This window comes from Frieseomelitta varia, unplaced genomic scaffold (genome assembly GCF_011392965.1).
Source record: "Frieseomelitta varia isolate USP_RPSP 00005682 unplaced genomic scaffold, Fvar_1.2 scaffold_131, whole genome shotgun sequence".
In the NCBI taxonomy this organism is placed as follows: Eukaryota; Metazoa; Arthropoda; class Insecta; order Hymenoptera; family Apidae; genus Frieseomelitta; species Frieseomelitta varia.
Window position 1 is genome coordinate 118351 of NW_025108984.1, and position 70266 is coordinate 188616.

Sequence of the window (70266 nt, forward strand, 5' to 3'; positions counted from 1 at the left end):
AAAATTTCTTCAAATGTTCGTAGAACGTTGTAATCGTTGCTCTTAGATCCTCAGGTTCCCTTCGAGACACTGAGTACTTTCACTGTAACGACACTTGAACCAACTCACTGTCGAACGTGGATTAGCAGAAACATTGCTTTCGAATTCTGAATTAATTTTAAACAAATGTGGCGAGTGTTGTCGATTAACATCTATGAAACATCCAATCCTCGAAAATGAAGTTTGAAGTTCGCCAAAGTTCTCTGATCGACGGTGTAATTTTACGATGCGAACATTTTCGGATAACTTGAAAATTGTTCGTTAAACGAGAGACACTTGTTGGGATTCTGGGAAACGTGAAATTTCCAGGCAAAGTTCTCTCCCTCTCTTTCTCTCGGTGGTGCAGTGTGTGCTTTCTCGACAGCGCGCGTCAGAAAGCAACATCTTATTTCGATAAAAGTCGCGGAAGTCTATTAATCACTGGAGCGCATTGTGACATTCAACCGAACGGCATTCAGGGTTTCAATATTATCGATACTCAACAGCGGGGCCAGCATCCGCGTCTATTGAAAGAGAGTTTATCAATAGAGTGCAGGACACTCTTGCTGTATCCGCCTCCAAAGCGTTCTAAGCTCGGCGAGGTTCCTGCGATCTTTCCTGCAAGAACGATGACCGTCGTCGAGAAAATAATTCTTCGTGCTAGTAGTTCGCACAAACGTCTGATTGTACCGTTTCGATTTCATCATTTGCAATTAGTGCTCGTTCCGGGGAGAGACAGGAAAAGCCTTTCTCTTCTCACTCTTTTAGGGTAGTTTGACGACCAGGGCACGTATGCTACCCAAAGTGAAGGCTCTCGAAGCCAGAAGGATGAAAATAATCTCGGTCAGTACGGTTAAGGGGATTTTCCAGAGAGCCACAAGTGGTTGGGACAAATACTATTCTTCCTTACGTCAAACTTCGATTAGGATTATACGTCGGAAATAATTCGTGTTAATGCTGGCAAGCGGCTGCTATCTTTCAGGGAGTGTGGACGTTCATGGCCAGACACACCTATTGCCTCTCCTATCGAAGATGGATAAGAAATAGGTTTTGATTGAACCCGTCTATAGCCCGGGATATCAAAATCAGAAAATGAAGGCTAAATTCCTTTTAATGTTTTAATAAATACCAGAAGGGTTGTATTTCTATTGAAATATTTATCACGTTAGAAAATTCAGCTTCGTTCTACATAAAGTGTCTAAAATATGGTAATAAAACGTGTTACGTTCCTCCAATTTCGTTATAAAGCCTTGACAATGATCAAAATGAACGAAGTTTGTAAGATATGAACAATCTGCTTTATAGTATTATAGTAGCGTAAAACCATAGCAGAAGTGCATGTCACTGTGATTGATATCGAATATCAACACTAAAGATCTCCATTGATTAATTCAATATGCTGATTTTAAACAGAAACTGACAGACCGTGCGAAAGGAGACTGTTAAACCGTGATTTCACCCAAGAGGTTAAGGAGTATCGGAACGTCCTGATCAGACATTGTCTCTAGTTTCGACAGATACACTCTCTCACACATAGTCGAGAATTTTCTGTTCCAAAATTGTAATATTTTCTCAGTTTTACGTATAGTATTTGAGTAAAACAAAGCAGGCAAAACAAATGATAAATTCATTACTTCTCAATAATTTCTAACCAGTGATATCATGCCGACGAGTTCGAAAAGAGAGTGACGAATTATTGTATACGGTTTGGCCGCTCGTTATGGTCCGCAATCAGTCGCCAGCGCGAGTGGTTAAGGGAAATGTCACGTCGTGATCGCGTATGTACTTTTACTTTCTCATCTCGATCTAGTTGCCAGTATTTTCAAGCTGGCCAAAGATATCGTACGTGCGAAACTCTTTCTCTCTCCGCATTCGACGTTCGAAGCGAATCCACCAGATAATCCGGCCGGCGAGCGCAAAAAGACTCGCAGAAAGAGCCCGGCGAATTCGCGGATTGCACGGTTTCCTGACCAACAGACGATCCTTTCCACGGTCCAGTTAGACGATACAGAATTAAGCTGGAAAAGTACTCGGGACGGTGGAACACCCGGGGGCCTATAGAGCTATAAACAGCGACAAAAGGATACCGAGTGGGCGACGAGCATTGAATGTACGAGAAAGGATTGTATGCCAGGCGAACGATGCTGACGATGGTAGGCGACGTTGGTTGTTGCTTTTGGCATACGTGTGTCACGTACGGCATGTGTGTCTGTCTGCGGCCTGCTTTTCGGTTGTATCCGTGCTGCCGGCGCAGAAAAGAGGAGAGTATTTTCGCCTCGCGTCCATATGAACGTAGGGACGAAACAATGTAGCTTTTGTGCGAGAAAGGAACGGAAAAGCCAAGCCAAAGAGAGAGCCTAAGAGCGATTGAAATGCTCGGCCGTCTGTCCCTTGTTCTCCACGGCCTCCCCTTCTTCATGCCACCCTCTTTCATTCGTCCTTCTCGTCTTCGCTCGCGCCTCGTCTTTGCCGCGTCTTTTCCACCGCGTTCCGTTGCCTCTTCCTTCGCTTCGTCTCTACCTCGCTTTGATCGCCACGCCAGCCAAGTTGCAACGATCGCGAGAACGCGATCGCCATCTTATCGAACAGAGAAGACCATCTGTTCCCGGGTTCTTTACATCCTTCGTCCATAACCTTGACTTTTTCGACGCTAGCTGCGAGACGAGCGATCACTTGCGCGTGTCTTTTCCACTGTAAATTTTCTTACATGTTCGACGTGGTAAAATGAAATATTGCGTTGTAAGTTTCCAATATATACTTCGTTACTAATAATTAAATCTTCAGCCATTTAGTCGATGACCTCATCTTCTCTTATTTTTCACGAGTTTGCTTATTTATCCCCGCTCTTAATTTATTCACGTGATTAAAAACAGTTGACAATCGCGCGCAATCTTCGAAACATTTACACTCCGCCAAATCTGCACTTGGCTTCAAGCCTAGGGTAAAGTAAAAATATATGTACGAAACCAACTTGAATAAAATCGTCGTCCAGTCCAACCGAACGCAGAATCACGAAGAATTGAGAAAATGTTATATAACACGTGGAATTAAACGCACCTCGTTACTACGCCCCCAAAGTCGAAGATGACAAAGGAATACGGTTTTTTCGGCTGAGCCTCGCGACGAGAACCAAGGATGACAGTATGAGAAAGTATGGACGCTCGCGGGGGGAGGAAGGGAGGGGGGGGGGGAGCTAGCGAAGACGCGGTTGGCAATAGAAGGGTGGTATGTGCAAGAGGGGCAAGTATTGGTAGACACAGATGCGAGGGGTGGTTGCAGGTTGATAGTCAAGACTGCCTTCAGATTCCAGAGTGAAGCATTGTGTCCCGAACGCGCATTGTCCTCCCGTCACCGGGAACTCGACAATGCCGAGTCCGTAAGTTAGTAACCCTACCGTAAAAACTTATCTCCACCCCAAACCATCGACCTCCAGCAGCCTCCATGATTCCGTTCGATTTCCAACCATCCTCCCGCCAACTCTTCCGCTTTTCTGCCCAGCCTCGTGACTTCTGCTGCTTCACCTCTCTCTCTCTCTCTCTCTCTCTTTCTCTCTCCCTCGTCTTCGATTGCGAGAATCCAACGATCCGTGTCCGCCGATGTTCCTGCATTCTCCCAGAAACAAGACAGAAGTCTTTGAATGTTCCTTCTTGGATAAACGGAATCGTAAAATATCGTCGTTAGTACGAAATTATCGTTCGTTTTTTTTTTCTTCTTTTTTTAGATGGAATTTAAGTACCTTGTTTTTTGAAATATAGCAGCGAAAGAGCTTCTTTCTTCTTCTGTCTCCTTTACTGCATTACTTTTTTAAACGCAGAATATTCAGTCCCTTCTAAAATTTCGTATCGATAAAATAATAAAATCTCCCAACGGTTGCACACTGGTTCAAACCGCTTGGTCGATTAGTAGCAAAGAGCCGAAGAAATCGATGGTCAGCAAGCGGGGAGAGACTCCGGGATCACTCGGAAGTGAACGTCCTGGGGACCGGATACAAACATTAGGGGTTGGCGGGCGGTCTTCTCGTTGGGACTCAAGTTGCCGAGCAGCCGGACAACGCGTGGTCGCCGGACAAAGCTCTTCTAATTGTCCCCATCAACGACGAAGAATGGACCGCGGGCCTGCCGCTGACAATTTCATTTGTAATTTGCATAAGGCTTATTAAAATCACAATGGACGTGGACCCACGGGGATGCTCGATCGAGGTGGCCGCAGCCTTCTTTTTTTTTTTTTCTTTTTTTTCGACTGCTCGATCAAGAATAATCACGGTCACCGCTGCGCTCGTAATTGAACTTTAATAAAGGACTCGTTTCGAACATTTCGCGCGATCAGCCACTCGTAACGATAAAAATATCATCGACGACGTGTTTCAATCAGTTGCGAAACTTACGTGTGAAAACGGCTGATCCGCTGGATTCTCTTATCCGTGTGGCACTGTATCCAGAAGCACTCGATTTACACTATATTTCTATCGTCTAACGAATCGCGATAACAAAAAGAAAAAAAAAAAAAACAGGAAAAAGTATTCGGAAAGGGCAAACGTGTAAAAGATTTTAAACCAAACGGGAAATGAACAAATGGGCTAGCAAGTGTTATCACTGAGTGGGCGACGATGAGAAAACAAAATTAATTTAACGGTACGTGTTTCGCACGATTTATTACACCGACGATTCCACGTTTGTCGAAATGTGTCGCGCACGTGAGACGGCGCGGAACTGAACCATCTCAAAATGCTATCATATCGCGCGCCGCCACATTCCCCCACCAGCTTCCACCAAAATGCGTCTACGCATCTCTTATTCACGCCGCTGCGAAAAATCGTTTCGGGATCAGAATACAAGCTATTTTCCTCGAAAGTACAATTGTTTCGTACGTGCGTTACTTGTCACGCGCAAATAAAAGGAGCAATGAACAAGAGGAAAGAGAATTGTTGAAAGAAATATAAAGTACAATTAGTTTTTCATATATTTTTTTTTTTTTTCTAATATCTTCTAATATATGTGAATATATTAATCGACATATCTCTACTGAATCAAATGACACAAACCATCGGCTTCGTCCGGAGACTAATGCCTGACTCTCGGACACATGTTCTCCAAAATGCAAATTCCTTGGCTCTTGTCGCGTACGTATCCTTGCTCGCAGATGCAACCGCTCAAGCAATTTTTCGTCCGGATGCAAGGCACCGACTCCCAGACATCGATATTATCGCAACTCTTTTCGCAACTCGGATTCGCGTAACAATAACTGAAAATTTCATTTTCCCCGCAGATGTCGTCGGCGAAGAGCTCGGGTCCTTAAAAAAAAATCAAAGAAAATGACTCTGTCCGTTAAAAAAAAAAAAAAATTCTCAAACTCTTCAACGTTGTCTTTGTCCATTAAAACAATTCTGAATTAATCGAAAAACCGCGAATTAAAGGATTCAAAGGAGTTACTTACTAAAGAGTATCGTTCCTGTTACCATGGCCGAGTAGTCGAGCAGAAACAGATTCGAAACAAGCAAAACGAAACGCACCGGTAAATGCTTCATTTTCCTCGCAGTGGCAACGAAGAAATGCAAGTAACTTTCGCGGCTGCAAGTTTAAATACCCGTCGGCGAGTGCGACACAGCGATAGCCAAATCGGTCTACTATCAATAAGAGAACCAGTTTTAATCGTGCAAAATAAAGCAACGTACCACCGAACGAGGTAAGTGGCGCATCGGCGTAGATAAAAAAAATGAAACCAAGTTGTTGGCTGATGTAGCTTGATGCGGGCGTAAATTTTCAAATAGGTGTCGAACGAGTCGCCGACTTACAGTTTCGTGTTACTAACTCAAACGTGGGGAACGTCATGTGCGTTGACGTAAATTGCAAACGAAAAAAAAAAAAAAAAGCAAAAGCAGGCGTCGAAGAATAATCACTGACATCCAGATTTTCGTGTTATGTATTTGCGGATCTTCTTTTAATTGTACAGCAATGTTTACATACAACATATATAAGTGTCTTACTAGGTAAATTACTTGTATGATACCTTAAAATATTTTTTTTTTTTTTGCTGTAATAAAGAGAGGGCCTGTGATAACGTGTGTTCCGAAATAAAGCAATCATGAATAATATTAATTCAAGGATGCTTCGACGTGAGGGGAAAAAACTATGTTCCTTACTAAGAGAGAGTCTCTTCTTCGCGTTGGCGATTCGCAATTCAACGGTTTTTCATCAGAAAATCGACGATATCCGTGAAATGATTACAGCTTTTTCTTTTCATCGAACGCAGAAAGTTTAAAACGTGAGGTACAATTATCTCGAAAGTTGCGATAAATCAATACGGAGAAACATTTCGGACCGGAGGTGAATCATCGTTTCTCGTTTCCTTTTTTTTTTTATTTTTTTTTTATTTTTTCTGAAGATTCTTCAATCATGACAATGAATGATAATGAGAAGCCACTCGCATACATTCAGATACAGCGACCAAATACTTCCCTTCGAAAATACAACAGAAGCTTCATTTTTTTTTTTTTTTTTTAAATTTCTTCCTTAATACTTATGAACAACAGTTTTGTTGCAATGGGAAAAAATATTACGAGACAAAAATAAGTACTAATGTCAAAAGATGTTTAAAAATTTTTTTGTTAGCGATTAAAAAAAAGAAAAGATGGAGGGGAGAGCGCCATAAACTTGTGAATATTTCTTAAATTCGCGATATAAATGTGTTACTGAATTAGCGAGAAACGCACGTTTATGTGTATATTATTTACTCTCTAAATATTCATGATCGATTGTGCTAATCGATCACAACTCTTTATGATAATATAATTACTACTTTGTATTTTACGCGTTCACTGCTAATTCTCTGATAGAAATAAGAGTATCATAAGGAAAAAAAAGTACATTTCTCGCAATCGTCATGACCAGCTGTGTTATGTGCTTTCCCTTACGATACATCCCCTCTACACTTTCTGCTTTAAATATACCGAGAGCGTTGGGTATAAGAATACCATAGTAAGAAGTCTATGTCTCACGTGATCCGGTCGATGTTTAACGTTGAGGAGACGTAACTATATCACAGATGAAGGAGAAGAATCGAAGAAGCAGCAACGGCAACAGGGGTTTCTACCAAACCTTAGCAGCAAGGGTTCTCTGCATTAAAACATTCTTGCTTCGCTGCTTCATGCGCTCAATGAAGTACTCCTTGCCTTCCAGGTTATCGTCGACAGGTCCGACCTCATTCTAACAACAAATGAGAGTTAGTTGGCTCCTAGGTCGCGTGTTTCTTGCACGTGTGGCTCATCACCATCATCACCATCATCATCATCATCATTATCATCATCATCATCATCATCATCATTATCCTCATTATTTATTCCATATTATCATCATCCGGATTATCAAGATCGTCATCACGAAGATAGGCTATTCTTTCGCGAAAGCCTACACAGAAGAGACCTAACCAACCTTATTAGCTGTGTCGCCCCCCTCGCCCTCTCCCCACCTCTCGTAGTCATCGTCGTCCCTTTCTTCACCTTCGCTCAAAGGCCCATCTTGTCTTTTACTCGGAGGAACGTTCGATCCTCCGCCACCCTGCTGATGCTCCATCACGTCGTCCCCGCCCTCGAGCATCTTGTTGATCTTTTCCTTTGCTTCGTCGACCTTTCTCATCGGGTCGGGTGAGTAACTACGATCGCTGTATCTATCGCGGGAAGCGGCACGACGATCTCTGAAGTCTCGCCTATCTCGGAAGTCGCGGAAGCCCTGCTTACCGTGGAAAAATCGACCGCCACGATTACCACCACGTCCGCGTCCACCACCACGATTATTGAAGCCACCGCCACGTCTATTGCCAAAGCGATTGTTATGCTGATTATTATAGAACCGGTTACGATTTTGGAAATTGTTACCACCGCCACGATGGTTCGGATTATTGAAGCCCTGGAAACGGGGCTTGTAGTAGGTGCCGCGGTTGTTATACGGCCGAAATTGTCTCTTGCGATAGTAACTCCTATCACCGGACCTGCTGCGGCTACGACTCCTGGTATAAGATCGAGAACGCGATCTGGAACGTGATCTACTGTAAGTGCCTGATGGTGACCGGCTGTATTTTCTCTCGTAACTTCCGGATCTGCGGTTTGAGTAGGATCTTGAACGACTTCTTCTTGGTGAACGAGACCTCGAAGAACCTGAGCTGGAGGCACTGCGCGATCTACTGCGCGAACGTTTCGCCGGCCGGTCTCTGCTCATTCGTTTCGTTACAGCTCCTCCTCTGCCCGATGACTCGCGTTTCTTAGGCGTCTGTCTATGTTGTCTTTCTGTCTCGCTGTCAGAATCTGTTCTGGGTCCTTTGGCCTGATTTTGGTTTTTCGCTGGTGGAGGAGGACGCGGTGGTTCTGGTGGATGACCAGCACCACTGTTACCGCTCTGTCCAATCGGCTGAAACTTGCCACCAAGGTTGTTATTTGAACTGAACTTTGTCGGTGTTGTTTGCGGTGCAGATATAGAAGGATCCTTGTATGACTGGAATTTGTTCTGCGGTTGTGGTGTGGGATATTTTACCGGTGCCTGTTTTGGCATCGGAGGTTCTTTGGGCAATGGCGGTGGAGTCGGCGCGGACATAGGCTGAGCGGCCGCTGCTCTCTTCTCTGCGAGTTCACGCTGCATTTGCTTGCGTATGTTCATGGATTTTTCCAACGCCGCACGTTGCAATTTCTCTTCGAGCTCGTTATCATCGTCCTCGTCGCTATCTACATTGGATTGCATCTTTTTGTTCTCTGGCGGTACATCTTGCCATTTTTGTGGGAGAACATCCTTTTGTCTGTCAAATAAAAAAAACAACCACGTTCAAATGTGATACACTGATACCTGATAAAATGTAACTTAAAATGCAACTTCACAGTTGATAGAAACTCCTTACCTAGCAGCTTGTGCAGCTTTCCATTTCGCATTTAATGCAGCTGTGTCGAGAGTAGGTAACTTCGGTTCAGGATGAATCAGTTGCGATTCTTGTTCAAATATGTCTGTCAGTGGTTTCCTTTGAATCTCTGTAAAAAGAAATTGTAAAATAAAACGAGTATGTATTAGATATAGAAATTACAGATTGCGCCCTTTTTACCTGCCGCGATTCGATTTCTTACCTTTACGTTGCTGTGCGGTCATTGGTACTCTAGCTTCCCGTTCGTGATACGCCTTTGAAGCTTCATCTCTCTCCCTCTCCCTCTCTCTGCGCAGCTCTTCCTCCCTTCGTGAACTTTCAGCGAGCTTCTCCGCGTTGCTAAGAGGGGAAGCTATGTCATTATACTGAGCTACATACCTAGTAAATATAAAAACATAAATAAAATACGATAGGTTAAAACCCGCGTTTCCATGTATCTTTAAAAACTTAGATTCACCACGGAAAATTAGCTAAGGGAACAGAAGCTAACTGCAGCAACGAAAACAGTATCTACATCATCTTTATGAATAGAGACAAAAGTTTCGTAAAATTAAACAACCAAAACGGAAAAGATGGTCACGAACTGGCCATAAAGGTTCCAACCTTTTCAAGACAGCAGTCTCTTTTTCAACTTTTGCATAATACGCATTCAGTTTTGATTCCAATTGTTCTAAATCCGGCAACGAAGACTTTTTTAAGGCTTCTAAATCACGTTCAAGCTTGTCCTTATTTTTGCGTTTCTTTCGCTCTTCTTTCTTCTTCTTCTTCCTACTTTTCTTATCCTCTTTCTCTTTGTCTTTTCCTTTCTTTTCTTTTTTCTTCTTCTTCTTCATTTTCTCACTCTCTGAATGTTTTTTTTCCTTTTCCCTTTCCCTCTTCCACCTAGCCGTTTCTTCCAAGAATTTTCTAACCTATAATGTAAAAAGAAAAATAACACTCAAATTACAAAAAAAAGAAATAAAATAGATTACAAAAAAAAAAAAGAAAAATTGTAATTCTTACTTTATCTTCATAATCGGAGTCGTCTTTAGTCTGTTCTAGAAATTTCCGTACTTTAATCTCGTAATCATCCATCTTGTCGCGAGTGTTGGAGCTGTAAGACACTGGAGCGATTACGTCGTGTGCAGCTGTGGTAGCAGCTGGTGGATTGTTGTATTGGGCCATTCGCTTGCTGAGAGGTGAAAGCGAACCGCGATGATCTTTTTTATGTTTCCGCTTGCGACTAGGCGATCGGGATGCTGATCGTGAACTTGCGGATGAAGAAGAGCTGCTGGATTCAGAAGAACTGGAAGTCGAAGATCCACTCGATGATGAACTGGAACTCGAACTCCATCTTTGTCTCTTCTTCGAACGCGATTTTCTTTCCTTCTTGCGTTTCTTCTTTTCTTTCTTGTTTTCGCCGACATCATTCTCAGTTTCGAAACTCTTGAATGTATCCAAAGGATTCAAAGAAGATGTTAACGTCTTAGACTTGATATACTCGATAGAGTTTCTTGCTTCCTCGTGGAATGGAGCAATCGCCAAACAATTTTCGTACGCCTTTTGGGCTTCCTCGTACTTCTTTTCATCTTCATAACTTCGACCTAGAGCAACCAGAGTCTCAGCCATGTATTTACGAGCGTTCGTATGAGTTTGATTCAACTTCAACGCTGTCTCAAAATCATCGATCGCTTTCTTGAAACTGCCGCTATTAGCAAATCTGTAACAAGAAAGACAGGTACGTGTAAAGCATATGTATAAAGTACAGGTAATTTAGGATAAATTAAAATGTTAAAATACAAGTTACGACTTACAATGCTCCACGTGCCACTAAACCTTCGACGTTTCGCGGGTCTACGGTAAGTGCCTTATTGAGACACTGGAAGGCTTCTGTGTGACGTCCAGCCTTGAAATGATCTATACCTTCGGCCACGCTTCGGAATGCCCACTTACTAGCCTGCGCTTGCCTCAATTCGGATGCATATTCATTGGGTGGGAATCTTTCTCTGTAACAAAAAAAAAAAAATTTTCTTCACAGTTACACGTGTTAATTTTTTTCACGGTTATTTATCACAAGTAAGACAATTTAATCGATCAACTACAATAAAAAGAAATGAGTATATAGGATCAATACTTTACCTCAAACCAACCATATTAGAGTGGTTTTCTTGACCGAGACCCATCAAGTCGCAAAGATATTTAATGTTGTTTGGGTTGTTGAAGCCAGTACTATTCTCCAACATCGCTTCGTAAGACTGTCCTTTGTTGTCCATTGCTTTCCTACACCACAAAGAGAAACGACCAATTATCAAGATGCAAAAGTCATTTTGTCCTTTGCCAAAAAGAGGATACCAAAGCTACTTCGTTAACGGTAAAACTAAAGACTTGATAATCATGACGACCGAATCTCCACAAAATCTTCAGTTCATTTCTTGGCGATTTCTGTTTTGATCTGATTGTTTTCCATTAGTTTTTTTTTTTTTTTTTTTCGACATCTTGTCGTCTTATATATATATGTATATATACATATATGTATATTCATGCATATCAATATGCATGTCCTTTGTGCTGCTATTCCTTGTATATGCTAATGTACACCACACCCTTCATCATTTTATTCGTCCCTGCGTAATCATTTATCTTCTTTTCGATCTACATGAATTATTCAACGATACGACACTAATGCCAAAGATGCTCCAGAAAAAGAAAGTTTCTTCCATTTAGAATAGATATTATCAAACACCTCATGGTATTAGAGTCGATCAAAATCTACGTTTGTACCGTTAACAAGCAGCAGGGGTCCGAAACGGGTATACATTGCAGAAAGTTTGGTAGACTTCCTTTATTACCAGATTATTTCTTATGTATAAATTTACAATGGTACACAACCTCATTATTATGTAAACTCGTCTCTCACCTTTCATGTACCGCTAAGACGTATATTTCTAGTATTTTGTATCATGTTTGTAATCAGAGGATTTCTCAACACAAAAGCACACAGCCTATCATCAATCGATGGTGGTTTGGTTTTTATAAGTTTTTGGTGCGATAAAATAAATTGCATAGCCCTAGGATAGGTTGGGAGCCACGCCTGAGTATATTTTATCTTCCATAAGTTGACCAAAAAAATTTTTTTTTATATATGTAGTAGTACTGTCGCCTGTTTTTGCATTTTGTTGTGTCAATTCAAACATGACATCATTTTTTTATATTTTTTATTTGTCAATTTAAGCTGTAAGTTTAAATGAGGCATTATTATGACAAGGCGCAATTCTTTTGAGGCTTAAAGGTAAAGGTTTCGGGCGATTAAGATTTTAGTTATTTGGTCTCTGCTTTAACTTCTTGAGTAGTCCAAAGTTTTACTACAACTTCGTTACGCGATACATACGAAACATCGACAATACACTGATGTATCATGCATTTTAACTACACATTAAACTCGAATAAGAAGTTCACAAATATGGAAATATTTTAATGGAATATTAAACTACCATATAATATTTTTCAATTACTTTATTTTTTACTTATTTTATATTATTCGTTTATGATAAGAGACCAAACAACAGGAAATCATTATTATACCTACCGTCTGCAGCACTCACTCTGGCCACCCAAGGCTCAACATCTCATACTGGAAATGCAACCTCAAAAGACATTGATGTCATTTGGCGCCATTGTTTGGCTGGTGCTTTGAGAGTAACATATCACAAACGTAGATAGAATATTGTGCGCAATAGAGCCATGTCAACCAATGCTCAAGGTTTGAATCATTTGTATCACATTATAAATTCATCATCATACTGACTATCAACTTTTTACGTTACTGAGAGTGTCTGGCACCTAAATTCATAAAAACGTGTAAGAGGAATCAAATCTAATTTACCTTGTTTTGTTAGTATCACAGTGCGTCTGTTAAATCTCAACTTCTTTTGGCCACCGTACCATTTTCCTTACCTTCTTTTATAACGAAAAATATTAAACAAAACACTAAAGATGCAAATCTGTATTGTCGCGTATTATGCAAGTTACAAGTACAATAACTACACTGTCGACAAAAGATGCATTTTCGACCACGATCGAAACTGTTATATTGATCCTAAATTCGAAACTACCAGTGTCAGAAAATATTCCCCCTGCCTTCTGTTAGTGCACAAGTGCTCTCAAAGTATATATCGCAATAAGCAAATGATCAGAGAACGATTTATAATATAAATAAAAATTTTGAGTCAAAAGTGCTACTGATGCATCACAAGACACTTTTACCATTTATATCGTGTATACAAAATCTCCTATAGTGATATACATATCAGTTTACAAGAGTTAGTGAAGCATTATTATAAATACAAGGAGTAAACGTACTTATCCAGATTTTTTATTACTTACTTATAAGCTTCTGGAAGATCATCAGAATGGATAAGTCCCATAGGTGGGTGTGGTGCTTGCCCTTCTCGGGCAGGTACGTTCATAACTGCAACAACTCGCTCGGCTTCAACGTTAACTTCACTGACTACGACGCAGATGAGGTCATTTGCCATGTAGCCTCTTGTTACACCTTTCTTGTCCACCGCCGGCACTGTGGCCGTGTTCAATATTAGAGCCTACAAAAAAATATTATTTTTAAACACAATTAGAGGTTATACGGATATTTTATAATAAATAACTTTGGGGGTCTCGCACATGGATGTAAACGGTGCAAGTCGGCTACAGAAACTGAAGAAAATTGAGAGAGCATACCATGTCGGTCTTATATGGGGAAGGTAAGTCTAGGTACACCGTTAGGTCAGTCAATCCCAATATAATAAATTATATTCACAATTACTTTATGGGCCTAACGGTACTGTGCTCAGGTATGCGTCCCTCATTTTACTTTTGCATGTTTAATGGTGGTTGTAAACCCAAAGCCAGCGAGACGCATCCCCTACAATAACTTAATGAAAAACTCAATATTAACCTTAACTCCTAGATCAGTAACAACTCTGGGGCAATCGCTGCAGTTGCAAAGCACCTTCAGAAGAAGCCCAGCAGCACTTTTACCCATCACTTGCGCGTAAATAACATCTCCAATGACCAAACTCTAAACAGAAATATAATTCATTATAAGTTTATCTTTTAGTTATCAAGTTATTTATTTTTATATAAATTGTTAAAATAATAGGTAATCACCTCCAAAAAATTCCGAATACGTTGAGATTTTTCCATGGTGACAAAAGTATCAAGCCCTGGCATTGTTGCATAAAATTCTGAAACAACATGCACAACAGATTTATTGCACATCATTACGCAATACATGATGAGTCATCGCGTGTTAGAAAGAAGTGGAATTGTACCTTCATCTCCTAATTCTTGCTTAATAGGTTCAACTGTTTTCTCCAAATTTGATTTATCATAAAGAGCATCTGCCTTTTTTGCAAGGAACTGCTGTAGCTTTAGCCTTTTTCCTCTATCACCAAAACTGTTACAGGACAAAGAACAAGTTCAAATGTATGACTCATTTAGAAATACCCAATGTATGATTATTCCTCAAAAATGTTGAGGAACGTATCCATTTAACATATACATACCTCAGAGTTTTTTGACGTTGTTGGTAGATTTCAAAATTTGGTTCCTTGAGATTAAGCATGGCCAGCTCGTTCTCGTTGCGTTCTCCCTCCCACACTTTCTGCAACTGTTGACCATGGTAGTTCAATGCTTGCGCCACAAGACGCGCATCCATTGATTCCATTTTGATTCAGTACTGCAAGCAACCTAGTCCTGCAATACTATGAAAATCGACGGATTCGTAATGCTTTCTCTTTTTTCTCCAATATCCAAGATATTATTCAAATATTGGCAAAAATTTTTAATAGCTGCCTCTGATCGATTGCCCGAAATTGGCATGCAAAAAAAGACATCATCCAACAGCCAAGGACACGTGTTTGTAACTGATAAACGGCTCTCCACGGTGATATCCAGAAAATTCTGGTATTTCAATCGTCTAAGGATCGGTCGAATGATATAGCAGTAAAAACGTATCGGTTTTTGTATGGTTTCGTCGGCCATAAATCGTATCTCCAAAAGGGAATGGTATTCTGCGCAAGAACGCGCTCAGACAAAGCAAATTACCAAAAACCGGTTCCCTGAACAATTTACCTGTATCTGTTGATATTCCTCTGGCAGATCATATAAATGACGCAACGGAATAAATCTGTGAAATATTCGTTTACTCAAGAGAAACGCTTACATGGGAAGAAAGGCGCGTTATATTGATTTATCGATAACAAAATGGTCGTCGGGAAGCCGAATTGCCAAGGCTGATGGCGCCATGACGCTCCAAATGGCCCTCTTTCCAAAACTCATCCACACCCATTTCTTTCATGGGCATGCCTGACTGGCCAAAAAAAAACCCCGGATTATTACTCACCGTTGTTTCGTTATTATCTTCCGACGATTTGTTAACGTGTTTCCCAATTTTAACACTGCTCACTATGTAACATTATCGACGACTAAACAACTGCACGCCTATATTTCACCATACGCTGCACAAGTCACGATTACGACAAAAGCGGAAGTGGGAGACTCGAAACGCCTGCGTGATTCGCTTTTCCTTTTCTCTTTCCGTAACTAGGGACTATGATATCACTTCCGGTTTGGCGGTCAATTTGAAATACACTTTCTTGTTGATGAAACATTTTCACTAAAATATCCAGATTATTCATCTTCGCTTAACAAATAATAACAAATACGATTCTTAGTATATTATTTCTATATTTTTTAACATACTATGATTTATGACAAATATAAAACAATAAATAATAACAATAAGTTCCGTATGTCCAAAATATTAATTTATTATATATATATATTTATTAATTATTAAATATATTGTTCTCACTCTATCAATATTAGAATGTAGGTATTTATTATATGTCATTTATTTTCAGCCCCCTATATATATTCTCTTCCATTTTGATTTTCTGTTATTTTATTATTTACAACAAATTTTATTAATTTACTTATTTAGCTTTCTTCATTGCATCTTTACTCTTTGCATCTGCATTCCAATAATACAAAATTTGAGCAGCTATTACAGCATTTGCCGCAGTGGAACATATGTACATTAATATCATTGTCACATCTCCAGTTTCTTGGATAGATGTAAATATTCTTGCAAGAGATCCAAAAAAGAGCATAAAACCTGTCACTGCTGATAGTTGACCAGTACTTCCATTGGAGTAATTTGTATAGGCTTGCATTAACTAAAAATTGTATAAAATTATTGTATATGTCTTCACTAACTGTATTTCCATTATATAATTTTCAGACAACATACCTTACTGACAAGAACAATGGGTATATTCATTGCTTGGCAAGCCCAAAGAACATTCACTGAAGTTAACCCACTATTAGCAACAAATAATACTGCCAGATAAGAAGCAAGAAATGCAGTTGCTTGAACTGTATCGCCACTGAAATGCATGACTAAAACTGCAATTGTTACAGTTTGTATACCTAGAAAAACTCCATCACCCCATGAACTGAAATATAATCATTCATCGATCAATCATAATATCTGTACATAAAAATATAAAAAATATTTATATATTTAATTGCATTACCTGAATGGAAAACCACTGACAAAACTATAGGATACCATTGCACTGATGGCAAATAAGTCCAGTAATACACTGAAGACATTGATACCTTCTGCACTTTTATTTTTAAGAATTTTCAAAATCTGTGGTACTTTAACTGAAAAAAGAGAATATAGGTAATATAACATTGTATATGAAATTAATTATACATATACAGTTATGACCTATGACAATTAAAACGTTACGTAAAAATAAATTTTCTAACCGAGAAAAGAGCCACCAATGATTCCTAGACCTAAAACTTTGCTCAGCGTTGATTTGAAGCATCCAACTGAAACATGTTCAATATTTTCATGTTTTACTTGAAATGGTTCATATCTTCTTCGCAAGAAATTCATTTTAATTTTTAATTAAATGGAATTAATTTAAATCGTCACGAAGGAATAATGACTTCAAATTTATCGTTGAAAAAAAAATTGAATGTCGTCGAGCGCTCATCGTTACGTGCGCTCATGTACAAAGTCGACTGTTCAAAAAACTATTCAATGCAATATACGCCGTAATATTATTCAAAAGAGTAAAAGTTCGACTCCTGTAAAAGTAAAAAAGAAATTAAGTCCCATATTTATATTTTAATTGCGAGAAATTTTTATTTATAATGTGTGTTTATAAATAAAATCGTATTATGTTTAAATTTGGATCTATACATGTCAAAAAGTTAATTGTATAATTACATGTTATATCATTAAGATAATTATAAAATAAATAAGATACATGAAATTAGTGTTGGTTTTAGATTTTAGTGCTTTTTTTTTTTTAATAGTAACGATGTCACGTGATCAGGGCACTTATAGTGTACAGATAACTATGCAAATGGAAAACGAATTTATTATAATTTTATAATTAAGAAATATAATTAAGAATTTACTAATCGCTAATGTATGAAATTTAAGCACTCACCATGAAAAAAATTTAAATCATCAAAATATTCTTCCAAGCAATCTTCTGTGAATAATAAATGGGCGAAGTATCCAATTAATTGAGTCATATTTGTCACACATACGCACTAATGTCGTGGAATGTAAAAAATAGTTCCACCTCGTTGCGTTTCAACATAAAGGTTAAGATAGAGTGGTTTTACGAGAGCTGTTATACCGACTGAAAAATTGCCGAGTTTCCTCTTCGATCTGTGGCGCGCCATTTTGAATAACTACTACATTCATGAAGGAACACAATTCCCATTTATTCCAATAATATTCATTTTTTAATAATATTCCCGGCATTTCTTTGTATTTAAAACAAATATTGATACTAAGTAATTTATGAATTATTCCACAAACAAATTGTCAGTTTTAATGGTGGGGTAACTCGAGCAACTTCATTTCTCACCATTTCCAAATGCTTTCTGTCACCGACAGTGACATGTTTATCCATCAAACCATTCGTTTTCTCCGAGTTCGTCTTTATCTCGTGCTCTTTTCAATATTCCAGTAAGAATTGCACCAACATATAACTGTACCCTATCCTAAACGAATGCAGTCGCACAGCTATATTCTATGATTTCCCACAACGTATACTGCACTATATCTAATGGTAAGCAATTCTCGAAACTCTACAGCATTAATACGAAATCACGAAATGGACCATGGAAGAATAATGGTTGTTTATCCGACATATTCGCGATATGGTCTCGCGATTCTGCCAAGGTACTCGCTATCTTACAAGCAATAATTCTTTGACGTTCGCGTTTATCTCACGCGACCATCAAACACAGTCGGAAGACCGATAACAAAAGCGCGTAAGGATCGACCGAATTCCAAATGGTACGATAACACTGTTATCGTGTATTTTCAACAAATTATCAGCGTGAAATCGAACTCGGGCAATTAGCGATAGCAGGTCGAAGTGATTCGTCAGGTCGTCTCTTCACGCGAGCCTCAAGATGCGCTCGCATAAGTGGGTCAGAGGTTGTAGAGCAGAAGTGGTTAGGGTAACCCACGCGATAGCTTTTGCTTCTTTGCCTGCATTCGGTGGTCATGAAGTTCCGCAGGGGTGCCTGGTACGCTCGTCCTATTCCAACAACTCCCACCTACTCCCTGTTTTTACCCACTCTAAACTTCGGTTATGCAACCATTAACACAACGATTTGAATCTTTATTACTTTAAAAAAATTCTACCACGTTAGTGATAAATTGCGAATGAGTTCAATGTTCTTGGATCAGATGCCTTATTTTAGTAAGTTCCTGACAATAAAGTAATTAGAAAAAAACGAAATGATGCGATTAATTTTTTATGGCTCGAGATCTTCGGAGATTCTAAATAATCATGCTTATCAGCCAGCTGATTCAACATTCACGAATCGTGTAATGTGACGACTATAACCGGTGGAGGACACGGTCATGCGATCTTATCCAATCCGCCGAATAGTTAGGGCGGTTTAAAACAGTTTCAGGGCGCACGCCTACGGAATTCTAGATTCCGAACACATGCCTCGTGTCTGTCGTCGATGACGTTTAGTCAGAGTTTCGCTTCCGTCTCGTTGATTCTTCGTTACGATTCAGGCCCGGGATCGTATCTATCTGAGAAATGTTTCTGCAATCGTGCAACCAACGAGGATATATTCCTCCGTCGAACGGTTTAAATTCGTAGCTGTGTCTCGTCAATTAGAAATCAAAGGTAATTCCTCTGGGTCTGACAGAAGAATGTTGATGGGACGTCGAGGATTCAACAGGTACTGAGGGAGTTCCGAGGGAGTCTGAATTCGACGCGTGCAGGGTGTTAACGTAGCTTTTCATTCCAATAAAAAAAAAAAAGTCTCGTGTTTTACGTAACACTATTTCGATAACTGCTATCGAATCTTGCAAGCTGATCCAGGATAAAATATCGTTGACCTATTTGGGCCCGGTGCTTCCTCCAACAAACTCTACTGCAATGAAGCGAAATTAAAGGCCAACCGAGTGCATCAGTGCAGAAGAACCCACGGATTTGCAAGTGCGCTACATGAAAGCGAACGATGAGGCGCTATCGAATTTGGAGCCGACCAGCGCGGATAAAGCGAACAAGAATGAAGAACACTCTGTCGTGCACGAATCGCTGGATTTAATCGACAAATCGACACCAGACATCGATGTATCGGATACGAAAGTAATTCAAGGTGCGATACGAAACTTATCTTTTAACATACATTTGCTAACACGTACTTTAACATTATTTCTGTCGTACAGAAGGCCTTCAATTCAGCTCGGAACTTCCGCCGACGTTACACGAACGGTTTATGCGAATCAAACAAATGGTGAAAGATGCCATAGCTGCACACCACACGTTCATGATTTACGGAAGGTCACGAGTGATTCGAGAATGTATGCTAAAGCGAGGATGGTGCGAAAAATTCTTCAGAAAAAACGGTATCGATATCTTTCTTCTGTCAATGACATTCGTTTTATTCATAAATTCATTCATAGATGACGATCAACGTGTTAGATATTTTTTCCTCTTTTAGAGTTTACCTTTGATAGATTGTATAAATTGACTTTCCAACAGCCGAGCAACATTTGAATGTGGATGCAAGTCCTGTGGTATTGCTGGCTGGCATCGGCGATTTGAAAGATCAGCAAAGCGAACGCCAACTAATCTCTCGAATGCTCACTAATTACACCGTGGATTTCCTCTGGAACACTGGATCGGACTGGCCCGGTTGGCCAGCGCAGGACAATAAGGCGACAATTTTTAACAGATACTGCCGGGCAGGATTCACTTCGAAGGTACCTGAAGTGACCTCGGCTGATTTCTTTCAGTCAGGCGCACATCGAACGAGGATAATACACGCTTGTAAGAAAATCGATTGCCTTAGGTGGGTTTGTGTTCGAACGTCAGACAAATGCACTGGTACTACGAGGCTGGAGTGGCGAACACCCTTTTCCCACGTTGCTATAATTTATGCCAGGGCGATCAGATGCACGCTTTCATCGAAGATTTTCGGTGAATCATACCTACTATTCGTAGAAATCCAAGACGTATTATATTTCTTTCAGCATCCTCACTTGTATTTCCTGTTCATTCATTCCTGTAGATTCACAGCGTGTCTAGGCCTGTTAAAGTGGTTAGTTAGCAAGATCAACGACGAAGGTGAGTGCGCGATTAGAGCGCCGACTGGCACGGTGCCTTTGAAGGCTTTAGAATTCGCGATCAAGCGATGCAGCGACTACATTAGCGCACAATCGCACGAGGATATCGATCAAGAAGCGGAAAGGATCTGGGCGCATCAGTGGGATCAGTTTATCAGCTGGTACTATCAGATCGTTCACGGACAAGCCCTCTTTATTCGAAACAATGTGCCATTTCAAGTAAGCGACTCGATCACTATCGACATCGCTGAGAAGTAACGTCACCGGAACTATGTATATTAATTTAGCACGGTGTGAACAGAAATTCTTCTTGGCGTCGAAGCATATCTTGAAGAAGATGAAGAAGTACTGGCCACAGATCGACATGGACGGCGTGATGAACGTGTGGATCATGAAACCGGGGAACAAAAGTCGAGGCCGTGGAATCGTTCTCTTGAACAAACTGGAAGATGTGATGGCGAAGATGAACCCATCGAATAAATCAGACACACGTTACGTTATACAGAAGTACATTGGTAATTGCTGCAGCACAATACAATTAGCATTTTCAACTGAAATTTAATAAAGCAAGTTGATGCCCCTTCTTTGCAGAACGACCGTTGCTGATACATAGCACTAAATTCGACATCAGACAGTGGTTCATCATTACCTGCGCTCAGCCTCTGACTCTCTGGATATACAAGTAAACTTTTTACGCTACAATTATCGTGTGCTAGTTGAACGAGCACAGGTATACGTAACTCAAAACGATTTGTTCGTTTCGTGTCACGTTATCTCGTGCTCGCAGAAATCTGGGTTAATTACGCGCACAAGACGCATTATCGTATCGCAATTATCGTCAACGTGCATCCGAAATAGTTTGCAAACTATGAAGGATCCACTTCTTCGGTACACATTTAGAATTACGGTAATTCGCTGGTTTTCCCAACTGTACACTGAGGCAAATCGTTCACCCGCGAGTTCACCTGCTGTGAAATTGATCTTTCCTAACCCAGTTTGAGTAAATGGCTTCCCTATTACTGTATTCATCGAGTGATACATTCGACATGCGAGCATCGAAGAAACTGATGGTAACATATTATGTATCTCTTGCGCTTGCAGAGAAAGTTATCTGCGATTCTGCTCGCAGAAATTCAGTTTGACGGACTTCCACGAGTCGATTCATCTGTGCAATCACGCGATCCAGTGCAAGTACACCAACTGCGGCGATAGGAATCCTGCGTTACCCTCGGACAACATGTGGGATGCCACGACCTTCAAGGAGTTTCTCAAGTATGAGAAGCGCTGCTTCTATTCAGTCGCGTGATGCCAAAATTGAAATTTTCAAACTGACGCAAACTCCGACGCAGGTCCCAAGGACACGACAAAGCGTGGGACGATATCATTTATCCTGGCATGAAGCAAGGCCTGGTTGGCTCTTTGTTGGCCAGCCAAGAAGCCATGGACCGTCGGAAAAATAGCTTCGAACTGTACGGCGCCGACTTTATGGTTATGGATGACTTTTCCGTATGGCTGATCGAGATCAATAGCCACCCTGACATGAGTTACTCGAGCAAAGTCACCACACGCCTGTGCAGGCAAGTTCTGGAGGATACCATAAAAGGTGCTTGAAACTTTCGATTTGTTTGAAACTATTCGATTGTTAAGATTGTCCCTTTTTTTTTTTCTCCTTTTATTCTTTGCGGTTTCTCGCAGTGGTTATCGATCATCGTGAAGACAAAAACGCGGACACGGGACAGTTCGAGTTGGCCTACAAACAAAGGATGCCCAGTTGTCAGCCATATCTAGGCGCAGCTCTGTCTCTTCAAGGCACTAGGATATCTATTTGCGGGAAGAAGTCCATTCTGAACAGCCAAGAGTCGAAAGTTAGCCTTGTTTCGAAATCTCCAATGGTAGGCAAACTGGAATTTAAATTGTTTATGAATAATTTCTTAATCCTAGGAGCCCGAGAGTTTATGATAATTTTATTTTGTTAAATTTTGTATCTTATAATTTTGAAAGAGTAATTAGAAACTGTAAGAAGCAACAGCTGTCATTGAAAAGATTTGATCCGTTTGTTTTAAAACAAAAATAATCGTAGACCTGTTTGACGAAGAAGAAATCGACGCACAATCAGATCGGTCCAGTGATCGTTGATTTGATCGAGGAATTAGAGATACAGTTGGATCGGGAGTTCTATGCTTACTACAAGATGGATTCGACTAAGTTGAGGCAAGCTCTGCCAACGAGTGCACCAACAAAGCCTTTAATAACTGCCGTGCTGATCGATAAGCAAGAATCGACTGTGAAAAGTGCACCTGTGAGCGGGCCAAAGCCTAACGTTAAATCAAAACCTCCTACGTCGATTCAGGTATATATTCCAATCGTTGAATCGTCCAATTAACAAGTTATCTTACTAAAAAAAATAAGAAATCTAATATTAGGAAAAGATTGGGAATATTCAGAGACATATAGTACGTATGCCGAGAAAATCACATACTTTAGCTGGAACGAGTAGTAATACAATAGAATCGTCCCTTATAAAGCAATCGTTAGTTTCAAAGATCATGGCTTTCCAGAAACAATCTACAAAGCTGGCTCCGAAAATTGAAAAACCTCTGAAGCCAAGCAACGAGAAGGTAGACATAATTTTGCAGATTAACTTTTTATTTGTGTAATATCTATTCTTGCACGCATTAGGTAATTAAGACAGTGATGCGAGAGGCGATTAAAAAATATAACAAGAGTACTCCTTTGTCCGCCACTACTTCAGAAACACCAACGTTGCCATCTCTTCTGTCTGCAACAAACAAGGTTGATCAAACAGTGAGTGTGAAAAATCGTAACGTCCCGAGAAGGTATCCTCGTCAAAGAAAGAACAAGATTCTGTCAGATATCACCGACATGTATGCCGTTGGTCTGAGATTGACCAAGTGATTAAAAATGTCTTCTCGTGATTCGCACTCGTTACTTCCATTGTCGATCTCCTCTCGAAGTCTATGTTTCAATTGTACGTTTAAGTGATCAATAAAAAAAAAAAAAAAAAAAAAAAAAAAAAACAACAACTACACGACCGACTGTTATGATATCTGTCGATTTTTCATTTCCCTGTAAAGGATGCCGAAACAAAATCTAATCAACTATCACATCGAACAATCATGATCTCGGCTAATGATTTGGCAATGGCAACTTCAAAAAGAAATCAAAATTATTAAAGTGGAATAATCAGACAAATGGAGGCGACCGTTCTCCGAGAATATCCCTCTAAATTTGATGATCGCTTGTAAAAGAATTAAACGATATACATTCTTTTTGTCCATACTTGTTACGTGGAATGGCGTACGTCGGCTCATCTTGGAATTCTGGAGATACTACGTTCGCAGGGAGTTCACTAGATTATCAGAAAGATATCGATCATACTCTTCTCAACGACCATAATTTTCGATGCATCTTTTTCCCAAGCTCCAATTGCAAATTCGAGGTATGGTACTTCACAAAGGTTAACTTTTAAAAGCTGCCATCCCACACAAAGAAATCATGAATGAAATTTTACTTCAGTATACTTATTTTTTTTTTATTTGAAAAGAGTAAAGTAAGTCAAAAGATCAATAATACTATGATTCTATTATTACAAGACGATAATATTGAAATAAAATTCGACGAAACTTCATCACTTTAATATTGATAAAACCTGCATCATTCAAATCTCAATCTTTTGTGAAATATCGCGACTATTTTTAGTTAAAGATTTATCTTTATTTTTCCTACTATTAAATTACTCTGATTCTCTCTCTTTCTCTCGACAGTCCAGAAACGATACTTCGCCGTCTTCAGGCAAAAATTCGATATCGTTCGATTTGTCCAACTCTTGCACCGATTCGGAAAGTGAATTTGATGAACCAGTGAACGCAACACCGTGTCTGCCAACGAATTTCAGTAACTCGTGCACAAACAACGATGCAGCGAGAGTAACGTTTGATCAAACATACATTTGCTCAAATGGAAACGCAGAACTCCGTTTGAAGAAACGATCGATACGAAGAGAAGTTGAAAACGCTTCCGCGAGAGTTGCAGGGCTAACAAAAAAGACGAACTGTTTCAGGGAGAAACATAATCTAAAGAACAAGCACCGCAGAATGAGATTCTGTACGTCGCGATTCCCTGGCAAGTGTGAAAAGCAAATAGCATTCAAAGACAAAATGTTTCATGAAAGAGAACGTATGAGAAGTAACAGGAATGTGCAGTCTGGTAAAATTTCGATGAAAATTCAATTTCTTTCTTTGAACGAGCATCATTGAGAATCATAGTGATGTAAGTGAAGATTTGGAAAATTTGGACTGTGTACTTGAAGGTTGAATTCTTCGAAATTATTTAATTTTATAATTAATCGAGTTATAACTTTATTTTTAATATTAACAACTTATTATGTGCTAACTAAGACTTTAGTTGGGAATTTTTTTTATTACAGTGAATGAAGGACACTGTTTTATGAAAAATTACATTACTATTATTCTCAGTCCTCTATATAATGCGTAAGCTTTGCTTTACAACATTTTCATATATTTTTATTTTTATAGGCGTGAGAGGGATTCCTCAGGATACCAAAAGGTCTTACAATTTCACAAATATTGTACAAGACGAAACAGGTGTTTGCAAAAGAAAAATGCTGATCGAGAAGAACAAACGTTTGCTAAAAACAGTGAGGGATGTAATTCACGAGATGAGCGAGCAGGAAAGTCTGCCTCAAATGGACTTGGGCTCGATTCAAAGTATCAAGCCTCAGAATAAAATCACAGTGACTAATCTAGCGAACCGGAGCGAGCAAGAAGTGCGAGTGATAAAGCCAATGAAAATTGGGAACAACTGCGCGGTTACGATCGACTTGCAAAAGCCAGTCTTTAAGAAGCAAAAGGTGGAAAAATTTTTGGACGACTCCATGCACGAGGCCGTGAAAAACTATCGAACGAACAGAGATACGTGGGACAGAATAATGAAAGAACAGTTTATCTAGGCTTAACGAAAAAAAAAATAAAAAAATAAAAAAAATAAAAAAATAAGAATAAAAAAGAAAGAAAGAAAAAATACTCTCATCCTGAACATAGAGCAATATCGAAGCGCATTTATCGATTACCATTACGAATACCATCGCTGAATAATGTCAACGGAAGTTTATGATAAAGTAAATTAAAATGTAAAAAGACCAACACGAACGAAACATGCTAAAATATACAAATTTCTCGTCGATAAACAAGCTGCACGATGCGACAAACGAGTGACGGTGCAACTTTTTTGCGAAACAACGAGCAGATAGATCGGGATGAGGATCTGATCGCAGATTCTAACCATGGATTCCCCGACATTCGAGAGAACGATCGAAAATCAGAGAATGCAGAACGCACGTTGGAAGGTTCAATCGACGTGAAAACTATTACGACGCGCAAATGGCAAATAACGTTAACCTCTGCTGATTGTACGATTGAAGAACACTGTCAAGGTTGGCAGGTACGAAAGCGCTGATTTAAGAAAACCAACAGAATTTGTGCAATTTGTGTTAAAAAAAAAAACAACTGTTATTTCGCGAAATTTTCTGTGAAGATATATTCGAAAGACCGGAAGGAGATCGGAGAGGAGTCAAAGATCATTTTACGAGTTACCGATTCGACAATGATCGCGAACGCAGAACCGGCGAGAACCGCGAACGTCGAGATCCTCTGCAATCGTGACGATCTCGACGATTTGCTCGAGGAAGAGGAGAAAGAAAACGTGAATACTCACGGCAAGATTATCCTGAGGGAATACTTGAGACTTCTCTCCACCGAAGAGGCGAAGATCAATTTCATCCTGAAGATTCTGACGAAGGCAGTGAACGAGCATAAGGTTTTCGCGATTTACGGCGTTTTCCCACCGTTGAGAAAGCCTCTGGGAAAAAGGGGCTGGATAGAGAAACGGTTTATCAGAAGAATGCTGTCGATGTCGCCGGAGATCTTGGAAGGTTGCTCGCAGAAATTCATTCCATTCGCTGTGAAAGCGAAACATACACAGATTCTTTGTATTTCAGCCGGCCTGGAAACGATCGAAAAGTTATTGCGTTATCCTGCCAATTTTTTGTGGTACACTAATAAAAGGGCACCTGTTAGAATGGATGAGAAGACCATAGTTAACAAATTCTGCGGATGTTATTTTACGTCAAAGGTTTTGTTCGTCACTTCTAATCTAACATTTTAATTTAACCTTCACATTAAAGCGATTTCAGGTCGACATGTGCAACAATTTGGAGAATATTTCTTGGTTCTACGAAACTGGCGTGTCAAACGTACAATTCCCACGATGCTATAACGTTTATCAGGTTTGTGTATGAAATTTCTCTGCACGCTGACATTCGTGATTAAAATGTGTCGCACGTGTGCAGCCAGCGCAGGTAGAGGAATTCGTGCGGGATTTTTACATCACAGCTTGCACGGGAATTCTCAAGTGGTTCTTATTCTTGGCTACTATAGATGGACCGAATGCTGTTTGGTCCCAAGACGGCACTATCCCTATAAAAGCAATTTCATTCGCTCTCGAGCGATGCGCTGAATACATAAGGTTTAAAAAGATTTAAAACGAAATCAAACACTCGAAGCTTTTTTTAAAGAAATCTTTAAATCGCAGCATCTGCGCACACGAAGATATTGATGGACAGAATTACAAAAAAATATCGATTTCCGACTGGAATCAATTTTTATTCTGGCACGAACAACTTTTGCATAGACGAGGGATGTTGGAGAAGAATGACAACATAGATATCGAAGTATGCAATTAATACAATTGATCGACTATGGTGAATTTATATTTAATGTCAATAACATTGTCAGGATACGAGGCAAAAGAAAAATATATTTTCCACTGTCCTATTAGTCACTGAAATTGGATTGTGAAAATTTTTTTATCAGGAACTCTTACGATTCATTGCAAGCACGATAAAAGAAATGACGCAGTGTCGTGGTCAGAGTCAAATCGACGGGATGAGGAACGTCTGGATTATAAAACCAGGTGACAAGAGTCTGGGAAAAGGTATAGTCCTGAAGAGTTCGTTGCAAGAGATTTTAAGCAAGATAAACCAGGCTACCAAGGAATGCACGCAGTACGTCGTGCAGAAGTACATAGGTAAATCTTCGATCGATTCTACAGTAGCAGAGTGTTAAAAATAAATTGATTAATTAAATCAATTTTTTTTAGAACAGCCTCTGCTCGTTCATAAAACGAAGGTTGATATTAGACAATGGTTTTTGATAACTAGCACGCAACCCCTCGTAGTTTGGATGTACAAGTGAATTGATTTTTCACTCCAATATTTGAACACAACGCTCGTTTCGTTCAACATTTTCTCACAGAATCATTCGTTTTAAAGGGATATTCTGCTTCGTTTCGCGTCGAGAGATTTCACCCTCGATAACTTCCACGAATCGATTCATTTATGCAACACGACTGTGCAGCTGAAGTACAGGAAGACAGTGGGAGAGAACGCGCAGATACCCAGCGAGCTTCACTGGAATCTTCAGAACTTCAAGGAATATCTGAAGTACGCATTTCTATGCGACTGTTAAGCGTCGAGCAATTAGGTCGATTGTCTACTTTTTTCAGAAATACCGATCGGGAGTCAGCATGGGAGAAGCTCATTAAACCAGGCATAAAGCAAAATTTAATAGGAGCACTTCTGGCATCCCAGGAAAACATGGTCAATCGGAAAAACAGCTTTCAATTATACGGCGCTGATTTTTTAATAATGGATGACCTATCGGTTTGGTTAATCGAAATCAATACGAATCCACGATTGCATCCTCCTAGCAGTACTGTTACTGAAAAACTTTATCCAGAAATAATAGAGGATACTATTAAAGGTAGTTGCTGAGAAGTGATTATTTTTAACCCATTAAGGGCTAATTTGAATAATCAAATTCTATTTTTTGATGGATCTGCGAAAGAAAATTCCAAGAATTCGCTCAAATCAATTTTCTCATTATTGCGCGGCCACTTAGATATTTTATAACTTTATAAAATTCGAGGAAATTGAAATAAATGCTCATGATATTGTGGTAAATTATTGACTGGTCCTTAACGGGTTAAGCTGCACCAAATAAATTAAATGAAAAACAACTCCGTCCGTTTGTAGTAATTATAGACAGACGTAAGAACAAGAAAGCTGCACGCGGTAAATTCGAGTGCATCTTCAAACAACGCAATCCATTTTACGGAAACGTTTTAGGAAAAGGAGTGAGTCTTGGAATTCGCGGCAAAGCGTTACTTTCACCATCGAATTCACCTCGAAAATGGTGAAAAGTTCCTCATATAAGAAGAATATTGTAACAGGAAGGAGACATAAAGTAAGATTTAATAAAAACGTGTTTATTTTACAAGTAACAATGCTTGAGTATACAATCCTATATGAACAGATGTTTTTCTTTCTGTTATATTAATACACATCTATGCACGAATGCATACAAGATATACTTGTTCGTAATTGCATTTGTACATTCTTACGGGTATAAAATGCTTTCATTCAACGTTTCATTTGTCTTTTCATCAGCATTATTTCTTAATTTAATTTTGATTAGAAAAGAACAGTTTTACTTTATTTTTTCTTTTTTGGTTTTTTCTCTTTTTTCCTCGACTTTTCGCTGACAGAACGAATTCTGTCTTAAATTCTAGACGTATGCATAATCCATAACGATCTCGATTTAACGTACTAAAGAAAAAAAACAAAAAAAAAAACTAACTCTTCCGTTACTATTCTCTCGAAATTGGCCTGTTACAGATACACAATAGTTTTTAATCTATTCTCGTAGAAAATTCATTTATGCACTTGTGTTTAATTACAAAATCTATTTTGGTCGTATTTGTTAGTGTGACCGTCTGAAAATTCTCATTTTTACTCACAAACGCGAATATTTTTTAAATACGATTCTCATTTTGATACATCTAACTGAAATAAAATTATCCTCTGTACAGTATAGTCACGAAGAAACGACATTCGTAAACTGCATTTGCAATTTGTAGAACACACCTATCTAGGCTAGACTACACTTTTGTCAAACAGATCAAGCAAGAACCTGTGCAAGAACGTTTATCGTTCATACTGTAGAAAAAAAAAAAAAGAAACTTTACAACGTGAATAAATACAAATGCTGGCTCTATGTTACGTCCCTGCCATTGGCAGAAGTGCTTTGCCTGTGTTGACATCAGTGTAGTCTCGTACAGGTGAGATCCCGCCTGCATCGGGTTTCGAAATCGAGCAAGTATAGAACGAATTATTCAATTCTGACGCACGTGCGTGAACATCATAATTAAATAAAACGATTCAACGTTCGCCGAACTTCGACTGTGATTATCGCAAATACATTCGGGGTGAGCTTTGGATCTTTGTCGCTGCACAATTCATGTACGTATGTACGCGCAGCTTACGGTAAATGTTCTTGCGGAAAATGAATAATACCAATATCGACAAGATGTATAAATATCACATGTAAAACTGCACGTAATGAGACAGACTCACGTAACTGGCTTTAGCGTAAAGGACAATTTAGGCCTCGAGTTGTTCTTCCCGAGGATTTTCTTTTGTTCCTCTTTAACACGCTTTTCATGTTCTTTCCTCATTCTTTGCCTTTCCTCTTCCATTAAACGTTGTTGTTCAACCATGGCCAATCTTTCTTCAGCCTATCGAAAAGAAACGTTTGTTTAAATGGCCAACAGGCACGTCTACGTCCTCTTTCTTGGACCTACCAGTTTCTTCTGAGCTTCCTCTATTTTTCTGTTGTTCTCCTCCATGATCCTCTCTAGTTCCTCGCGCTTCTTCCGCTCTTCCTCCTACAACGACAATGGAATCTATTTACATGAAGCAATGATGGTGTTGTTCACCAGCTGTTGTTATCATATCCAAAAATCATAGTGCCGCTATGTTCAACAGCCTAGTGTTACACATCCTAAGAACCATTCTTTTTTTTTTTTTTTTTTGTATACATATGGGAAAAATAGTCGGGAATATATCTGTGAAATTTTGAGGTCGAGGTTTTAAAGAACGAGGATGACTTTGTTGAGACAAAAATAATCGGAGGATGTACATATAAAACCCATGTTCCTTTCGTTTGGATTAAATGAGCTCCTTTTGAGTTTCCAGCGAATACTGTTTAGTGACCGATTCCCCAGATGGAAACACGACGACTTAGGATGCCACTTGAAAGTGAAAAAAACGTGAATTATGATTCTGAATCAATTCACTGTGCATGCAAAACGACGTACAGAACAATTGTAACTCTCCTTGCTTAAACGCGACACGTCGAGTAACTCTGTTAAGTGCAGGATAAAATCTAAATGCAGTAGGTGTAAGAATGCCTTATTAAGAAAAAAAAAAAAAGAAAAAAATAAGAAAATAAAAAAGAACTTAGAAAAAAGATACGACGTATTTTTACAGAAAATAATGATTACTCATGTATCTTCGACAATGACTGATGGTGCGTTTAAAGAAAAAAAGAAAAAAAATGATGGAAAACGTATTAAAAAAATATTTACGAACGAGTGGTGCCATCCGCCCCGATCTGTCGACGAAATGCGTTGTGTCCCAGGTACTAATATTTAGCAAATCTAAAATAATCCCTAGTATTGTCTTTCCGATACATAGTGTTGAAACAAAGAATGATAATAATAATATCGGTATAAAATGAATTATGAATATATAAATTGGATAATACCTGAATGAAGCTCACGCCAGCACGCAGGGGATGCCTTCTTCATCGACAATCACTCAGCAGTGAGTAAAAAACCGGCATCTTCTGTTGGTAGTCAGTAAGGAAGGTGACCTATATATTGCTAGGTCGTGCTTTGTTGCTATGGGATTTCTAATTCTGCCCTTTAAGATCTACCTCTCCCTTTCTAATTAATTCTCTCCCAAACTTGTTCACATATTCAGTGCAAACTCAATGTGCAAAAGCAATAAGGATAAAAGTATGGTCAACTTGTTATCAGGGTCGCTGTCCATTTGACCGGAACGTGCTGATTTCCCGAGGGTGAAAATAACCAATTGTGCATATACATAAAAAAACACAGTAGAAGAAAACCTTCTACTCGTATTCGAAGGAAAATGAACTATTCAAGAAAACAATGTGAATATTTAAATACGAGTGAAAATACGTTACTTTCAAATCATTTGCCAATTAGATCAAATAACAGGACCCCTTCTTGTAACTCAGAATATATTGGTAAAACTTTATACTAAATTAATTAAAGCTGTTAGAGCTTAGAATGCAAAGTTACGGGATAAAATAAATGTTTCTGTTCATTATCGTTAAAACTATTAGTAAATCTATTGTTTATTTTCGTTATAATATGCAAACCTCTCAAGTTTGATGAACTATGTATACTATTTTCAATTCTCATAGAAATATCATACAATTTTATTCATTTTATGTATTGAACATAAGAAAAAACTGAATACTTTCGTATATGAAAAAACGATATCCGTTGAAAAGAATAAAATCTAATTTGCAATTATTTATTTCCATAAACATAGAAATATCATTGCTATCGTACCGCCTAAATAAAGTTAAAAACAATGGTCATATTCTTAAAGTTAAAATTCAACAAGATCTTTCCTAAAAAAATCTTTAAATTTATCGTATCACTGACAGCAAAAACTGTTCAGGGAAAAATATCACTTTCCTATACAGTTTCGTAGAAAAATAACTTTATTTCAAACTTACGATTGTTTTTTTTTTCCTGCTTAGCAAGTTACAAAGTTTGGGATCACTAACTTTAAATAATTGGATGCTATCTTTCTCTACTCTTTAAGAGATTAAACGATGCGATTATGTGGACATTCACACGCGGATATAAACTAGATCAATAAGTAATTAGGTCTGCCAGATTGTCAGGTATGACGATTGTAAAAAGTTGCAAGCAAAAACTGTTTTCGAATGCAACTTTTTCAATAGAAGATACGACTGACAATCGAAATATTGTGTGATGAAAGGTATTAATGTTGTACAAATATATAAATATATACATGGTACAAATACAATATTTTGTTCATAAATATTCGATACATGCGCCTATAATAGCAAAATTCTTTCCACAAGGGAAAGTATACATTCCCAACAACGCGACCTCAGTGGATGCTGGGAAGTCGAAGCAATGTGGCATTTTAATAATAATTTTCTCTCATAGTTATTAACCACAATGCTTCAAGCCCAAACGCTGTGATCGCGAAATAGAGGCTTAACATAGCGCTACAATCACACATGTTAGTTTCACCATAGATATATGTTCAACTAGTAATTTCTACCATTTTTGGAATATCCAATTAGAATTTTTTAATTTTTTCTTTTTAGTACGTCAGTACACGCAAACATGTAGTACATGTAGTACCTAAGTTCTTTTTATAGTTCTTTTTATAGTTTAAAAAACGTTTAAATTAAATTGCATCTTACCAGTCAAACTGTTAAATTATAAAATATATTTCTTCTATTATATATTTCAATTATATTATAGCTCTGTTTTTACCAAAATATATCGTTTATCTAAGTATAAAAATTATGCAAAGATAGAGCACCAGACTTATTTCCTGTTGATCGAAACAGCGCTTGGGCTAACACTGGCCAATGTTTCTCTGGATTGGTCTTACCTCTCTTCGTTTCTCCTCCTCACGAAGTTTTGCTTGTCTCCATTCCATTTCCTCCATCATTTGACGCTCCATAGCCCTTTTAGCTTCTTCTACTCTCCTTTGTACTTCAGCTTCTATTTCCTCTTTACGTTTTTCTAGTTCTTCCTCCACCCTTTTCTGCACTAGTTCTTCTATTCGTTTTGCAGCTTCTTCCTCCACCATTTTTTGTTCCACTTCGCGTTGCCTTCTGCACAGAAATATTTTGTTGTTCTAATGCTACAGGAGTAGCATACACTTTTTAAATATATATGCATGCTTTTTGCAAAATTTGTTCCAATAATTTATAACCATAACCATAGGAAAAATGTATTTCTCTGATTTAATGAAATGTAATATACTAGTGACACAGAATATATTTAAACTCAGTAAGAATATTACTATAGAATAGCATTTATGAAAACTTTCAAAATAATATCTATCAAAATATCAGATATGTATATATATGATATAATTCAACCACCACCATGAGATAGTTATACAATCTTACCCAACTGCACTTGCGGTGAAGATTTTGTTCGATAATTCTTTCTTTTTCCTGACAACATAATTATAAATAAAAAAAACGTATACCAATAGAATCAAAATATAGAAGATAAATTTTGTTATATTAATTAATAATACAAAATTTTCATTATGAAAAAAAAGAAAACAAAAGATATACAATATAATTTCTAAGTCTGAAATTATTAACTTAATAGCTCTACAACATCAAGTGCATGTGGAAATAGTAAAAAATAATTTAATATGTTATGCTCTATAATATTTTAACATTTTATTCAAAACAAAAAATATAAATAATTGTTGTTAGTCAAGACTATATTTTAACAAAATACAGAAGCAAGTAAATCAAACAAAAAAGCAATTAGATTGTAATAATTAATTACCTTTGACGCTCCATTTCTGCCAGCCTCTCTACTTCATCCATTTTGCGATCTCTGTCTCTGTATGAACGTTTCTTATGACTGACAATGTGTACATCATCCGAAGCATCTGAGCCAGAACTAGAGGATGCAGAATGGGATCGTTTCCTGTGCGCATAAATAAATGCATCCGAATTTTATATAACTGGAATAATACCGAAGCAACAACAAACAAGATAAATGGACTGAAACCCATCGACTGCGTTGCAACATTTATTAATAGAAGACTGCTTACAACGCATTAAGATATATACGACGATGGAAGACATAATTCTTTAACAAGACGTAACATGTATCTGAGCAAAAGATTTCTCCTATTGAATAGCAAAATGGCGGAAATCTCGATAGAACGAAACGATTCCAGTATGCATATACTCGATAACAAGTGAGATATATTACCTTGATTTGGAACTACGTTCTTTTGGCTTGTCGGAGTATTTGTTGTTGGAGTGCTTCTCACGTGATTTTGAGCGTTTCCTCGAATGTTTGCTCTTATGACGCCGCCTACTAGGAGATTTCGTCCTGGATCTCGAACGGCCCATTTCAAAAAGCTCTACTATTGTCTTTTTTTAAATAAACACTTAGCTAATTAATATATTAATCACGGGAAATGTAACTACATATAAAAATAACCGAACACTACGCGAACACCGCAATATAATAACAAACCAAGCACTGCTAACATGTACACTGCACCACTGACTTACACCGAAGTTCTGGCAGCCATGTTTGATTTAGTGTTCAAGATGGCGCTCGCTGTCGAACTATCGGTTTTCGTTGCAGTCCTTTTTTCGACAAAATTTTGGGTAATACTTCAATATAACTTACAAAAAGTATAATTCTTACACATTTCAATATTCTTTTAGCTTTTACAATAATTTATTTACCATTTCTATTACTTAACAGAGTAGTGCGTATTATAAATATCCACATTCAAATTTCACGCTAAAAGTCTACTCCAAAAGTTCTGTCTATATCCCGCCAATCAGAATGTAGCCAGTTTTGGCAGCCATGTTTGATTTAGTGTTCAAGATGGCGCTCGCTGTCAAACTATCGGTCTTCGTTGCAGTCTTTTTTTCGACAAAATTTTGGGTAATACTTCAATATAACTTACAAAAAGTATAATTCTTACACATTTCGATATTCCTTTAGCTTTTATAATAATTTATTTACCATTTCTATTACTTAACAGAGTAGTGCGTATTACAAATATTCACATTCAAATTTTACGCTAAAAGTACTCCAAAAGTTCTGTCTATATCCCGCCAATCAGAATGCGGAGAAAAAAAATCGTACAATTTGTACAATTTCTTGCTATAATTTCGTGTAATATTGTTTGAAATATACAATCTAGAATGTAAATTTTCATTCGTATGTTATCTAGGTAGAATTAACCGGGAAAAAGAGGAACAATACTGCACGAATTAGTTAAAGTCGACAAGAGGGAAAAATCGAAGAAAAGGTAGGAGGGTATGAACGACGAGATGAGAAAATGGCCCGCTAAAATGAGAAACGAAACACTGGAAAGTGGTATTCGGCCGCATGTGTTCCGAAAAGCGGTGATATTCGTTGGGAATGGCACCCGTTCACAGCTGTGTCGGCGTCGCGCGCATCTTATTCGGCTCGTTCCGCGACAGCAAAAATCAAGATGGCGCTCCTCTGTTTGCGGATAGTTCTGCGACGGATATAAATACGTGAAAAAAAACAGTGCGAGAAACGGTTACGGGATATCGAGCGGATCGTGACGATTCGTACACGCGTGTCGTACAGTGACAGTCGATTGGTAAAGCGTCGCGATATCTGTAGGGCACGGTTAGCCGGGTAAGCCGACTGCGGAATTTGGAAAGATCGGCTGAAGGTGCTGTCGGTGCCCACCTGAGGAATGCCAGATTATCCTCGGTGTAGCAACTCGGTTGGCAGGGGGATGTTAATCGCGTGACGGATCGCGTGCAAGTCGATCGAAAGTGGTTTTGGTTAGGTGGTCCCCCGGAAAGGTGTACGGTCGTAATTGTTCCGTGACGTATGTGTGTCGCGGAGGGCTGTAAGACAGGTCGGTCGCGAGTGTCGTCGTCGTCGTCACCGTCGTCGCCGTCGTCGCTATCGTCATCGTGGTCTGGCTCGTGTTCGTGTTCAGTGTGCCGCGAGTGGCGTTTTTCGCGGCTTCGATGTGCTCTCGTCCTCCGCTGGATTTCTGGACAGGCGAGATCAGCTGCTGCTGGAACAACTAGTCCGGCGGCTCTGGGAGACGATCCTCATCTACAGGAGCGGTGGGGCAAGGAGGTGCCGGAAGCAGCCGCGAGTCCGGAAGCATAACGAAGAAGATGGCCTTCAACGAGGTAAGTTTCGTTCCTTAGCAAGCCACTATATCTATATATGTAGCACCTTCTATCTTGCTATCCCGTTCGGTCGTTCGATTCCGTGGGCTGACCTCGCGACCCCCAAACGCCAATTCTAACCTAACCTCCGTTGCTGCGCACAGCTGGCATGTTATCAACTCTACCCCTCCCCTTCCCTCTCTATTTCTCTCTCTCTCCCCCCTCTCCCTCTCCTTGCTCTTCTTCATTCCTCTCGAGACACCGTGCTCGCCGCTTTTATCCTCGCTCCGTTTTATCGTTAAACGATCACCAGAGATGGACCAAAATCCCAACGATTCTTCACAGTAACGTTACGATACGCGTGTTTTTTTTTCTTTTAATCCTCTCGATCGAAAGACCCTGTGCTACCAAAAATACGACCTCGCGTTTAAATGTAAATTTAATTCAATTCAGACGCCACCATCTTTATGTTGATATGTTTCCGTGACTCGCAAGAAACGTCGTGACTTTATATCCCTTATGTGTAACAACATCAGTTTCTCGGAAAACACTTGGTCGTTTATTTTCACTCAATTTTTTTGTAAACATAACAATGTATGTATGTACCATATGAAGGAGCCATCTCCACGAATGATATTTCGACGTAACATTTGATAAACAATTACATCATAGTATGTACATACAGCGATACGAGGGAGAGAGAGACAGAGAGAGAGAAAGAAAGAGAGAAAATTTTGTGCTTACGTGTACGTTGTGACTATCGCCGATTGTCTACGGTTGTAACACTCCGTTTCTCCGTAACGATATTGCGTAACCATATCCCATAAAGAAACACGATGTATAGTGTTTCCACGACAGAGAAGCACAATAAAAAGTGTTTCAATGTACCTGATTCATGCGTAAGATGATACATCAGAACGGAGCATATTCTTGAGACGCAACAGAGTGGAGACATAGTTAAAGAAAAAGAATGGACTACTGTAGATCGGTAGAATGCATATATATGTGTGTAAATAGGGTACTATTTATTCGATAGCCTTAGATTATTTTTCGTCCGGCTTCTTATCGTCGACGCATAGTCTCGGTTGCAATCGCGTAAGCCTTTTATTTTTGCTGACTATTCACTGAATAAAAAGAGCGCTGACTAGTAATTAATATATTGTCATCGAATTTCATCGATACGTACTCATATAGGCGATTCGAAACTGGGAAAACTTGTACTGTAATTGTACAGGTGATTCATGATTTTTTTTTTCTTTTATTTGCTCGCATTTATTTAAACACTGTCACGCTTTCGCGTTACGATTTTCTGCGAAATATCAGCTCGTTTAACGCATCATTTTGTTTTGCAAGATAGATTTTTGTTTTAGAACAAAATTGAGAAGAATTTTTATTTCAAGACACGTTGGGGCAAAACTTAATTACATTTTTATGAAAAAAAAAGAGATGGATATTCAGTATACTGTTGATTAAATATAGATGTAGATATTTAAGATTAGATATCGTATTTCTTATTGTTAGAGTCTTAAAGATGTATGGTTAAAATAATTGGTTAAACATTTATTAATTTCGTGAATTGAAAAAATAATATTGCAAATCCTTTTTTCTAAGTTATATCTTAGAATTCTTTATTCTTATTACCACGGTAAAAAAATATGTATATACAAGTCGGTTTCTTGAAAATTGATGGTTAATTGTCTGGTCAATGAAATTAAAGTAGTTATAAAAAGTGGAGTTGATCAGTTTGGCTTCTGAGAACTTCAATTTAACCACTTGTTAATACTATCTGCTGGTCAGGAAATTAAATAGTAGCCATTAAATAGTACTTGACAAGTTTTTCACACTCTATTAAGGACTACCAAATAGTTCTATATTTATTTCCTAAATTTGTAAAAGCTGAATAAAACACTTCGAAAAAAATATTATTCTTGAAGTTTTTTTTAATAACGTTAAAGAATAGAATATTGGCTCAATATCAAAATAATAATTAAATGGAATTTTGAACCATAAGATTTCCTTGCATTCTTTAAATTCATTCATATTCAAATTCATTCATAAATTTAGACCCACGGTGTATTATAATATTTACTAGTCGTTGTTAAATAGCATATTTTAACGAGAAAATGGTGTTGCACTTTGCTTGAGGCATGTTGCTACATATGTCGTAATATGTACTCACATGCACACGCGTAGATCATTCATCCGTTCCACAGGCGCTCTTTAAACGAGAAATTAATGGAAGAACATATTAGCGTTTACCATTAATCTTAATACGCTACGACACGTATTGTTTGTTACGATTCACTCTGTAACCTTTACTTTCGTTATTCTGCTACAGCGGTTAACCATCGAAACCTACGTTTTCCTTCGTTAAACGAAATTCGTTCGCATATCTTTGGAGCGTACGTAAACAAGTTCACGGCCGATTTGAAAATTAAATACAATGGTCGTTGAAAGCCGCGATCGATCGTACAAAGGGACATCAATCGAAGTGTAAAAGTCACTGTACGAGGAGGAAGAAAGAAAGGAAGAAAGAAAGGTAAAAGTGGCAAGTCCTTACGAGCGCGTAGCACCTGCTACCCGGTCATATCGATCGAAATGGAATATATACAAGTGGCCAGAGTAGGATTCCACCGTTTCTCCCTTCTCTGTGGCACCCACTCGTTTGTCGACGATCATATGGCTTCTTTCTCCCATCTCTCGATCCTTCGTGTTCTTTACGCCTCCACGATAACATGTCTATTTGTTCTCCAGCCGATCTTATGTTCAATCCGACTTTTTAAACTTTCGAGCATCTTGTCGAAGTTGTTGTAACACGTTTTTAACAATGCGCAGATTGTACGATCGAAATTTCACTCGAAGGTGAATCTCTTCTTCCAAATTCATAGCGACCGTAAATTTGGAAAATTATTATTTCGTAGCGAATTTTCGTTTCTCTTGTAAAATCTTTTGAACTGCCCACTTGAAATTTGATTGTACAATGTAATAGAGACATCAACAAGTATTTGAGAATTCTTCTTGGGAAGTTTTTTTTTTTTTTTTGAAAGTTTCGAAAAGTAGAGAAATCAGGGGTAATTGTATGCGGTTTAGTGACTCTTCGCAATTTTTACTATCTGACTTTAGTAGAAACAAGTTTTAGAAATTTAATCAAGTCTATTCAGTTTCATTCACTCGGCGTTCAAGATTTATCAAAAATTTATCAATCGTATCAGAATTAAACTGAGATCTAATTTCACCTTAACAATCTGATAAAAAGTACATTAATTTTTCAAATTCTGCCGACTTCTCGTTTTAACGACACTGAGATCGAGCAATCAGAGTTACGAAACTGTATAATCATATCACACATGAACGATCCAGCTTGTCGAAGGAAAGTATGAAAATATATTTGCTTAGGTAAGATTAATTTCTAAACTATGCTCACACCGAGAGATTCTCGAACATACTTTTTGGAGTTGCTCAAATGAACTGTCGTGAAAGTGAAGGTTATTGGCTGTCGAAACACGGCACCTACGTAAATTTCCGATACCTGTATAATATACGTACTTAGTTATTAGTTGACCTAAAAATTAATTTTCGAACAAGATAGTTTCCGCTCGAAAACCAATTAACCTTTGGATATCGAATACATGGCCGGTTTCTACCAGGAAACAAATTTTTATCTTGCATATTTTTCTTACATTGAATATTTTAACTTTCCAAGTTGTTCTAAAGGAGAACATTCACTTGTTTATTAGTATTTTTAAATATAAATCGTTAGATTTTCGTTTTATCGAGTATTTTAGCTTCTTAAATTATTCTGATAATGAGAGATATATACGAGCAAAAATAATACGATTTCCAACTATGTTTCCAACAAACAATCTCTTGGTTGGGGAAAAATGGGTCACAAGTTTACAGGGAAATCTAATTTGCAACAACTACGTGGCTTAACATCACGAAAACAAGAAACCCGTTGCTCGTGAAACGATAGCGGCATATGCGTCTACGCGCATACACACGCACAGAGAGCTGGCCTGTTATCGACGTCGTTATTCTTATCGTATTCCCGGTGAGCTTAGCTCGCACCTCGGGTAGTCGAGATGCGTATAAACAAACGTACAAACGCATACACGTATACGAGCATAGTTATCGCTGCGTTGTTCCACGTAGAGTTTATCGACGTGGCAATTTATGCTTATAGTGCACGCTGCCTTTGTAGTAAGTAATATTGTAACAGGGTGATTCTACGTGAAAAAAGAAAAAAAAAGAAAAAAAGAACAAGTGGAAAGTATGGAGCAAAATTCTTTCAGACGACACTTCGTTTCCGAGGAAATCGAGTTTATAATATCCGGCTATACGCTCGATGAATTTTCAAATTTCATTTTCTCGTCCCGAAATGAAGCGTCCCGTGAAAAAATATTATTCTACATTTTCGACATATTTTCACACTTGTAGGATGATCCCCTCTGTCGATTATACACTATAATCTAAAGAAAAATTTTCCCTGAAACGGAAGCATTGTGTGAAAAAGCATTATTTCGCTTCATTCGCGTATTTTGTCACGTAGAACGTACTACGATCACTGAGACACCCTATGTACATAGTTGTCTGTGCTTATGCTATGGATTTGTACGCAGCTTATACCGTTATTACGTGGGCGGTGGGAAACGACGAAGTTTCGAAGATCACTATTTTTCTCTAGTTCGGCCTGAATCTGCATGATTCAGAGATCCAGAAGCGTGGGCGAAAAAGCAGGTTACATCAATGAGCGCGTCGCTTTTGATATCGGGCGTTGATCGGGCCAATTTATCTCGGGCGAATCTTTGTTATTATTCTTTCGAACGGTTGATGTCTCCGGTAGGATTGCGTACTTGGTGAGAACGTGGGCACGTATACATTTTTTTTAATTAACGCGGATTCGTCGTGGGTGTCAAGGATACCGGGGGAAGCCAGGCGAATAATTTGCCGAGGAAGTACGAAAAGGGTCGCGTGAAATTGTTGGATTGTTGCGTACAAAATGGTAGTCATCGCGGGCGTGTAAAATCATTCAGAATTTTACTCTCGGCGTTTTTGTCGATTGTATTTTAATTTCTGTAAATTTTCGATAAAGTTGAGTATGATTCACATCGAAAGAATAGACAGCCTGCCACTCGCGTGATGAATTTCGATTAGAATATGTAAACGCGAACGATAAACCACAACGATTGCCGACAGTGATCGACGCGAACACTTTAATCGTAACAATCGGGAAACAGTTGTGCAAATGGACGGGACGCAGCGAATCTAGAGGGTGAAAATTCGACTAATATGTAAACGCTGGAACTTGGCCATTTCGTCAGCAACAAACAACCGATACTTGTGAAATTCATTTCTATAATAGAGGTATCAACGAAGATAGTCGTTAGTATCGCTTACGTTGCACAATAGACATTGTTTGATCGTGGCCTCGATGTACAGCTGGCATATCTGTTTCTGCCTGGCGTGCGTGGATATATAAAGTATGTACACGCGGACAAACGCGCGTGCTAGATATTCACCGACGACTCGGGTCTCCACCGAATCCGTGTGGGCGAGCGTCATAGACAACGAAGAATCGAACTGTCTGTGGAAATTGACAAAGGCGGGTACATCCGTGATTAAAGCTGATGCGCCTGTGCGCGGACAATGCACCATTGTGCTCCGTTTCCAGGTGTAATCTCTACTTCCTGGTAAATTAAAATCTGTCGTCGTTCCTTCCTACGTGTGGTATCGCTGTTTTCGCAATTCCTTCCACAACGTTGTTTCTCATAAAGAGGAATATGGCCGAGCGTAGATCTCGATCGAACGGCGCGCATATACAGCGAAATAGAGGAACGCCTGTGCGTGTAAGACGTTTTATATATCTCACGTTAGCGGATATATTCGTGCAAATTCACGTTACAAGTTTTTGTATACTTTTACGATAGATACGCCCCATAGAAACGTAAAAATTCACACATCTAATCGTGGGTGGATTTTCGAACAGAGAATTGGTATATTTTCACAGGGATCGTTTGCGAGAAATTTCTGTGGGTGTTGGGATGCTTTCGAAAGTGGACAACTTGTACACGCGAAAAAGCACACGTAGTTGCGAACGAACGGGAAACATATCAAGGAGCTCGCGACGAAAAATCGCGATTCACGTTATAAAATTGAAATTTATCGACGCTTGCTGGTCGCTGCTCGCCGCTTTTGCGGATCTAAATCGTTGCGTCGTGACCACTGTCGCGAAGGTAGAACGAGATATACACGACGACTTTGTGTGCGGATACGCTACGCGAAGTGGTGTGCGCGCCGCTTCGCCGAGTACTTGGCCGGTCTCCATTTTATTTTCGATAAAATATGCACGGTGCAAAAGAAAGAAATGGCGCGTTTCTGTCGCGCGAACACGCATTGGAAAACGCCGTTAAAAATTGGCACCGCTGCCAAACCGAAAAGCAGTCGTAATCGCTGAATAATGGCGATCCCATTAGTCTGCCTGGACGATAAAACATTAGACAACCGCTAGTAACCCTTGCCGCAGTATTTAAACAACCCATGGGGTGATATAACTCTTCGGGACTGTAGAGAATAATTTATTCGAACGAGCAATGCAACGTATAAATGGCAGTTTATTTTAAAACGTAACCTTCTTGTGTCTTCTAGAGTTCGTATTTAAAAATGTAGAAGCTGTCCACATTCCTCGTATTTCAACTGTTTCAAGAATTGCTACAAAAATATTTTCATTTGATTTTGGATCTCGAACAGAGTCTGTCGGTCTAGCAAATTTTAATTCTTTCCAAGAAACTTTTCAGTGATTTTGCTTTTACCAGAAACTGATTGAACAATGCAGTGCAGGCTTCACTGAGTAATTCAACATTTTTTTTCAAGTCAAACGCGAACTCGCGACTCAACTTTTCTACGAGTAACCAATGTAACATTACACTTGACCACGACGAGTAAAAATATTGCTCGTGAGAATATTGGAAATGTAACGGAAGTGTTTGTCTGAATATTCCTCGAGCACTATCCACTCCTGGGAAACGAAGGAACATCGTCATACAACAATTTTAGCTTCCTACACCGTCTTCACCCAATTAATCCCCACGTCTTAATGAAGTTCCATCGGTTCGAGATTAGAGCCGCACCAGCCAATACTCGGTGTACTGAAATACGTTGCCACCCCTACCCTAACTTCCTGCAATCTTGCATACGCGATGTACCGCGCTCCGATATGTTTCTATACCGTGTGTTCTTAAAACAAGCACACAGCGAAATATCATGTACTACGTATGTACGTGTTTGAATCTCGGGCAAGAGAAGCGAGAGTTTTATTAGGTGCACGGCTCTCTTGAAACACTTCTCGGAGTTATATACAGGGCGAATTCTGTTTGCGACAGGGCTTGCCAGCAGCCGGGCCACCAAGTTCAACGGTAGTTCGAAAGTCTCGAGGAACACCTTAACAATTTCGGAAGTATGCGAGAGAAGGCCGGCTGCAAACCAAAGGAGCGTGCAGTTTCCTCAGATGGAAAATCGTGCTCACTTCTGGCTTTGTCTCCTCGCGGGATACGTAATTGAATAACGGGATTCTGATTCTAATTGAATCTTTCTGAACTATCGCTTAGCCCGTTTTTCAAACGTAATTCTGATTTTTATTGCAAACGAGAAAGCTATATTGCCGAAATTTCGAACAGGTTGGAAGTACAATCGAGTGAAACACGCGTATGATCCAGGTGACGATGCAAACGGAATATAGAATCGGTTTGTTCGGAAAAGTTGTTCCATTTCCTGCGAAATTACACTTTTCTTTTTTTTTTTACTTTCGCGAGTTACCAACTCTAGTCAAGGGTTACACATTTGACAACTCTCAGAGTGATGAAAATGACTTGTTCCTTTTAATTTTTTTATAGATTAACAACGATGAATTTTTGAATGATATTTTTTTTTTTTTTTCTGCAAAATCTTCACCGTACAACAGACTTTGTTCTGTATCGTAGATTTTAATTTCCGCGACGCAAGTTTTATATTTTGATCGTCGGTAGTTCACCACAGACGTCGAACCAAAAATTCTCGTTGCGCGATTTCGCTGTTCCGTGCGTTGGCAACACCCTGTACACCGTCTGTTGGAGCGTACACCGGCCCGAGCGTTATCACCTACGCGGTGCTGAAGTACACGCGAGCACACGAACACACGAACAACCGGGCACACGTATAAATGCATCGGTACAAGCCGCCTCGTTTCAGGGGTGCACGCATGCAAATACACGCGCACAGCGACGCACGATGCGCGCACACCGAGGCACGATGTGTGCGAAGGGTGGACGAGCACGAAGCTATTACTCGCTTTACGAAGGGCAACAACGCTGCTGACGTTTACGGCCGAACGAAACCCATCGAATGCACCGCCACGATTAATTCCCGCGCGCCTTGTTCCAATCTGAAAGTTTCACGGAAAATACGATGTCCAAGGGAACGCTCGACCAGCGTCTTGCCTTACCGCGCCGCGAAATCGGCGTGCTTTCATCCACAGACGGAGGCAAAAATCAAAAGAATCGTTATCGTGTTTCTAAAAGCCGAGTTTTGGATCCACGCGTAGCCGGGATTGCTTGAACGCGACGGGAGACGTTAGAGTTGTGTCACACTGCCGGTTGGTCTCGTAAAGTGACTCGTTACGGTGAAAGCTGCATTTTTCTTTTTTTTTTTTTTTAACTTTGACGTTTCGAATAATGTTTCTCTTCTCTGTGGAAGCTCGTAGATTAAAATTGTTGTTTCTTGGACTCTGGAATACCTTGCTAATTTCTGAATAATAGCTTCATGAAATTCAAAAAATGCAAAGGGGATATGCACGAGTAACAGGGAAATATGCACGAACAATACAGGCAAATATTCACGAAAAACAGATTTAATTTTGGCATATTTGCACATATTACGCTTTTGCGGTGTAATCATAATTGACAAGAAGTTTTCTGGAATTCAATTCGTTATTACTGTAGAACCGCTGGGCGTTGATTCGCGCCGCTTTCTCAGGAAAAACAGCCGCGACAAGTTCAGGAGAACGTGTTTCTCGGTTTCACAGGCAGGAAACGTTACTCCGTGTGTCACGGGGATCCAGTTTTCCTGTCTCCGAGAAACAGGTTCGTTTTTTACGTGTCGGAAACTCGAGTTGATCCGCACTCCCGCGGTGCCAAAGTTCTCCCTGAGAGAGCCACGTGCACGCGGAGGAAAACGAATTAAGAGGCGGTAGCTACCGACTTACGCCGTGCCTCGCGATCCGTGGAAAAGATCTAATAATGCAAATTTACTACAGTTACCTCTGCAACTCGCTCCACCGTCTCTCTCGCTTGTCTATGAAAAAACGAACAATTTTTCGTCGGTACGTTTTTTCTCGTCTCGGTGGTTTGGCTCGGCGTAATATATTAGGTTGTGTAACAAACTTGGCTCGATACTTGTGCCAGATACAGCGGACAAATATACGTAAAAGATAAATATTCACGAAAGCTCTCGGCGACTAACTATTCGTTTGCGAAGAACAATCGAACGCACGTAATTTATAAGAGCGACGATTTTTGACGCGATCGTGTCGGAGATCCATTTGCATTATCAGTTTTTATTTTTACGTTTCGAAATCACCGGTCCTGATAACGGGACAGTTACGTAATCGTTGGAGCAAGGGGGACACGTTGAGGCAGCGAGATCCAGTAAAAAAAAAAAAAAAAAAAAAAAAAAGAAAAGAAAAGAAAAAAAAACCCACTTGCACAACTGGTTTTCGTTCTTCGCGGTGAAAGGAAATTCCGATTCCGCGGTGATGCGTTGCGCGCGCCCGTCTACGGAAGAATCAAGATGGAACTCTCCGTCTAATCCTGAGAGAAAAAAGAAAAAAAAAGAAAAACTCGATTCTATTTGCGGCGAGGCCTTCGGATGCCTCGGACAAGTATCCCTGGTGACTCGATCCGAGGTAAATGCAACGGAAGTACCACGTACTCATCACGTTTCATCTTGTCTTGTTCATTTCTCGTATCTTTCTTTCGTTCGATATTTGCTTAAGAGGGCAGATCAATCCGAGTTGTTTGAAATTAGGCAAAGTTGGTGAATTTTTCTCTGTACATACTTGACGTATCTCGACGAGTATATCTCATTTTATCTAGCTAGCTGGAAATTCTTGTGTCAGACTTTCCTTTTTCACGTATTATTCTTCATTTCGATCGAAACGAACGTTAAGGAAGCAAACCAACGACTAAATTCCTCATTTTTCTCCAACGGATGAGAATGTTCAACCCCCCATAGGGAGGTTGATGTCGCGTCGTTAAAAGTTGAGGAAGAAGCGTGCAGTTACCATAGAGTTACCCCGTTCGTCTCTTTCAATTGCTACGCCCTTGATCTCTGTCGTGTAATTTCGTGTTATTTCGAAAAGTCGCGTTTGCTTTATAGCCGAAACTTTTCGGCTTCGAGATATATTCTCGTCGGTGGGGAGCGAAACTTGCCCCGAGCAGTTGTAACGTCGGTAAGAAAGCAGAGATCGAAGGAAAGAGTTGGACTCGAACTACCGTAAAAGCACGATCCCCCCCCCCCCCGGCGAAAGTTCGAGGAAGAAGGCGAAAAAATATGACAGAATTTTCGATATTTTCGGTAGCGGTTTACAAAGGTTTGAAAGTCCAGCTTCTGTTTTCTTCCTTCTCTTCGTCATTCGAAGTGGTATTTCGTCGAATGTGCGACAGTTGATAGCAATCATTGCGAAAAAAATACGTCTCTTAGTGGGAGTTGTCTGTATTATAGCGTTTGACCCTTTCGTGAACAATAGAAATCAACGTTACAATTACTATGTTATTATATTATTGGTAGTGTAAGGAACGCATTCCTAGACGGTGCCATTACGCTCGTGAATTAATTGCGAAATTTACTTCATGGGACTGACGTTTGTTCAACGACACATTTTGACCGAAAATGACCTACTCTTTCCAATCACGTGATACAATCTTCCAACTAGTCTACTTGTCTACTTTTGTGTCGCTTCTACACCACTTCTTCTCGTCCGTCGTACTCCAAAAAATAGCTCGCTTAGTACTCAGTTTGCAGTTTAGTGGAAAATGCAAGAATTTCACAGGAAACGACCGAATATATTCAGACTGTATACGCCGCAAGACTTGTCACATTTGTCTGGAAGATCGTTCGATCAATTTTGCGAGTTATTGCTGGCAGTTTTACCAAGAAGCACCGAGCGGATATTGATTTTGTCATCGGCGAGATCTACTTCACTGTTTCATCCTAAAACAACGGCGGGCTGACCTGTCTTTTGTGAACACGCGCGAGTAAAAGAGGTATTGACCTGAATTCGGCGTTTCGGCTGGTAACACTCGAACGTTCGCCTCTCAGCGGAGGTATCTTTTGTACGAAGATACAGGACATCGATCGACAACGTCGATATACATATATACCTTTGGGATACGAACAAAGGATAACGCGAGAACTCTCGTAAGCAAATGCAACGTACCTGCGTTGGTAGACACGTGTCTACGGATAATCGTCAGTCTTTGGAAGGCTGAGTTAAGATAATCACGATCGACGAGCGATATCCTGAAAGCCTCTTTGCACGTAGTACGTTCTAATTGGCAATTTTGGACGATATTCGTGGGAACATCCACGTCGATCAGTCGTTGAAAGTCTGTCGAGTATACGTCAGATTGTTCAATCTTCGTAGCGCCGAGCCTCGTTGGTAAACTCGCTTTGTGATAATGGAAAAAGTTGCAGCTGGAGATTATCATGGAAAATACCGGCTCGAACGACGGATGAAAAGAGTCGGCGGATGATCATTAGAGCGCGAGACCATTTCGTCGCTGGATAGCCGTATAATAAATGTAGAGGGGATTAAACATTCTTAAGTACACTCGATGGGATTGCCAGCCGGAATTAAGAGAAAGAGAGAGAGAGAGAGAGAGAGAGAGAAAGATGATTGAAATAAATTTTTCATAAGGCGCAATTCGAAGCTCGATAAATTATGGACGCATCTTGATGAGTAGTGACGAGAAATAAAGAGAGAGAGAGAGAGAGAGGGAGAAATCGACGTCTGATCGAGAGACGGTCGCAAGTCTCTCCGCGTTGTTTTATTCGCGAGATGTTCGACGAGCGGAGGAGAAGGTACGCCGACACTGAGAAGTGGGTGAGAGACACAAGCGAAGAAGGAATTCCATTATCCAGCGAAGGCTGCATCCGTCGAGTTCTCGTGGTCGGTATCGAGAGGAAGGGAGGACTAGTACCTTCCACCATGCTTCCTTCCTTCCTTCCTTCCTTCCTTCCTTCCTTCTTCCTTCGTCCAAGTCCTACCGTAGCAAGAACGCAGCCCACTGCTCGGGATACCTCATTTCCTTTGTCCTCCGTGTCTTTCTCACGATCCACGCGACTCTTAGCCTTACCTACTCGCCGCGGTACAGACAGCCCTGGCCGTCTTACTGCTCGAGCTTCAGACAAAAGGGAATTGGCCGGCGCGACTGAAACTCGGTAAATTGCGCGTCCAACTTTTACGACGTTCGACGCTTACGTCGATTTCCTCTACCACTCTTCGGCAATATTCAATTGCGAAATCGAACGCTGCTCCCGCTACGATAATTCCGAGGCTGCGAACACGTAGCACGGGGTGTTTGCACGCGTTTGCCTCGGTGTACTCTAGCAACAAGTCCCCTTATCATTCCTTAGGAAGGAGCAAGTTGAACGAACGTTTCACAATGTTGGAGGTTCTCGATTTGGAAAGTCTGATTCTGTCAGACTTTGTGTTAGAGGATTGGGTAGGTTTCTGTGGGAATCTGGCCCAGTTCTCACTCGGTCTGGACTAGGCTTTAGAGAAACAAAGTGGCCACTTTCACGCGATCGATCGATCGATTAGGATTTGTCAAGCCTTGATTGAATCGTTGAAAAGATCAAAGGTCGAGCTTCATTTTCCACGGTATATCGTATCGTATCTCGCCGTATTAGTTTCGATCGTGACGAGACTCGCGGGGCTATCCGGACCGAGAACGATGAATAATTCCATGCCTCACCTCCGTTGCATTCGTACAGATGCTTAAAGAAAGAGGATTCGTGACATTCGTTCGGAATTCTCTGCGGTCGAATGATTTGATCCCCGGATCTTCTGCGAGATGGCTTCTTGCAAAAAGATTGTCTCATTAGGAAGCAGATGATAGTACTCTCGAGTCCTCTCTTTTCTTCTTCTTCTTTTTTTTTTCTCTCCCCTTCTTCGATTTTTCCTTTACGGAGCCCTCGCCTCCGAGTTTTCTTCATTAACCTTTCGCTATCTTTGCTCCTTTTACTCGATCTTTCCTTTCCCCCTTGATCCGTTCTAGTGGAACGTTGGAAAAAATTTATTTCCATTGCGCGAGATAGAATCAGAGTCATCGGGCTTCAATTTATGCTTCGAATATTGATTTATTTGTCATCGGTAGTATGATTAAGTACGATCGAGTCGCGCGACTGGAAATTTGCTACCAGTTCTTTTTATCGTCTTTATGGTTCCTTATTCAGCCACTTATCATAATCGTGACGATACTTCCGATCCAGTAATTCCCTCGATACGAGATTGAACATGGTCTTCTGCATGGATGACCGAGCACGAGGAAATTGCTATCGTGTTGCTTGTTTCATCAATGAAGTTTAGAATCACTCGAACCTCTCGTTCAAACGACTGCAAATGCATGTAAATTTCTGAATCTAGAAAATTTCTGTGGAAAGTTGTAACCGAGTACATAGAGATCCCACTGTCAGATAAATTGTCGAGAATTCTTGTGAAATTGTGCAAAAATTCTGAATCACTCGTTTTATTCATTCTACTATATATAGTTCGTAGTTCTAGCGTTGATCGCATCTGATCTTGTGTCAATCATTATATCCGAGATTCTACCGTGTTTATTACGTAAATTATTAGGCGAAAGAGCCGAAATTATTAGGGTTCGCAAAGAGCGTCGATTCGTCGCGCAACAGAAACAGAACAAAGACGACTCGCCTTTTCTCTTTTTCCTCTCGTGGAGAGAAAACGCGCTCGCGAAGCAAGAACGCGTTCCACATCCATTCGCGGGAGGAACGAGCCCTCTTTAAAACGAGCTACGTCAAACAAGAGGCACGGTTTCAAAGAATTCGCGAGCCCGAGTGTGCGAAGGCGCCTTAAAACATTTCGTTCCGCATTGCTTTCCAACGCGTTCCACTTTCCTTGGACATTCTTCGGAGGATTCTGAATGTTGCAACACCGTGATAAAACGGCCGAAATGCTTCCCGCTAGGTTGGCAAATCGTCGGTGTCCGGTGGAAAACACGGAAGACCTTTCGCGCTGTGAATTTGAAAAAGCGCGCCCGTGAGTTATCGCGGGAGAAATGTCTGTCGGCTAGTTAACGAAACGTAATAACGAGCGTTTGTCCTCGGAAGAATTTCCTCTGCCGAGAGAGGTATGTAATTCTCAATCTATATGTAAACGTAAATTTTACTCGTCTATACGGGATTCGAACATTACCGACACAGTCAATTGCGAAAGTTTTACGTGGAACGTCGCATTTACAGAGTTGCTCGCGGAAATGAGCTCTGAGCTTTTCTTTTTTCTATGATTGCGTCGCCTGTTATCGGAAATATTTCAATTGTGCTGCGAATAGACCGGCGAAGATTTTATGTAAATTCGTGTTCTTGCGAATGTATTATAATTTGCAGTGTGTGCACGTATACGAACACTTTCGCGAGCCACTGTATTTGATCTTGAATGGAGAATATGAATTTCTAGTGCGTGAATAGAATTACAATTGCATAAACTTGATTGTTCATCGACAATTCGTGTAGTTTTACATATTTCAGTTGCACGAAAGAATTCAGAGTACAGTCTGTCGCAAGAATTGCGAGCCTGCGATTCGAGTGTATATTTATTTTAATCCTTCGATCCATATAAGCAGATGTTATTCAAATATGAGTCGTCGTTTTAGCATTCTATGCTTTTTGCAAGTAGAGCAAGTTTCATAAATGGAAGAAGCGAAGAGAAAGTGAGCTGAATAATACATTCCATTAAAACTTACTTTTAAGTCAATGAAATTTGTATTCCACATTCATGCCACGTAATTAAATTCATGTTCTATCCGCGAATAAACTCGAATGATTACTGCTCATTTAATAATGTCAATGTGAATATGGACTGTAATTAAGCTTTTGATTGATTCGCCGTTCATTGAAAAATCAATTCAGAATGCAATTCATTATAATATAAATTGGAAATTTTAAACAATCGATCGCGTTTAACAATTGTCACGCGTGAATATTCCACTCGTTTTAAATATTCTTTTATTTCAAATATTTCACAGTTCACTTTGAATTTGCTCGGCTCTGAAAGGGACTCAGAAAAAAAAAAAAAAAATTCAGAGCATTTAACTCACAAAGATCTTGAAATTCATTGTTCTTCTCTCTTATGTTACGTTATGTTCTTAAAAATAAAAATCGACAATTTTTTCCATCAGAAATATTACATAAAGATCACAGTGATATTTTCTAGATATTTCTTAGTCTAGAAACTTCTAATTCAATTAAATTTAATTGAGTTTAAGAGACGATGCGTAGACTCTTGCGACCGACTGTACAAAAATCGTAAAATCATTTCTTAAGACCACGGGTTCTTTCTAATTTCTCTAAAGCCAGTGGCGCAACACTAATATCCCTGTTATTTCGAGATGACGACACTATCCGTAGATATCCGCAGTGGAATCCGTCTTTATAAGGAAATCTTACAAGAAGATGGGTACCGTTGCTTCCACGCCCCGAAGAACTGTTTTATAGCCGTTGTGACGTTGCTATTTTACAGCTTTATAGGCCAGGCAAAAAAGAAAAGCACGGGTAAAAAAAAAAAAAAAAGAAAAATCCATTACCCGTTGAAAAGAACTTTTCACGGCTGCCATTTGCAAATCAAGAAGTGGTTTCTATCGACAGGCACGTCGCTTTGCTATCCGTTATCTCGCGAACATTGATCGAGCCAGATGCCAGAATATATCGGGACTATCTATCGAATAAATGGCGTTCATGTGGCGCTGTATGTATCGAGGAAACAAATATACAGGTTATTCGCGTACAAATGGAATTTAAGGGATCGTTCGAACATATGTATATATATTTTCCATTATTCCCGAATGGAGTTTTAGTGGTACTGAAAAACTCGGTATTTTTATACTGAGAAGAAATGAAATCTGAAGGGTAGTTGGGCAGTTGTTAAGAATAAATTGTCACGAGTGTTCTATGTACATCTCCGTGCAATCAAACCGAGGAAAGAAGATTACAATTCCCAATCTCTCTATCCTGTAATTTTAAATTGTCATGAATAAATTGCACTCTGTTTGTATCCGATCTCGTTAAAATTGATCTTCAATTCTATGATCGTAACAGGTTACATTTGTACAGATTCAGGGTGTTAAATATACAATAAATTTCAAACTACCGTGAAATCGACATTTTTTTAAATACCATATTGTGTCACAAAATTTGAATACGTACTGCGCAATTGAATATAAAATTGATATAAAATTCTTGCAAACATTAAACATAGATACCCACCGAGGAATTAAATTCAATATCCATTGATCAAATAAAATCTAATATCTCATGAATAATTTATGAATATCAATATAGATATTCGTTGAAGTTACGCAACGCGCCAGATATACTACCACGAAAAATAAGCTTGAAATCCATTTCCATAATAGATTTAAATTAATACGCTAATCGATATCTGACAGTAGGAAAGGAGGAAATGCCCGATGTGTGTGTCTTATCGCGCGTCACCCTCACCGTGGCCTAATCGCCACGGTAATTTATGCTAATGCGTTTAAATTGGTTTTTTTAGCTGCATTCTGTTCAAGCGGCGATCGCCCCGCATTTCTGTCGATTTTAAAACCTCGCGAGTACGCGGTCGCCTCCTGCTTATGTAACTCGCACGGTACGGGTAAAGCCCGTTTCTTGAATTGGATTATACACCGAAGACATAACTATACGCCTGACACGTTCGGAATTTTAAATCCGACGTACCTCCATTCAAACACATTAATTACACGTTGGAATGAACCTTGACGGTCAATCTGATTTTTAGCCAGTTGTACTTGTTGTTTAGTACACGGATTGCAATTATTTCTCAGTGACTCCTTGTTGTCTTCTTGACTCTTCTTAGATAGTAGAATTTAATTTTAACATTGCAACGATGTAATGTTGTTTTCTTTCAAATAATGCGTCAGATTGTCCTTCATTTCTCAATGAGTATATTGGGTCGAAATATTGGCTCGTAATATTACTATGAGTAATGCGATTTTTCCAGACGCGAGCGTCGAGCTTGAAACAATTGGGAATTGTCGGAGTTTTATAAAATTTCATAAGCAAAGGATAAAGAATGATAAAAGAAGGGGGGAAAAAATTTTCTTGATATTTTCAATGTGTATTTCTCTAATAGCTGAACACGAATGAGATTTTATCGAGGAGGCGATTCTCGAGAAGAAACGGGGCAAAATATATAATGTGACTCGCGAATATAGGGGGCCCACTAACTGGAATAAAAGAGACGTTGAGGAGAGTGCTTCCATCTTCGAGAGTAGATGGGAATTGAGAAGGGTTGAACAGGTGGTCGAATAAACGTGGCAACGTTAGAACCTCGTCTGTTTTTCATCTCGGATCTAACTATATACCACTGTGCTTTTTTTTTTTCTTATTATTCCTCTCAATTTCACTTTTCACCGTCGTTGTTTATTTTTCACGAGATCCAGATTATTTCATTTACATTTCTCTTTGGGTAATATTCACTCCGTTAATTTAAATGTTTAACTTGCGTTCTAAATTATTTCTTCATTTCGATATCTGCCCGCGCGTATCTCAACATTTCATATTTTCTAATTTATATTTGATGCACGATCGATACGATCCATTTACAGCAATGGTATACAAACTTTTACCAAATTAATGACGAAGCAGTGATTAGACGCAACATTTATCGTCTTCTTTGATTGACAGCTACTTTTCTGTACTGCATTTGCAATTGAAATTATTGGAAGCTATCCTATAATTTCAACGATCACTCTTAACGTGGTTTGTAGTTCAAAGATTTTAAAATCTAGAGTTCCAATCCAGAGAAGATATGTCATGAAGTAACGAAACAGTTCTGCAATTATAAGTCTGACAATTTCGAACGAAAAGCTCAAAAATATTTAATTAAGGATTGATATCATCAATCCGTGATTGAAATCTCTTCTCATCAAAAATAAATATATCCAGACATTGTCGAGCTGCATTATTGTTCTAGATCGGTCGTAAAATTTTTGACGATCAACAATTTTGAATTTTCGAGCGATACGGAATATATATATATATATTTTTCGATCGTATATTCGAAAGACAGCGTAAGCGTTAGAAGCGGTTGGTAGGATATACGAGGAGCAGAGGTCCTTGCCCCAGGACACGCGTCCCGCAGACGGTCGATGGCCAGGGTAACAACCGAAGAAATACATACGTATTCCACGCTCACGGGGGTATCTACCCTTCTGCAGTTCCCGTCGACACAATCGCGCGTCGCTTCGAACACTGAAATCCCTTTCTTACTTTCTCTCCCTTTTTTTATTCTCTCTTTTTGCGAGACATTAACCACGACTAATTAGCCAGTAATGATCAACCGTCGTCCAACGAAACGTTCTTTCGAAATTCGTTCGAAAGTATGTAAATCGCCACGTCTGCCCGCGAACGTGCTTCTACAGAAAGCAGAAATCCAGAAATCGATTTGGTGGCCAGAAGCACCAAAAATACACGCCAATTGTGCACGTTGTGATCGGCGCTCGAGCGGCGTACGTCATTCGTCGTAGATTCGATTTCCCTTTCCCCCGGTGGCACCGATGTAATAAAATCCATTTCGAAACGATAGCTTCCTGGACAAATTAAGGATTAACGTTCAATCTCATGCTCAATTTCCTGCGTCGCGTTTCGCCGATTCGTCGCGTCGCCCATACGACCATCTCGCGCATGAAATTGCGCTTGCTTCTTAACCCTTTTCGCTCTTACATTTTTCTCTTTTCGATTTTCGATTAAACGATCTAATCTATCGTTACTTCCAAGTTTTCGCAAGTTCTCGGCATCGATGAAATCAAAATCAAATTTTTCAGAACGTTCAGAATTCTCGAGCTACAATTTTCTCACCGAGTATTTGAAATTTTACTTTCAAATTTCCTTCTTCGATTGTTTCTACTGTTAAAATAGAAGTATGTACCAGCTCGCAAGACAGTCAGTCTGCGGAGAGGTGAAAGGGACGTTGGTAACAAAACGACGGGCGATGTCGACGAACTTTGACACAGCTCGTTACCTAAGCAAGTTAGAAAGCACGTTTGATGTTTCCCTCGACCTCAGTCGCCTTTATCGATCCGTCTCCCGAAACTATTTGATTAGAGATCGCCTTAATTAAGGGCGTCCGCCCTTTAATTCCGTCCCATCGCTTTATCTCTTGCGAGCCGAAGTGCTCGCTTTATTAAGACGAACACCACGGTATTAAGACTCCTCCACGAAATTTCCTGACCTTCGCCTCTCTCTCTCTCTCTCTCTCTCTCTCTCTCTCTCTCTGGCCGATGCAAAATTTTGCGTTTGCAGAAAATGCTACAGTTTCTGTAGTCGTGGCGAATTTTCGATCGAACGCGATACTTTCGAGAGGCTATTATTTCCGGCTTATATTCGACAGAGAGATACGTATGACACAGCTGAAAATGGCTCTTTCGTAAAATATAAATACGGTCGCGGTGTCCCATCTGCGGCCTTCATTTATTTATTAGCAAATCAATAATAATGCCGTCAAGCCCGGAATACACGGGAAATCGCGACACGATAATCCAATAAAGCCTTTTCCTTCTTCCGCCGCGTTTTCTCAATCAAAGGAAGCACGGCGGCAGGTAACGAATGGTTCGATTTGTTCAATTACGTTTCTATTTCGTGTAACGCGTTTCTCAAAGAGTGATATTAAATTTGTTTCGAGGCGTTGATTCCCCTTTTTGTTACCACCGCCTCTCCGTTTTTCTTTTTTTTTTTTTTTCTTTTTTTGTTTCTTTTTTACAATCGCTTCGTCTTCGTCGCCGGGATGAAAAGCGTTGAAAAGTCTTCCTCGCCGCCTCGTTCGAACGAACACGTAATTTATCCGGACGATAAAAGTCCTCAAGGCTATTGATCCTAACATGATGTTGCAGACGCTTTTACACGAACGGGGGGGGAGGAGAACTTTAATCTAACGGTACGAGCCGGTGAGTGCATCGCGCAGTTATAGTTCACCTGCTCGTGAAACTGTTTGCCAGCTAATGAAACACTATGCATTTTCACCAAGTAACGTCGTCAACGTTATACGCTCTAACTCGCTCGTTATATGCCACGTCGATAAAATGTCGTTTTCAATAAACACCGTTCGCGGAACTTGTAGCCAATGAGACTCGAGTCGAGCACTTACGTATGCACTTGCGTGTGTATTTTATTTTTTTTTTTTCTCACTCTTGTGCTCTCTTATTTTCACGGCGGTTTCTGCAGCGGCAAGTTGGATTTGAATAAGTAAACGTCCCGAGTAGAATTTTGGGAAGCTCGGAGAGATTTTATTCTTAGATTCTGTTCTCGGTTGTTTCCTACCGGAATCCGTATTGATCTGCGTAGATTTTGGGAACCTACGTTAGCTCTACATTTTCCCTGTCGCACGAAAGTGTTCTCGAACAGCTAGCAATTTTTTTTTCTTTCTTTTTCGTACTTATCAACGCTGATGATTATATTATCAAAAATTTGCAGTTAATCGATACTTATCGTTACCAATATTTGAGTTGCAAACATTTACTAAAAAATTAGTATACAATATATAAAAGTTAAAGATGATCTCAGTAAATATTAGGATTTATAAATATAATTAACTGATCAAATAAGGTCACGATCTCGACGATATCTTGTAATTTTTAGATTTCTTTCAAACTCGACCAACATTGATCATGATAATTAAGTGTCACAACTTTGTGCAACACGTGTGATATATTCACGAATGTTCCTACATAAGTATTCCACATTCGCGAGCATAAGTGTAGGTAGATGATAAAATATTTGTCGTGATATTCAAATATAAATCTGTTTGGTCGGCTCTCATTTCTTTAACACCGTGTTAACACAAATGCGAATTTGCATGGAAATCCCGCATTAAGGTATTTTTACACTCAATTTATCACACGAATAAGTTCACGTTCGCTGCGAATTGAATTAACCCGCGGAATTTAATTGAAATTAGCTGCAGAGCGCAAACAAGGTTTTATCGCGTATAATATTATGCGCGAGTAGATTTCATTTCAAATTTCTTTCGTCTTTCGTAAATTAAATTAACTCTAACGCATATCCATTTACACATATATTTATACATATATTATTTTCTTCTCTCACTTTATTTTACGCATATTTTTATACATCAAAGCTTCGTTCCTTATACATTTATTGAACAGCTACAACGTATCGATTGTTAACAATGTTAATTGCTATTTTTATATTCACGCAAGTATCCTCTGTTTCCAACTCGCTCAAATCAAAGAAAAGTTGTCTCGTTTAATCCAACGTCGTTCTGTAGAAAAATCGAGCGGGGCTTCTACAGTTTCGCAATGTTACCAGCTAACAAAGAATGAAAACCGTCGACGTGTACAGTCTTGTGAAACACGGCCTCTCGACTGCCAGCAAGGAAATATATATTATATGTCGGTGACATATGGGAGATTCAGTTGTTTAACGAGATACGTATGCCTGCTATACGAATCACATTTGATACGAATACACGAAGGCTTACAACGATAACGTTTAACGATGTTACTCGGATAAGATTATCATATATTGCTGCTTCTTGCTTTACGAGAGATGAGACAATCGTACATCTACCTTAAAATGAGTCTCTTCGAGTGAGTTATTTGCTAACACGGCCGTGGATTTTTATTCAAATTTCAATGCTTTTTACGCGAAACTACTTTCTGTCGAGCTTCTTATTTAAAGCAACCTTTCTACCAATCTAGCAAAACTGAGACAATGAAAAATATAAAATAGTGGTTGAGCAAGTATTTCGAATGGCAATGGAAATTTCTTCTATTGAAAAGAGCAAGCGACGATTTAAATACCTCAGTTTTCAATCTAGACGAAAGACTCAGCGATAGAAAAAAATATTGAACGAGTTCCTGGCATTTCCTTTCGATATTAAAACAATTGAAATTCGACGATACAAATTGAATACCGGATTGAAGAAATTTTAAGCACAGTCGGGATTTTATTTAAAACAAAATTAACGTTACATCATCACTATCACAGAAGCTAGAGAAAAAAGACCGCGGCGCTTCTGCTAACAAGATAAGTTTGATTAAATAATCTCGCGGAGCATGGGAGGTTGGAAGTTTCATCTATCGTACATTTTCTCTACCACTTTTCTGTTTGTTTGTTACTTCGTGTACAGGCTGCTCTTATTTCCCCCCGCATTTTCAGCCGCATCTGTCGCGCAATTAATATTTTAATCAAGCACGCCGGAAAAATACAGCCGTTGTTTATACGTTCCGCAAACTATGCACGCTCATTTGGCGATTAAAATTCATGGGGGCGTAGGCGACGGTGTACCGCGATGAAAACGATGTTGGGGGTGGAATCGATGTTGCTTCTCCCCTCTCCACCGAGTTTTCTCCCTTCTAATTTCCGAGGATGTGGTTAATTGCTGTTAAAACTGAATCACTCTTTATTATTATTATGTTTCGATCCTTAGACAGCAGCGATAATAATTATAAAATAAAATCGGCCGAGATCTGATGATCTAATCGGTAGTAAAATTGGTGAAAATCTAATAATTATATTTGTAAATGTGTTTTCCCTTTTGTTTACGTGTGGAAATAATTTAATGAGGTGAATGGGAGAGCCTTTAATGAAAAATATAATTTTAAATATATCCACTGTCGGGCGTAAAACTATCCGCTCGCCGGGGGTTAATCGTTGGCTAGTGTTTTTCTATGGCATTTCTTCACTTAGGTAGCTGCGCTGACACGGAATTAAGAATGATATCGAAGGGTTTCTCGACACAGTTGCTTAAAGTAGCCGATTACCTTAAAACAAGAGCGTTAAACAGGCCATCGTTCTCATGCCTTCGACAATGCACGCAAATAGAAAAAGACATCTGGAAAACAATTTTTCGCGATGATTCACGAGTTGAAAAATTTCTATTGGTCTTGTTTTCGACCGATATATCGAATACTCGATAAAATTCTGGCCGGTAATTTGTAAAGATATACGTCAGCTACTTTTGGTTACTTTCGGCTTTTGATTGTTGAAGCAAAGATTTCGGAATAGCTATAGAGATAAAATACTTGCCAGGAATGTGAGATATCAACTCGAGGTTGGTTCTATTTTTACGGACCACGACGTAATATTAATAGAAGATGATAAGCGAGAGAATTATTATGAAATTTAAATCATCTTTTTTCTTATTACACAATATTACAATAGGTATCTCTTTTCTTATTATACAATATTTCCTGCCACAGGAAATATTTCTTCGAAAGCTAATTACTTAATACAGTAAGACAAACTCGAGCTTCTACTCTTCCTTATCTGAACAAATTCTCTTTTAGACCTGATATCATTCCTATCGATAGAATCTGCATTTCGCAGGTAATCACGTTGACCTCTTTTTTCACGAATGCTAGCTTACTGACAAATCCTAGCTTATCTTTTTTTTCTTTTTTTACTTTATCAAACAGTGCCTTATCTCTTCATCTTCTGTTAGTCTCTGCAAGTCGATCTAAAAATATCCGTAGATGTCTATTACTTCTAATCCTCGAAGACATATTTTCATGTCAAGACATAGTTTCAAGAGAAATTAAAACAGATGTTCAAGGCCATGTTCAATGCCGGATTTCCGACAGCGTCGTGATCCTTCGAGCCGCTTCGAAATTGCAATTCCATTGTCTGTTGGCGTGAAAAGTTGGCGAACACGAGCGAGGCCTTCGAATATTTTCCCTTCGACACTCTTTCGTCGTTACGACTTTCCATTCTTTTTTTCTCTCTCACCTTTTCCTCCGCTCGCCACGTCGTTTGCGCGTCGAATCACCGCGAGACGCGAGAGGAGAAAGGATCAACGAAAGGAGCCAGCCTCGGCGGCGACTTCTCTCCAGACAATGGCAACGCAATCGAGAGAACTTGGCACGAGTCTCACCCCGCGAAGGCGATTTACTCACCGAGATCAAGCATCGGATATCTTACACGGCGAGATAGCGGGCGTCTCGAACGACGATTTAAAGTGTTCCTGGTCGTTATCGTGGACCACCAACGAGAACGAAAGCTTTGACCTGTCTTCGCTGAGGTTGCACTTCCTCACCCAACGAATTTTTCGCCCCTTCTTCCCACGAGAAAAATCGACTCATTCGGATGTTCGGGAGATTGCGCTGGAATAATGTGTCGCAACATTTTGTCAGCTTCAAGTACATTTAAATGTAACCCAGGCCAAACAAGTGATAAGTTTATTACTTCTTAATAGTTTCTATCCAGTGACATCATACCGACGGGTTAGGGTTCGAAAGAAAAAAGAAAGCGACGAATTATTGTATACAGTTTGGTCTCTCGTTATGGTCCGCAATCAGTTGCCAGTGCAAGTGGTTAACCTGTTCCTCTGGAATAATACTGAGAAACAGTTAGATATCGTTAATAGAACTCCAGTAGAACTCTGTTTATACGAATTTCATTTATCCGAACCAAATTTTAACCAAATTAGAACCATCCAGATCCATTTATTTGAACTTGATATATTATATATTCCTGCTATATGAACGAAAGATCACTAGCAGAGAAAAAAATCAGTAAATCTCTATTACACCAACGACTTCATGTATACAACAAACAAAGTTCCGCAGAACATCTTTTACTTCAGGGAATCCTCGAACGTCGTTCGAACAAGTGGAAGATTTTCATTCGATTTGAGACGGAGTGAAACGTGTTTTCCTGCACACGATCTTCAAACCTTCATCCTGTCGGAGCGAGTTCTCCTCAAGACGTGAACGTGTCGTACGAAACGAACGGATCATTGTTGCAGTTGATTTATGGAGCAACGATCGTGTCCTCCGTTCTCGTAACCTCTTTCTCGATTTAAGTGCATTTCGTTCGACTGGTTCATTCTACCCCGACGAGCCTGCAACTCCCTCGAGTAATTCACCTCCTCTCTCTCTCTCTCTCTCTCTCTTACGGATAAAGTCGTATTCCACTTAGGCCGCGGATCGCATTGAAAGTCGAACGTTAAATCGACTTATCAGAGCGGAGCTTGGCAACGAAGCTCGCACTTGCGAGCGTTTTCGACCGTGTAGAGTGCAAAGTAACCGAGGAACTTTCTCGTGGAAAGTGGAATCCGCATGAAAATTCATCGATTCTCGCCCACCTCCCTGGCTTTCGTTTTAAAAAAGATAAGTCCACGTAAAGGGTGAGAAGGTGGAATAGGGATGGGGAGATGTCTCTGTTCCGCCGAGCTTCTAACGCGAATTTCTCATTCCTCCCACGAGAACAGTATCCGCGGCGATTACTCATCTTCTCGCGGCACCGACCGCGTAGAATTCCGATGATCGTGACACATAAGGAGCGGGGCACGAGCGCGCGATAATTTAGGATCGTGACGTAGATACTCGGAAGGATGTTCGAATCGGCGGGGAACGAAAAAAACGAAAAAGAAAAAGAAAAACATGAGCGAGAAAAATTGTGCAAATCAACGGCGACGTCATTCGATGCTAATACCATGTTCTTGTCTCCTGCGTATCCTGTCGAAATAAAACGAGAGAATGAGCATCAAAAAGTAAATTACACGTTTCACTCGCAAGTGAATTGATCAACGAGTGACGTCGAATTGATGAAGTTCGTTAAGTTCAATTGGATTAATTGCGCAAATTGAGCGACAATCTCGTATTTTGGCAAAGAATTTAGAAGAACTTTAGAAAATTGAATCGAATCGTCCGTTCGATCACACCTTGCTTATTTTATTTTATTGGAACGATCCTGGGGAATTTTATTTTATTTTATATTATTTTATATATAAAAAATATATAAAATTTATACATATAAATATATAAAAAAATATTAATAAAGATATATGTATAAATATATAAAAAAATATATATAAAAATATAAAATTTATATACATAAATATATATAATCTTATTCTTTATTATATTTTTATAATAAAGAATAAGAATTTATAAATTTATTCTTTATTATAAAATTTATATGCATAAATATATATAAAAAATTTATTTTATATATTTTATATATATTCTATGCTATAAAGCATAGAATTTGAGATTACTTTTCTCGATTGATGCTTCGTACTAATCCTAAAAACAACGTCTACTAAATGAACTATGATTTACGAACAGTGGTACGCGTTTTGTGTAAACACACCGTTTTAATCTTTACGAGGCACGGTCTATGTTGAATCGCCTACGTAAACGTTGTCGTTCGACAGCCGATAACAGAGACAAACGTGTCTCCATCCTGAGAGCATAGCGTTTTATAATGTACACACGATAGCACGAGTGCGACGGAAATCTCGATATCTCATTATGCCGATTGACGTGCGCACCAGTGTATTCCACGATGTGTCTCTTGATGATCCGCTTCTGCAGCACGGCCGTGACTCACGGTTTGCCTCGAAATGACTAAGTGTACGCGAAATGTACAGTAGGTGGTACGCAGAAACTGCGAGCTACGAAACTGGATTGGTTTATACGCTGGTTCGTTAGTATCGAGATCTGCTGGTTTCATTGAGGACGTGATAATTAACCCTCTTGGTGCCTCACGATTTTTCTCTGTGTCGTCTGTAAGTACTAAGTATGGTCTACGGAACCGGTGTAATAAAAATTTTCCCAGAAACACTTTGTAAAAATAAAACGAGCCAGTTTTCCAAGAAGAGTCGAAATGTTCGAACGATTCAGAGTATTAGAATAAGAGAAAAATCGCGGATGTGTCGGTGTGTCGGGTTCTAAAAATTAAATTCTAGCAACGCTCTTTGCGAACGACAGATCAAAAGGAAAAATCTTCTTGAAAAATTAACACTCGCGCGAAGCTTTTGAATGTCGAATTCCATTCCCCTGAGATTCGAATAATCGAGCCAGACGTGCTCGTGCAGCGTCGCACGAAAAATTCCTCGAGCGAATTCCTCTACTCTTTGAAGCCAGTCCATCCTGGTACAGTCCATCCTACTCTCCGTAATCGCGCGAATCTGTCATATCCCGGAAAAGTTTAAGACCGTGTCCATCAAAGGGGGAGCGCAGACCTGTCGGCGCGCGCGGAGCTTAATTATGATAGAGAGAGATCCGAATGGAAACGTACCATTCGCGTCCCAGGGAAGTTCTGATTAACGTTCGGGGAGCAATTGAAAAAATACCGTTCCCCCGTGTACATAGAGCTTCGTTCCCGATGTCTCTGTCCGGCGGGACGGCCGACTGACGTTTAAGTATGTAAAATTAATTAACGTTGATTAACGCTCGGCGCGATGGGAGAGCCCGCGAACGAAACGAGCCCCTGGAGCTCGAAACTTACCGCTGGAGATGGGCTCAAGTCGCGGGTACTTGCGAATCACGAGTTTCGTGGGCTTCAAACGCTGATCGAAAGTAAGACTGTTTCGACGAGCGCGCTTGCTTGATGTTATTCGTTTTGCACCTAGAACTAGAGTAGTCCAGTAGATTTCTGAAACTCGAAGCACAAATGTAGCTCGACGTTTGAAACTATTGCCTTTCATTTTCGAAATTAAATTATTTGGAACAGTTAGAAAATTCGAATCCAATGACTCGGTTGGGTTCAAATCCGCTTCGACAGTTTCAGTGTCAAAAGTGACAAATCGTTCGAAGTTCGAACGATTTACATACCCGACTGAGGGAGAACACGTCTTTCAACGAATGATTAATTTCCTTCGCTTTCTGTTTCAGGTAAGAGAGAACGATAGTTAAGAGGAGAAGCCCGATCGTCTCGACCCGATCCGCGGTTCCGCGTGAGTAAGCCACTCGTCGATCTGACATTTTGCTTTATCGGCCTTTAGCGGCCTTGCCTCGCTTCTCTCTTTCTTTCCTTTTTCGCGTGCGCCTGCTTTTTCGAAGCACCCTTTCATTAGCAGCTTTCAGAAAGTCACAGCAACGTGGATATATGTATATTGGAGGTTGGTATACGGCGGCAGCGGCTGGGCTTTAAAGCCCCCCCGGATTTATTTTGTTTCTCATCGGTTTCTGGATGAGAAGTTTCAGCTCTTGGTTGGCTGGCACAGAAACCACGAGACGAGAATAAAACTAACGAGAAAGTGTGTGCATGTGTGTGTGTGTGTGTGTGTGTGTGTGTGTGTGTGTGTGTGTGTGTGTGTGTGTGTGTGTGTGTGTGTGTGTGTGTGTGTGAGACGATCTCCTCCACCCGCGGGAAGGGGGAGGAAGCTTCTGGCTTCGTTGTAGCGCGACGGCAGACACACCCTTGGTACATATAGCACGCTCTATAAAGCTCGTAACCCTTATTACACGCGAATAATCCGATCTCTCAGCTCGGAGACAGCCGCGACGAGCGTCTCCCGTAAAACACGGTGACACAGATTTTCCGGGAATCCGAGGATCGAGTTGAGCGGGACGTTTCAGGGAAGTTTCGAGAGAGAACCGGAGAGTCGGTGCTACGCGCGCGTTCTACACGGAAAGCGCTACGAGGGCGGCGCGCGGCGCGCGGCGCGGGCCAATGGACGCGAAACAATATTCTTCTTTTAATGAAAAGGGATCTGGCCGGATTCCAGAAAAATTTCGTCGCAGTCGCGGCACGTTCCACTCGTAACTAGCGACCTGTGATTGCCGGGAAGAACTGCTACGAGCAATAAAAGACGGGGACAAGCTATCTGTCGTACTCTACTGCACGATAAATATTGGCGGGTTTTTTTTTCTTTTTTTTTTTTTTGTTTGATAAATACGATAGATGAAGGAACATTCATTTGATTTTCTCATTTTGGATAATATTTCTTTTTACGAAAGTAATGTTACGAGCAATGGAAATTTGTTTTTTTTTTTTTTTTTGCTTAGGTATGTTAGAAACTTTTTTTTTTTTTTATCTAAATAAGTATTTGGATGTTTTAATGGGAAATGATTATTATTACGAGTTATTATTAATATATTATTAATTCGTACACTTTTCGATCAGATTTATACATGCGCTGTTGCCAAAAATTGACCAAGATTTCCGAGTATCTATAAATATTTTTTTCGGATCCTAGTTTAACGAATACGCATAGAATACTGCATAGAATATTTGTACACTCTGATGGTTTCACGATAGAATTGTGACTATAGTGAATTTTCACCATCTGCATCATTTTAACTGACTTAAACAAATCAGTGAAACGTTTCGAAATCCTTGTTTTTAGAAAATTCAGAATTGCACAGTGGAATTTTTCCAACTGTTCTCACCCAACTTGTCATTTTCTTTCTTTTTTTTTTTTTTTTGATTGCTCGTCAAGATTCGTTGCTTTCCTTAAAGGCGCGTAAGTGGCCGAAATTACACGCGATACGGCAGATTCGTCCCTCAACGTGATCGATCTTCCACAGTCCCAGCTCGTTGCCTCTTCCAGGCACCGCAACATCCTTCAACTCGTTCGAGAAAACCGGTTCTCTCTCCTTCGCGCGGCAATCTCGTCTCGATCGCCATCCCCCGAAACGAAATCCTTCTGGCGCGAGCTTATTTTTCAACGTGTACCAGCGCGAACCCGGAATTTGTATTCGCACCGTTCGAAGATGCATCTGGGCTTTCAGCTCAGAGGTGAGATGAATATTCATGTTTTCGAAATGCACGGACCTCGCATTGTGCCGCGGGATCTACGGGAAGCCGCGATCCGGTCGTTAATCCTGCCAGCTTTGAAGATAACTTTGGGACACGGTAGCTGTAGATAGTCCGTTTGCCGATCGTTCGATCCGATGATTTGTGCTTTCAATTTATACCATCCCTTCTGTAACTGACTCTCTTTATTTTAATCTGAATCGAATCGTTGGAGCTTCTCGTTGTAATTGCTTGAGCGCAAAATTGAGAAATCTTGATCTCGAACTACATAGAATCGTAATTGCTGGCGTAAGATACAGAGATACTCGTGGAAGTCTATTACACGGAGAAACGTGGATAGATTTATTTTAATTTCGCAGAATCGTCTGTTTGATTTTATAATTGGTGGTGCCAGGTACATTTATAGAGCGAAGATACTGCACGAAGAAGAACCGATGTGCTCGCTTATTTTAATTTCATAGAATCGTCAGACTTCCGTTTGATATTGTAATCGACGGCGCGAGATGTACTTACCGAGTCGTAGGGATAATTGATCGTAGGTTGCAATTGGTAATCAATGTTCGAGAACTGTAGAATTAACCTCCTGCGCTGGAATGATCCCAAAATTGCAATATTTTCTCAGTTCTAAGCATATTCAAGTACAACCCAGGCAACGCAAATAATAAATTTGTTATTATAATTACTTCTCGATAATTTCTGTCCAGTGGTATCATGTCGACCAGTTCAAAAATAAAGCGACAAATTATTGTGTACGGTTTGGTCACTCGTTACGGTCCGCAATCAGTTGCCGACGCGAGCGGTTAATTCGCGCAACGATTCAGCCTCGATCACGCTTAACGGTGTTGGTTAACGAATTGCACCTTCCTCGTTCGTATTGATCACGTTTTTATCGCGCGCCCTTCCTCTCCAGGAAGCTTCTCGTTCTCTCCGACGCTAAACCAAACTTGCCAGCCGAATTTATTCTTCTTTTCTCTCCTCGTTCTCTTCTCCTTCCATGTCTTCTTGACAGATTCTGATTTATCTTTCATACGCGAGACGCGATCTTAAAAAAAAAAAAAAAAAAAAAAAAACCCGAAAGCTCGCCAAAAGTTGACGTTCGCCGATTTTCCGCTTTGGCGACTGAAAGACTGTATGTTATCATTCTCTTGCCTGGCAAAATGAGATCGCGGTGGCCAGGGTGAAGAGAGGGCGAGGAAGCTTTTAATTTTCGTCTCGCGAGGTAAGTCGTTGAATATTAGCGGACGTTCATAAAGATTTGGAAACGAGGAACTCAGCAGCGTCTCGGCGACGGGTCTCGCAAAGTTCATTCGGGCGTCTCGTAATTTAAACTTAAATCCTCTCCTGCGAAAGTTTGATACATCTGTTGTTGCCATAAGTCGCGCGAAATATCTTTCGTTTATTTCGATATTAATGTCGTTACGCCGTGGAACGAGAAGCGGACGGAGGAACGAAACTGGTAACGGCCGTTTCGAAGAATGCAAAAGTACGTTTTACCGCAGAATCATGAATATTTATTACGTGCGGGATGAGTCACTTAACTCGACCACTTTTCAAATGTAAATCACTCGAAATTAAGAAAATTAAATTGCACGAAATCTATTTTCCCGACGCGTTTGAAATATTTTAAATCGTAATAGTTACGGCATTAAGGAGTTGCATGGTATTTTTCACGGTGAAAATCGTTAAAATAAATGGATTGAAGAGTATCGGTCACGGTATTGGAAAACAAAATTGAACGGAAAGATTGAAAACTGAAATATTCGTTGTTAACGCGTGTAACGAGAGCAACAAATCACATTGTTTCATTTATCCTTTTTTAACGCGTGCTCTTTTAAAATATTTGCTCTTTAAAATATTGTCCACCCAAATGTGTATTCTTAAACCGAAACCTTCGAATTTAAAGGACGTGTTTCAATTAAACTTCCACTACAATTAAACTACTTGCGTCTGTTTATCTCTCGCTCGATGAAAGAGAATCATAAAAATATCAGCCGATCCGTGAAGCGTGAATCAGTTTCGCTTTTCCTCGTTTCGTTTAATAGAGGTGAAATTAAAGTTGCGGTGGACGCAATATCTCGGCTGGCTTTGTACGTTTGTCCGCGTCTTATCAATCGTCTGGCGATAAACGAGGGGGTGGGTTTCGATATCTACAGAGTGAGAGAGGTGAGAGGGGAGAGGAGAGACGAGTTAAACCGTCCACGGTTCGATTTATTCGTCCGAGGAGCCGACAGATTTCGAAGGTACCGAATCCTAATTTACTTTTTCCATGCCGGTTCCTACACGACCTTCGCGTCGTGGTACATTGCCCTCGTCTTCCAGTTCTCGTCTCCTGTTCCCCCTTTGCTTCGTTCGGAGTTCACTCTGCCGTGCAAAAAGCAAAAGGGGATGAGGAAAAAGTTCCTCGCTTTCGAAGCTTCTAATCTTTTATTCCACGCGATATTCATTCACCTTCACTTTGTTTAGATTCGTTACTCAGTTACGTGCGTCGTTGAGCTTTCGTTAGGTTGTTGAAAACTTGATTCTCTGACATGCTGATGTGCGATTTTACTGTAATTATAAGTATTGAATTAATGGAACTTAATTTTGAAAGGGTGTTTCGTGGAAGGGGCTTCGTTCGAATCAATGCATTTGTTAATAAGAAAAGCTAATAATTTGCAATGATAAGAAAAATTGTCGTTCATTTGGCTCTCAAGTCTTTCAAGTGATTAAAAATTATTGAAACGTTAGAATAAAATATTTTTGTTCATAATTTACGTAGAAGAAGAAAAAGAAATTACGAATGCCAATTCTCAGAAAAATTGAAACAGTCACAAGAGTTCAAAATTAATTCAAATTAATTAACAAACAAATACGATATAAATATCGTTGACATTAACTCAAATTTTCATTCACAACTAGACTGGAGATTTCATATAATTTTTTTGTTTTCTCTATCTTATTTAACCAGAAATTATTTAACAAGAATGAAATTGTTAGTACAATCCATTTGTCGATACGGATATGATACTAATATCCAGCAATGGAAGCAAGAGCTTTGATTTATATCGCACGACCATTTGCCCGGCTCTCACTTCCTGAAACTCGCTCGCCTTCGACGAACGGCCAAGTTGCCAATACTAGTTTGAGGGAGCACCGGGAGTTAAACACTCGAAACAATCCTCATCTCGTGGAATCAGTAACAATCGCGAAATCCCGATTTATCTCTGCCATGCCAGCGACGGCGACCTTCGTAATGGAGTGCACCGGCCTCCCTCCCGGTTCTTCAACCCCTCGGAAACTTTGCCCCGTCTTACGATAATTCCCGAGAATCTTACTTTCAACCCCCTCCCGTAATTTCCATTTTCTCTTCTACGAAAAGAAAAAAAAAAGAAAAAATGGAAACGAAAAAAGAACGAAGCCAAGAGTAGCAAAGTGTTCTCTCCACCTTTTTAATTACTATTAAGAGCTTAACGTTTGCTACGTGCCCCTTCTCCAGCGCGCCAAACAAAGGAGAATGAGTCGGTCTTACACAGCTAGGAACGAAACTGAAATTCCCACTTTATCTTTTTCTCTCGTGTCTGTGCACAGTCTTTAGATTATGAGTGCGTTGCCCCTCGATAGCTTTCGTTCTTTCCTCTACAGAAAAAACTCCCTAGGAAAGTCCGAAATTTCAGTCATCAAGCCTTATAACGCTTGCTCGTCGTATTTCTAAACCACCTCTAGAAATGAACAAGCACGAAAACGAACCTGGAAGAAGGGAAACCAGGAACGCGCTACTCGCGAGACTGGAATAAAAGAAAAACAAAGCCGAAATTCCAATCATCGCTCTCCCCTTGGAGAGCTCGTCATATTCCAGCTGAAGGAAGAGGAAAAAAAAATCAGCCTAGACAAGGAACATTACAATCAGAAGGAGAAAAAGAAAAAAAAAAAAAAGAGAAGTGAAAAATTAAGATTGAGTAAAAGAAAATCAGTCGTGGAACCAAGTAAAACAAATTCCAA

The 70266-nt window shown here is 39.7% G+C and overlaps 6 protein-coding genes across 14 annotated transcripts; 2 read left to right on the forward strand and 4 right to left on the reverse strand.

Annotated features, from left to right (window-relative positions):
• Positions 1–4954: 4954 nt before the first annotated feature.
• LOC122529606 (venom serine protease inhibitor-like) lies at positions 4955–5859 on the reverse strand. Its single transcript, XM_043655893.1, has 2 exons — positions 5452–5859; positions 4955–5308 (listed from the first exon to the last, which is right to left on the reverse strand). Exons 1-2 carry the CDS (start codon positions 5540–5542, stop codon positions 5079–5081), a joined length of 321 nt encoding a protein of 106 aa, XP_043511828.1. The 5' UTR covers positions 5543–5859; the 3' UTR covers positions 4955–5078.
• A 190-nt stretch (positions 5860–6049) lies between these two features.
• Positions 6050–15449, reverse strand: LOC122529530 (serine/arginine repetitive matrix protein 2). Of its 5 annotated transcripts, XM_043655764.1 has the most exons (15): positions 15296–15436; positions 15025–15079; positions 14457–14654; positions 14223–14347; positions 14059–14135; positions 13847–13969; positions 13279–13493; positions 11035–11175; positions 10710–10901; positions 9919–10615; positions 9520–9827; positions 9119–9294; positions 8899–9025; positions 7446–8799; positions 6050–7220 (listed from the first exon to the last, which is right to left on the reverse strand). In XM_043655764.1, exons 3-15 carry the CDS (start codon positions 14615–14617, stop codon positions 7104–7106), a joined length of 3813 nt encoding a protein of 1270 aa, XP_043511699.1. In that variant the 5' UTR covers positions 14618–14654; positions 15025–15079; positions 15296–15436; the 3' UTR covers positions 6050–7103. The 5 variants fall into 5 exon arrangements, with proteins under 5 accessions (XP_043511699.1, XP_043511690.1, XP_043511708.1 ...); XM_043655755.1 differs by lacking the exon at positions 15025–15079 and having other exon boundaries at positions 15296–15449; XM_043655773.1 differs by lacking the exon at positions 15025–15079 and having other exon boundaries at positions 9119–9255; positions 15296–15448.
• Positions 15450–15697: 248 nt separating this feature from the next.
• Positions 15698–17631, reverse strand: LOC122529591 (mannose-P-dolichol utilization defect 1 protein homolog). The gene is made up of 5 exons (XM_043655869.1): positions 17427–17631; positions 16732–16797; positions 16491–16623; positions 16205–16409; positions 15698–16130 (listed from the first exon to the last, which is right to left on the reverse strand). The coding sequence occupies exons 1-5, from the start codon at positions 17512–17514 to the stop codon at positions 15888–15890; spliced, it is 735 nt and encodes a 244-aa protein (XP_043511804.1). The 5' UTR covers positions 17515–17631; the 3' UTR covers positions 15698–15887.
• A 1348-nt stretch (positions 17632–18979) lies between these two features.
• Positions 18980–25783, forward strand: LOC122529554 (tubulin glycylase 3A-like). Of its 2 annotated transcripts, XM_043655813.1 has the most exons (14): positions 18980–19620; positions 19691–19870; positions 20007–20227; positions 20317–20444; positions 20536–20809; positions 20892–21105; positions 21182–21272; positions 21692–21862; positions 21940–22193; positions 22286–22482; positions 22671–22940; positions 23014–23208; positions 23270–23395; positions 25147–25783. In XM_043655813.1, exons 1-14 carry the CDS (start codon positions 19467–19469, stop codon positions 25150–25152), a joined length of 2481 nt encoding a protein of 826 aa, XP_043511748.1. In that variant the 5' UTR covers positions 18980–19466; the 3' UTR covers positions 25153–25783. The 2 variants fall into 2 exon arrangements, with proteins under 2 accessions (XP_043511748.1, XP_043511739.1); XM_043655804.1 differs by lacking the exon at positions 25147–25783 and having other exon boundaries at positions 23270–23600.
• A 201-nt stretch (positions 25784–25984) lies between these two features.
• On the forward strand, positions 25985–28899 carry LOC122529563 (tubulin glycylase 3A-like). Its single transcript, XM_043655823.1, has 9 exons — positions 25985–26761; positions 26823–26915; positions 26979–27154; positions 27221–27359; positions 27502–27715; positions 27788–27878; positions 27960–28130; positions 28193–28449; positions 28722–28899. The coding sequence occupies exons 1-9, from the start codon at positions 26234–26236 to the stop codon at positions 28883–28885; spliced, it is 1833 nt and encodes a 610-aa protein (XP_043511758.1). The 5' UTR covers positions 25985–26233; the 3' UTR covers positions 28886–28899.
• Positions 28900–28933: 34 nt separating this feature from the next.
• Positions 28934–34926, reverse strand: LOC122529570 (UPF0430 protein CG31712-like). 4 transcript variants are annotated; one of them, XM_043655848.1, is made up of 6 exons: positions 34580–34926; positions 34145–34201; positions 33748–33795; positions 33222–33447; positions 30329–30412; positions 28934–30262 (listed from the first exon to the last, which is right to left on the reverse strand). In XM_043655848.1, exons 1-6 carry the CDS (start codon positions 34720–34722, stop codon positions 30098–30100), a joined length of 723 nt encoding a protein of 240 aa, XP_043511783.1. In that variant the 5' UTR covers positions 34723–34926; the 3' UTR covers positions 28934–30097. The 4 variants fall into 4 exon arrangements, with proteins under 4 accessions (XP_043511783.1, XP_043511767.1, XP_043511791.1 ...); XM_043655832.1 differs by having other exon boundaries at positions 34145–34288; XM_043655856.1 differs by lacking the exon at positions 33748–33795.
• Positions 34927–70266: the final 35340 nt, after the last annotated feature.

Excerpts from the sequence above, each read along its gene's own strand:
- LOC122529606 (XM_043655893.1), bottom strand. The coding sequence starts at position 5,542 with ATGAAGCATTTACCGGTGCGTTTCGTTTTGCTTGTTTCGAATCTGTTT. Across the intron at positions 5,309-5,451 it reads AACAGGAACGATACTCTTTA|GACCCGAGCTCTTCGCCGAC; the intron begins GTAAGTAACTCC and ends TTTTTTTTTAAG.
- LOC122529530 (XM_043655755.1), bottom strand. The coding sequence starts at position 14,617 with ATGGAATCAATGGATGCGCGTCTTGTGGCGCAAGCATTGAACTACCAT. Across the intron at positions 11,176-13,278 it reads GATCTTCCAGAAGCTTATAA|GAAAGCAATGGACAACAAAG; the intron begins GTAAGTAATAAA and ends TTTGTGGTGTAG. Across the intron at positions 8,800-8,898 it reads AAAGCTGCACAAGCTGCTAG|ACAAAAGGATGTTCTCCCAC; the intron begins GTAAGGAGTTTC and ends TTTATTTGACAG.
- LOC122529591 (XM_043655869.1), bottom strand. The coding sequence starts at position 17,514 with ATGACTCAATTAATTGGATACTTCGCCCATTTATTATTCACAGAAGAT. Across the intron at positions 16,798-17,426 it reads TGATTTAAATTTTTTTCATG|TTGGATGCTTCAAATCAACG; the intron begins GTGAGTGCTTAA and ends AACATGTTTCAG. Across the intron at positions 16,624-16,731 it reads CATTGGTGGCTCTTTTCTCG|TTAAAGTACCACAGATTTTG; the intron begins GTTAGAAAATTT and ends CTCTTTTTTCAG.
- LOC122529554 (XM_043655804.1), top strand. The coding sequence starts at position 19,467 with ATGAAAGCGAACGATGAGGCGCTATCGAATTTGGAGCCGACCAGCGCG. Across the intron at positions 20,445-20,535 it reads GCTTTCATCGAAGATTTTCG|ATTCACAGCGTGTCTAGGCC; the intron begins GTGAATCATACC and ends TCATTCCTGTAG. Across the intron at positions 23,209-23,269 it reads TGAAGCCAAGCAACGAGAAG|GTAATTAAGACAGTGATGCG; the intron begins GTAGACATAATT and ends TGCACGCATTAG.
- LOC122529563 (XM_043655823.1), top strand. The coding sequence starts at position 26,234 with ATGATCGCGAACGCAGAACCGGCGAGAACCGCGAACGTCGAGATCCTC. Across the intron at positions 27,360-27,501 it reads ATGACAACATAGATATCGAA|GAACTCTTACGATTCATTGC; the intron begins GTATGCAATTAA and ends TTTTTTTATCAG. Across the intron at positions 27,879-27,959 it reads CTCGTAGTTTGGATGTACAA|GGATATTCTGCTTCGTTTCG; the intron begins GTGAATTGATTT and ends TTCGTTTTAAAG.
- LOC122529570 (XM_043655832.1), bottom strand. The coding sequence starts at position 34,722 with ATGGGCCGTTCGAGATCCAGGACGAAATCTCCTAGTAGGCGGCGTCAT. Across the intron at positions 34,289-34,579 it reads GAACGTAGTTCCAAATCAAG|GAAACGATCCCATTCTGCAT; the intron begins GTAATATATCTC and ends TTATGCGCACAG. Across the intron at positions 33,796-34,144 it reads GCAGAAATGGAGCGTCAAAG|GAAAAAGAAAGAATTATCGA; the intron begins GTAATTAATTAT and ends TTATGTTGTCAG.